The 64,725-nt window shown below is 38.5% G+C and overlaps 4 protein-coding genes across 11 annotated transcripts; 2 read left to right on the top strand and 2 right to left on the bottom strand.

Annotated features, from left to right (window-relative positions):
* Positions 1-7,128: 7,128 nt before the first annotated feature.
* On the top strand, positions 7,129-35,531 carry raf1b (Raf-1 proto-oncogene, serine/threonine kinase b). Of its 5 annotated transcripts, XM_015348237.2 has the most exons (19): positions 7,131-7,434; positions 7,609-7,762; positions 21,668-21,897; positions 22,352-22,464; positions 22,616-22,718; positions 23,173-23,330; positions 24,460-24,552; positions 25,361-25,514; positions 26,179-26,238; positions 27,144-27,168; positions 27,275-27,381; positions 27,686-27,803; positions 28,223-28,307; positions 28,819-28,995; positions 29,641-29,687; positions 30,459-30,577; positions 32,449-32,580; positions 33,922-34,056; positions 34,476-35,531. In XM_015348237.2, exons 3-19 carry the CDS (start codon positions 21,694-21,696, stop codon positions 34,614-34,616), a joined length of 1,971 nt encoding a protein of 656 aa, XP_015203723.1. In that variant the 5' UTR covers positions 7,131-7,434; positions 7,609-7,762; positions 21,668-21,693; the 3' UTR covers positions 34,617-35,531. The 5 variants fall into 5 exon arrangements, with proteins under 5 accessions (XP_015203725.1, XP_015203723.1, XP_015203722.1 ...); XM_015348239.2 differs by having other exon boundaries at positions 7,129-7,762; positions 22,619-22,718; XM_015348236.2 differs by having other exon boundaries at positions 7,131-7,762.
* A 1,841-nt stretch (positions 35,532-37,372) lies between these two features.
* On the bottom strand, positions 37,373-49,979 carry mkrn2 (makorin, ring finger protein, 2). Of its 2 annotated transcripts, XM_015348242.2 has the most exons (9): positions 49,895-49,979; positions 49,444-49,576; positions 48,167-48,295; positions 46,342-46,496; positions 44,868-45,187; positions 43,364-43,578; positions 41,776-41,886; positions 38,921-39,065; positions 37,373-38,010 (listed from the first exon to the last, which is right to left on the bottom strand). In XM_015348242.2, exons 2-9 carry the CDS (start codon positions 49,467-49,469, stop codon positions 37,858-37,860), a joined length of 1,254 nt encoding a protein of 417 aa, XP_015203728.2. In that variant the 5' UTR covers positions 49,470-49,576; positions 49,895-49,979; the 3' UTR covers positions 37,373-37,857. The 2 variants fall into 2 exon arrangements, with proteins under 2 accessions (XP_015203728.2, XP_006631172.2); XM_006631109.3 differs by lacking the exon at positions 49,895-49,979 and having other exon boundaries at positions 49,444-49,799.
* Positions 49,980-50,056: 77 nt separating this feature from the next.
* LOC102690471 (MKRN2 opposite strand protein) lies at positions 50,057-55,087 on the top strand. Its single transcript, XM_006631108.3, has 4 exons — positions 50,057-50,259; positions 51,154-51,203; positions 51,933-52,095; positions 52,537-55,087. Exons 1-4 carry the CDS (start codon positions 50,057-50,059, stop codon positions 52,766-52,768), a joined length of 648 nt encoding a protein of 215 aa, XP_006631171.2. The 3' UTR covers positions 52,769-55,087.
* A 282-nt stretch (positions 55,088-55,369) lies between these two features.
* On the bottom strand, positions 55,370-64,192 carry tsen2 (TSEN2 tRNA splicing endonuclease subunit). 3 transcript variants are annotated; one of them, XM_015348035.2, is made up of 13 exons: positions 64,006-64,192; positions 63,502-63,568; positions 61,591-61,825; positions 61,445-61,511; positions 61,054-61,093; positions 59,553-60,111; positions 59,129-59,206; positions 58,712-58,762; positions 58,228-58,366; positions 57,309-57,345; positions 56,885-56,996; positions 56,089-56,178; positions 55,370-55,869 (listed from the first exon to the last, which is right to left on the bottom strand). In XM_015348035.2, the coding sequence occupies exons 3-13, from the start codon at positions 61,777-61,779 to the stop codon at positions 55,810-55,812; spliced, it is 1,422 nt and encodes a 473-aa protein (XP_015203521.2). In that variant the 5' UTR covers positions 61,780-61,825; positions 63,502-63,568; positions 64,006-64,192; the 3' UTR covers positions 55,370-55,809. The 3 variants fall into 3 exon arrangements, with proteins under 3 accessions (XP_015203521.2, XP_015203520.2, XP_006631170.2); XM_015348034.2 differs by lacking the exons at positions 63,502-63,568; positions 64,006-64,192 and adding an exon at positions 62,385-62,468; XM_006631107.3 differs by lacking the exons at positions 63,502-63,568; positions 64,006-64,192 and adding an exon at positions 62,329-62,439.
* Between the last annotated feature and the right edge of the window lie 533 nt (positions 64,193-64,725).

Raw genomic sequence — 64,725 nt, 5'->3', positions numbered from 1 at the left:
AGACCCGTCTGTCAGCAGCTGCTTCTCTGAGCTCTTGCAAATTCATATTCATTACTTCAGTAATACTATCTATCCATCTTAACTTCTGCCACCCCCTTCTTATTATCCCTTCAATCTTTCCCAACATCAGAGTCTTCTCCAGTGAATCCTGTCTTCGCATTATATGGCCAAAGTATTTGAGTAGTATGTAGTATCATTTAAAACAACAATAAGTACACATTTGTGAGTGAAAAACACAGGGTTTATATAAAGTTATTAATAATGTCCAAAGTAAGAAACACAAACATTGTTTTTCAGATCTGGGAAAATGGTTCATATACAGTAATACCTATTGTATGAAGCAGAGGTTCATTTCAAATGTAGGACTAAAGTATATGCAGGACTCTGTCTTGAACACTTGTAGCTTGTTAGTTTCCAGGTTTATGAGGAATAAAAAGATACTCAGAAGTTACTTCAGTTTTCACGAACATAGTCACCGAAAGAGGAAACCCAAAGGATGTCAATACCTTTACATATTTACACTAAAGACATTCAAATACAGCTTGTTGGAGTACTTCTGGAGCTTGTTTTATTGAGTGAGCTCAGAATTATTTTTAACAAATGTTTAAACAAACATGTTAACTGTCTCTTGATCTGGTAACACAGAAATTGTTTGTGGTTGAATTTAACTGAGTCACCTCTTCCTTAGGAAGCTAAAATGAATCTGATGTTTATATGGACGGGTTATCGGCCATGCAAGAGTTAACGGTCTCAGAGCCAGGCTGTGCCTCTTGAGAGCTCTGTTAGCGAGGATGCCTTGTTTATGTATGAGTCATTGCACTTACAGTGCTTCAGTCGCCCCCCGCCCCCCACCACAGCCCTTTCTGCATTCAAGCTTACCTTCCTAAGTGTCTGCTTTGAGACCAGATCAATATGTTTGAAACATGCAACTGTTCGTAGTTATTAAGGTGGTTTGCATTCTCATATGAAATGAAACTCAACATTCAAGCCCGGAGGAAAATCTTCCAAGCAACCTGAAAAAAAACACACAAAACTATAGGGAAATGAGATGTATTTTCAGATGGCAGGAGAAGCAATAAACAATTTATTTTTCTTGCCATTACGCACCACAGTGTGCCCCCGGATTTTCCTGTTTAGCTTTGTTTTGTTTTAGGAGGCTTATTCACTTTTATGTTGGATTATGCTTAATTCTTCTATTCATTGATAATACATTTCATAATTAACATCAAGTGTGAGTACCGGGAGCAATCGTGCACCCACTAAAGGTGATAACAAATTAAATTGACAGAGATGGCAATGTGGCTGGAACAGCACACACTGTAAGACTAATAAAAGATTCTGCATTGTAAACTCAACTGTTTTTTATGGATCACAAACAATAAGACCAAGGGCTCTTTCATCTCTTTATAATTGAACAATTACGTCCTAATCATGAATTTCTCATTCTCATTCCTCATGAACAATTCAATCAGTTTATAAATCAATTATTAGATTAGGTGATGATACACTGTTGAATTAGACATCATGTTTTTAATCCATTTTCTGAGGGTGAGAGAATTGCTACTACTTCCTTAAGCAGTTGTGGTTATAAAATGATGCAAGCTTAGGGGAATACCTTAAATATGATCTCCTAGGCTCTTTAACAGACATCCTCTCCTCATCTTCCAGCGAGGACCATGTGAGCTGTTCTCATTGTTTGCCTCCTAAGAATTCAGAGGATGACGTGCAATTTGCTGCCCTTCCTAAAGCCTATGTTTGGTTTAAAAACATCATTCTAAAAATCCAAAAAAGACGACAACAGAACGAAACTGAGCAGTAGGAATCTCACACCTTCATGCCCCTGCGCAGTCTTGAGCAAGGTAACCTTTTGAGAAGCGGGCTGCTTGCCCCTCAGACTCTGCTTTGTAATGGAAGCAGTGCAAGTAGTTTGGGGGTGGGAATCAGTGCACCTTCCGCAGGTTAACAATGTTAGGTTCTCCTGCACTCGGTAGCCTGCGATGGGAAAAGCTCTTGTTCAACAATGACACCTGTCCCAGCAACTCCAGGTGAGTTCTTCCTCCAGTCCTGGAGCGGCTTTAGTTATTAAGATGCATGCTTTAACATCAGAGGATTTTAATAGTGGTGTACAAACAGACCACAATTATGAAATTAAGATGACGATTTATTACCTTAGAATGAAACTGCAATGAAGTTGCATGTCTCTGCAGAAGATACTTTTATGTTGTACTTCTGCAAGGTTTTTGATGACATGCATTTCCAATTCATTTTGTCTCTTTTCTAAAAATAGCTAGTTTTGTTAAAGTCAAGAAAAAGCTTTAATGGTAGTCTCAATGTCCAGAAAACAGCACCTGTGTCAACTGAATTATTACCATATGTACACTGATTTGAAAACAAACCCAAAAAAAATAGCAAAAGATGGTATATTGATTATATTTAGAAAGGAATGTTGCTGTATGATTATATAACAAGATCACACTAACTTCTTAAGAAAAAGAACACTTTGTGCAACAATAATTATTTTGTTTTAATTTTGACCATTTTTCCAGGAATGTGTAATTTGATAATAAATATGAATATATAGAAATTGTGTTTTGGGTAAAATAGAAAGGTCACTTCTGTTTTTAATGATAAAATACTGTATTTCACAATGGATATACTGTTTTAATATACTGCACAACAAATGACTACAAAACCATTTGGAGACTAAGAATAATTAGATTAAGAGAGAGAAAGAGTGGGCACTCTTTTATATATGAATTATCATTCAAAATATAGACCTGCAGTACATCCCATGTGGAGTCAGAGATACAGTATGAAAGTGTAGAATTTGAATCTAATATCATGATATATTAATTAGATTAGATTATGCTATTTAGTCTGCTTAAAAATAGTCTTTTCCAAACTCCCTAATAACATTTAACTATGATGCTAAATCATAGCTCGTGTTGGCAAAATTCTACCTTTGATTAAATTGTTAAGAATATTAAGAATAAAGACCGAAGACTGAAGAATAATATAATAAATGTTAACTTATATTCTATATTCATATTCCTCTGGATATAATCTCCAGTGAAATAACAGAGAGTTTGGAAAGGAATAAAGTAAGTGACACATTTTTTAGCTTTAATTTAAAACCTTTTGTTACGTGTAATCTTAATTTGTTTTACTGCACATACCTTAATGAGTCAACTAATCAACAATATCTTATGTACTAAGTACAGGTAAGATTACACACCAGAGAAAAAAGGCAAGATGTGTAAATACAAGAATTAAAAAATTTAACACTTGTACAATAGTCTTTTTCACAGCTCACATTTGTAACTTGGACAATATTTATAGTTTGCCTTTTTACTCATAATTCTTACAATATTGCTTTACCTTAACATATTTCATATACATTTTTGTTCATTTAAAGGTAATTTTTAAACCACAAACAGTGATGTAAGGAACATACTGTAGGTCACCATATTCAAAACACTTACCCAACCCCCATAGCTTTATAAACCCTTAAGTGTCCTTTAGTTCTTAGTTATATAAGGCATGAAATGTCTTGGTGTACAGGTGAGATGAACCTAGAATGCATTTCTAGGCCTATCAGCAGGCATCAGCACTAAATGTAGTTACCATCTGCAGGGAAGTCTTTTTAGATTTTGAACTTGCACTTTATTATTTCAGCCAGAGAGTGGCACTCTTTACTTTCTATGGGTTTATTCCTCTACTCTTTTAAAATATTGAGTTTTCAATACAGCTATTCTGGTCTTGTTTTATTTCCTCATATTAGACCAAAGGCAAATGTTAGATTCTTTACTCCATTGATCAATAGCTGACAGGTCACACAAAACTGATGGGAGCAGGGCTGAGTTAATTCGTTTTACTAAAAACCCTCCATAATGTATTGCTTTTTACAAAAAAAGAAGGTTTGTTTCATGTAATTGCACTACATGCCTTAAAAATAGACGACATTTACAAAGCACGTAAATTCAAAATGTATGACCTCCATTCAAAATCGATGCCATGCAATTGCTTTCTATTCATCTCATTGTGGTGCTTAGAGCTGTGTCATTTAATAAATGACCAAGAAATAATCCATTCACATTGTACAAGTTCACAGAGAATCATATGTGCTAGACAGTTCTGAAATAAGTTACAGCCTACTTGGATTACCTGGATCAAAATGGCTTAATGTTGCTTTTGATGGGTGCTTTTGGTTCAGATCAGAAAAATCTGAAATGTAGTGAAACTTGCAAAGCTTTGCAATGGCTAAAAAACACGAGAAGGAAATTCAGAGGGTTAGCCTAAGGTGCGGTTCATAGCTCTGAAATAAGAGAGGAAACAGCCTCCTAACGTCTGCACGTGCCCTCGTCAGCAGAAACTAAATATAGATGATTAGAGGGAACACAGAATTTTTAATATACATTTGTTAAGGGTTTGGTCAGTGAATTTAAACATAAAGGTTAACCAAAGCAAACCTTTTCTGTCAGCAAACATCCTTGAAACCTCTAAGGCATGCGTCGCACATACAGTAACAGCCTATTGCATATCTGATAACGTGCTACTGCATTTTACCCTTTAACGAATGGGAAGGCAGCCATGGGGAGATTAAGTCTGAAATTCTCTCATGAATTTTCCCAACTGCAAAAAATGATTTCTATCAAACCCATTAAAGTCAGAAGTAACGTGAAAACAAAGCCGGAGAAACTTACTGATTTTCTTTTGATGAAAAATAAATACAGCTCAGTGTCCCCACAAACTACAAAGCAGAGGAATACTTTTTATCCCACTTTTGAGTCCAGTTTTGCTATTGGAGTACTGGAGAATGAATTGTGACGCAAAGGCATTTAGGCTTCAAGTTGTGAGGTTTCTTCTATTCACTTTACTGTGTTGTGGTTGCAGGCCTGTTTGTAGCAGAAACTTCAGTTTTCATCTCTTTAGCTTTATTGTGGTTTGCTGATGACATTATATGACCCAGTTTCTGTCTTCTAGCAAAGCAAGACGGGGTAGGGTTAATCCCCCTTTCATAAAGCATGTCAGGAAATATGATTGGCAATTACCGTCTGTAAGAGAAAGGGTTTGCTTGTAGCCTTTTTAATTAGACGGAATGTAAAAATATTGAAAATAGCCTTAGAAATGGATCAGAGTTGAGTTGTAAGGAAATTATTTGTGTGCTGTGCCGAGGTTGATCTTTTTAAGCATTTACAGATTTGGGGATTTGTACGAAAGTAGCTCAACTGTTAGTTGTAAAGACATAACATATGAGCAGCATGCCAGCATTAACATTTAGGTCAAATTTCAGTGATTTTTCAGTGATTCGCTCTGGACAATGTACAGTTCATACAGCACTTCGGGGAAGATTCAGTTATGATTACTCAATCTTACACACCTTATAAAGAGGTATAGAATTTTGAAGATGAAGTTTTTGTGCAGTTAACCAGTTCCACTTAGTTCATACACAAGCTAAGATAACCTGTGCATCTTACGTTAATAAGATTACTGGATTTTACCTAGCTGCATTCTTTTATTTTTAAGATCAGTTATTACCACATATCAGAATCTGTACTGGGCAAAGCTGAAATGTGCACTTTGTTACGTAGGCTGAGATTACCAAGAGAATAATTGTTTGGCCAAGACAGAAAGCTGACAAGAACTTTTCCAATTAAAAATTTCCAGTATATGCTATTTGTCCAGCATATCACATCAGAATTACAGACGGACTTTTACAGAGACACTTTTGGTTGAATTTTAGTTCTCTGGAATGACAAAGAAGCTAAGATGACATGCCCATATCATGTAAATAAGTGCTGGGTAAAAGCAGGTAAACTACACAAGTGTTGTTTTCCAAACCTCTGTTTGATCTCCACCTTGTCAAGAGTGAGTCTCGTATCAAACATACAGTATCTGCAGTCAACAGGAACTGGAATGGTTGGCCTTTCAGAATTTCATGAGATTTTATTTTTTCCAAAACATTCTCTCACAAATGCTCTTGGAGGTACAAATGTATCTCCACTCTTTATTCAATATTTCCTAGTGAATCCGCTCACATACAGCAGTAACATTAGCTAGTTGAAAAATATCCCAAAACCTCATTGTTAATAATGTCACTGGCGCTGTTGGGAAAATGAATACTTGAAAAATGCCATTTCAAAATTCTGTTTTCATTGTTCAAACATCCGTGGATTGACAGTTGCTTTAAAAACAAAGCTGTAATTATATCACCTCATCACAGAGTTTCACTGAATGTAAAGCCAAGAAGCTAGTAGAAAAAAGACAACCATTGTTTATTTCTGGGCAAATCAATGATAAATGTTCACGTGATGTGAGCTGGTAAGAAAGAAAACCTGAAATAAAAAACAAAGTTTTGTTTGGATACTTTTCCTATCTCTTTTGATTTAATGAGCAACTTCAACAGAGGAAATTTACAGCATAGGGGAGGTGCCCAAAACTTCGAGCCTGCTGTAGCTTAGTGTTTCATCGATTTGTACATGAAAACTTTTAACTGTGATTTCATGGCAGTTAACAGAAAAATGTAAACCTGCTTTTTAGTTTTAATAGAGTAAGTGCCATACCAAATCAAAATATTTTCCATTCTACTTATATAATCATACTGCTTGCAAAAAATCCCATAATAACTGGTTTTATGGAAGAGATGATAGTTTCATGCACAACAGACAGTACTGAAAGAAGTGAAGACTGATGGCATACACAAAAATTCGTTTTCTTGCTTTCATTGCAAATAAAAAATAGCAACAATAACTCATTAAGAATTGTAGAAGAATACTTGTGCAGGTATTTGAATTTGAAATTTTGAATACTTTTGGAAAGAACTTTCTAAAAAAAACCCAGGGTACTCTGATGTATGATCAGCACATCAGAATCCATAATTAGACATGAAAATGAAGTCAAATAATATACCCGGCGATGTTTTTGCTTCTTCAAACAAAAGGTTAGCAGTGAGAGAACTCCCTCAATGTGTAACTGTAGTTATTCTGGGGAATGTGCTGCAGCTCTGTGTGAGTATTTTCAGTACTGCAAAACCTTTTCAGCTAGCTGTATTTTACCCCAGCGGTTAGTACCGCAAACTGAGCTCTAATGTAAGATTAATAGGACGCTCAAAGCGTACAGTGCCAAACCTTGTAACGTGAGGTACATGGCTGTAATTCTTGCTAGTCAAGACCCAGGGATCCAATTTCAGTTACTGGCGTCAAGCAGGCGCACTGGACTAACACAAAAACCTTAACCTTCTCAAAAGCGTCACGGAATGTGCAAATAGCGGCGTCTCTACTCAAAAATACAGATCGATGCACACAGCCTCCTGAAATGTATCTGGGAAAGGCACTTGGGCAGTGCCCATTGTGATTATCTGGTGATCAGAAAGTCCCATAGCAGTTAAATTGTTTTGGCTTTTTTTAGCTCACGTTCCCATGTGACACCCAGAAGGTGTGTATGTGGTTGCATTTATTTAAATCTATAAAGAAAGCAGTGTAATGGATCAAAGGCGAGGCTACGAAGAAAACCGAGCGAAACGCATTATAATCGTAAAATTCAACTAAAAGACGAAGAAAAAAAAAGGGGGGAAAAAAAAACACCGTGGCACTTTTTTTTTTCTTCCAGTGACCTCCCACACGATCAGTTTAATCTGGAGGACTGATCAAAACAGTTGGCTACACTAGCTCTTTTCTGCTGTGAATGTGCAGCTATGATGATGATGTCACCGAGTCTCCACTTTTTCTTCTAGTTATGGCGGAGCCGAAGTTTTCAAACTTGGGTAAGTTTTACCAGTGGCTGCATTACAACGTCTTGTTTCGTTTGACTTGGTGCTTTGCCTTTGTGAAAGCTGCGATCTAAACAGTTCGCCCTGTTAGCCTGCGAAATGTTAGCCGAATAGGTTTCAGTATTAATGCAAAACGTCGGTGTTTTGTTACGCGCTGCGAGTTTGGATCGGTCAGAGATGGGCCGTTGGTTCGGTGGGGGGGTAACGAAATTAGTTACGTTGTTTCGTTTTCATCTTTATAATACCCTACGGCAGAACAAAGCCCACAAAAGCTGAGGCGTCGTGAAACACTGGCGGAGACATTGTATTCCAGAATCTTAATGTGTTCAATAGAATGAAAAAAAAATCTTCAGTTCCCAATTTAATGAAGGGAGTTCTGAAAGAAACGCTTGTTTTTATCCCATTGTTGTGTTAAAGTATTTTACTTTTGTGTTGCCTGGTAGTTCGGAAAATGAATTATCGAAGCCCTGAACGTGACCGTCAGGCTTGTAATGTGCTATCAGTGGGAAACTGAAAAATTCACATTGCTTTGCAATTGGAGAGTTTGTGGAAAAACGTTTTAATCAGGTTATTCTCGTTGTTGTGCATTATATAGGCTAACATATTTTAAGAAACATCATTATGTGCAACGCCAACAGCAATCACTTCAAGAAATTCAAATGAAAGTTATACCGTGTTTACTATTTGTCTCACTTCAAATGTAACTTTAATGAAGTTTACGGAAAACACAAACTAGAATAAATTCCCTTTTTCGAAATGTGCTTTTTTATTAACTTCTTGTTTTAAGAACAAATCGTATTTCTACATTAGAGTGCCACACACGATCTTTATATTTTTTTTCTGTTAAAGTAGAGTGCAAATGAATATTATATTTGTGCTTGGATTCACAGTCATGATGCTGTTAACCTTGTGAAGTTGAAGATACAGTGAAATCTAGTAATTAGTGGAGAATTTAAAGAGACAGTGTCGCTTGATTCATGCGAGAGATTCATAAACACATCATTTACGATTATGTTTAATAATAAGGTGATGTCTGGGTAACTGACCACTTCAAAGAATAAGTATGTTGTTTTGAGTTTTTAGGCAAGTACAAAACGTTGATGATACATTTGGTATTTAATCGGAGAACATCAGTGATTTAGGAGGTTGTTCACAGTAAACGTTGATCGCAATGTGTAAAAACAAAATAAAAATAGAATAATACAATTTTGAAATGTAATTTCCCTGCTTTTCCAGACGTTCTTAGCAGAGTGCAAGAGAAGATAATATTATTTTCATACTTTATCTGGAATAGTTGTCTCTGTAATTTTAGACTACAATACCACAGAAAATTGAATTTGTCTGAAGTGGCTTATTGCTGTTCAGAAACTATTTGGTCACATTGTGGGTTTTGTGCTGGCTGGTGATTTGATCTGGTTTCTCAAACGTAGGGGGTTGTTATAAATGTATTGAGGTTTTATCTTCGATGTTATGATCGTTTGAAATGCTTTTTTAGGTTTGGTCTGTTGTGTATTGTTGTACAGATATTGTTGTATTGACTTGTTTCAAGTGGAATGTAAAAGTGCAAATAGCTTTGCCTTCCCTTTGCAAAATACTCTGCTACTGCAACAAATCGTGCCGTGTGAACTCTATTTCAGTGGCTGGATGCCTCCGTTCTTTAGCTTCAAGTTCATGGCTGGGCTTTGTCTTCTTTAGTTGTGAAAGGCTGTGCAGTGTTATCAACACTACCCATAACTACAGATGCACAGGTGGCTCCATGCTTTGTCTCTTTCTGTGCTACTCATCTCAATATTGTTAGCCTCAGTGGACAATTTCGCCAATAAGTTGTACTCTTGTGTGTGTCTGTTCTGCCTCAGAGGTCAGGTGTAGGTGAAAAGAAACCACAGTCAATCCATATAAGATGATCGTGATCTGAAGGGGTGTTATATAGCCCAAATGTGAGTACTGTGTTTGAATTCTCAGAGTATGTTAATCTCACCTAAGAATATGTAAATGTTACATATGTTGTCAAAAAGTTGTGGCCTACTGTTTGGTGGTTTTAAATGTTTTATGGCCTGTAAAAGCTCTTCAAAAGCTATCAGTTAATAAAAGGTGCTTGCAATTGGCAATTTGTTTGTTATCATTGAAAATGCACCAGCCTCAGAGAGTTTAAATGCTTGGTTTTAAGACATTCGCACACAGCTGAATTTGTGTGAGCCCATGTTTTAGTATCTGGAGGTGATGGAGAGTTAATGCATTTTCTCTAATGATTTTATTTGAAAAGGTGTGTAAAAATTCAACTGTGAAATGCTGAGCAGTAGGCCTAATAATCTCTTTGTTATTTTAGGTTCTCTCTTACTTTCACTGGCTTCATTTTTTCTTTGGTTCAAGTCGTGGAAACAGTGGACAACAGTCAGGAAACAAATTTCAGAAGCATAGCATGACACAAGGATAAAATGAGCTCCTATTCAGACACATGTAGCTAAATATTTTCTTAGATGTTTCTGTTGTAAAGCGCATAGGAACATAAATGTGATTATCGTTACCTATACTGAATTTCGTTTTAGGAAATGCAATCCTTTTAGAATTAATTGCTCTGCAGCTGCAGCGCAAGGTGTTGAGGACAAGTCCATGCATGTCATGCATGTGTGGTAAAATGTGGCGTTAAAATGGCTCTATTGATAAGGAAGGCTCTAGATAACCTAATTGTTTCATAGCCTAGTAAGTTTCAGAAACATCAATGTATATACTTGAGGTACTGAGCAAACTTACCAACCCTTCCCTACTCCCAAACCCAGCCCTGAAATGATTAAGGCTAGTTGCATTGAGCACCTTAAGTTAAATGCTTGCTTAACTTTCTCCTCAAGTGCTCTGTGAATTTAGAGGTGTTGTACAAAGCAGCTGAACACACTGATGTTACTTCCCTAGTTAACAAGAAACAATCCATGTTTAAGACTTAAGATGTATGTTTTTTTATTGTGTTTTATACAACCTGGTTCTGGTTCTGTTATGGTACCTTGTATCTGCTTTTGAATTAGCTTTTTTAAATGTTGAATAATTGATGATATCTTCTACAGAAGTGAAATTTAATCCTAAAATAACTTCCCTCTTCTTGAAATTAGCTGTTTAACTCTGGAGTTATGTCTTAACTGTTTGGTAATAAGTAGGTGTCTCATTCCAAGGTTCTCTGGGGCTGGTCTCCGTTTTCCCATTTGTATCTACTGTACATATGTGTAGTGCGTGGTCAGGGAGGTTTATTAAATAGTTGCATCTAATATCTTTCTGGATCTCATCAAAAGCCGGATTCTGATGATGCAGAATTTGTAATTTAGTATAAGAGCTGATCTGAATGAAAGACAGTGCTGCTCAAGGTGTCACTGATGTTAAGTATTGTACGTATGTACTGTACCTACTTCCCCATGTCTTGAAGGATATAAGTAGTTCCAATTAGGCTGAAAATGTTGTGATTTTGCCCTCAGATCTGTGAACACTGGCTTGATCACAGCAGGTTCCATTAATTCCTTTCTTGAAAAAATCACTGCCATGCTTTAGGATGTTTATACACAGCCCGCTTAATCACAACACAAAAGCATGAATTAGATACATGTGAACAGTAGGCTGTCAGTTACTTTGAGACACTTCTATTTTTTTTGTTTGGTTGGTGTTGTCAATAATATACCAACTGTTTACTTCCAGAATTATAAAATGTATCCCTAATAGCTTGGTTTACTATATGCTAATAGTTTTAGATCTACAATCTTACATCATGTCCACACAGGAGACAGTTAGATTTAAAATGCATATGCATACCGTTTGTGCCTTGCTGATAAGGCTCGACACGAGCCAGTGTGCTTGAGAGTTTTGTCTGCCTGTCTGGCTATGGGGTTTGGCACATACTGTACTGTTAAAGGACATGTTTGTGTGTGTGGTTTATGCTTTCAGACTGTTCGTGCTGTCTTTCTATTTGAAAATAAAGACATAGAGGTCGTGCATGATTTTTATTCTACACGGCGCATGAATACTGAAAAGTCACTTTTTTTTGTGTATTGCCTTGCTGTTAGAGTGTATAAGCATACACTGTGCATATGATATTTGCTGTACATTGCTTGATTCTTCTTGCATACAGTTGGGATGGTTTTATTTCTGCAGCAAGTTCTTCTTTTCACTTCTTCTTTGAAATAAACATTTGAGTCTGTTAAAAATGTCAATTGTTCAAAAGACAAAGTGCTTTGGGGGTTTCCATTACACCTACAGACTGTGTGAAAGAAACGTTCCAGCTGAGCCTTAGAACCTAAGCAAATGCCAACTGGGTTCACATTTGTCCTACTTTTCATAGACAATGAAAGCTAAGATTCATAAACGGTGTCCTACCATGAATTGTGTGATGTGTGACACCACTTTGCATTCTCTAAGAGAAGCTGTATTGGAAGCTGAAAATGTGTGAAGTTTTTGGGCAATGTGTACCAGAAACCTGTCAAAGCCACCATTAGATACTGTAAGTTGTGAAATTTCTTCAGGACTTCTGCTACTCTCTACTTTTCCTGTTTGTTCAAGCAGACCATTAGGGTACCTTTTTTGAAAAGAGGGACCATTTTGCCCATGCATGCTCGAACAAGGGAGGCCTTCACTTCCAAAGGGGGGGAGATTTGCTGTCTGGGGAACAAAAAACTCTTCAGTAAGTTTGCCTTCACTTGGCGTTTTCTAGCTGAAGTTATAACTGTTACCAGATGTTTTGCCGATTCACAGCTAACACAAAAATAACAAATTTTTAACATTTTTCATAGCTAGAAATGTATTTTTAATGGACTTCACCCTGATTAAAAAAAGTGAGGACATATCCTGCTTAATACTTTCATTAAAGTGTTTAATGATCAAAGTTTTCATGCATTTGGGTACCTTGTGTTTCTAATTCTAGTATGATTAATGTGTGACAGATAGTTACAGGACTTGATTCCTCCCCTGATAGAAATATACATGAGGGGCTTTGTGTTACTTAACGGATAGGAAATTATTCATGTACAGCAATGAAATGTGACAAAAAGGAGTTGGCATATAAACAAATAGGTAATATTGCAGAGGGATTTTAAACCTGCCAAAATGAGCACTGGCGGAGTGAAGTCGTCTTGTTTTCCTTTGGTAATCCAAACCTTCGAAGATTCACATTAATGGTCATAGATTAGGAAATGGCGGTTATGTTAACATTGCATATATACACAGAGTGCAATATTTAGAGAGCTACACAACACTCTAGGACAACGGGAGGGATTTTTTCCCTTGCAAATGAAACTAACCGTACATAAAAGTTTTATGACATCAAGGTCCACATTGCTTGTAATTCAAAAGATGCCTCATTTTAGTTGACCAAAGCCAGTGCTGTAAACAGCAGGGTTTTTAGCTGCCATTTTAGCCAGCAGTTCTCATAAATATTTACTTTGCAAGTTAAACGGAGAAGAAAAAAAAAGAACACTGCGATGTCTGTTTAGACTGCTGGAGCCGTTAACCAAGTACATGATGAATGTCTTTCACCCTGTCCTCAAGTTGTGCTCATGGCTCTTTTTCATTTTGTACCCAAGTAGCTGCCATGACAGCTGGATGATTTAGTCTGTTTTAAAGACTAGTGTGTAATGATTTTGTTTCCTGCAGTGTTTCAGTCTATTTTATGTCCAGGTGGTATTTGCAGTGTGCAGTAAATATTAGATCTGAATATTGTGTTTCAAGTCCTCCAGCTGGGTTCAGATCCCTTTGAAAGAATCAGGACGTGCACAAACTCAGTTTCGTGCTTATTGAGGGAAGAAATATGGATGTCAGGATTCCAACCGGCTCTTGAGGAAATAGCTCAGCACTCATTTAAACTAAGGTCAAAAATGAAAATTAAAGTTCATATCCAGAAAAGTGAAGTCAATTTTAATTCTCACATATGCTGCCAGTGTAGCCAATAAAATGAGTAATTATGCAGGATTTGTATGAAGACGATAAGGCCCAAAGAAACTTAAACTGAAGTGTCATCGTGACGGTTATTCCTGTGCATAAACATTGTCGCAGGACTCAAAAATAAACGGCTGAGCATCTTTAAAGGTACGGCCAGATGACTTCGTGTTGTGTAAGATTAACAGGTAATGTTCTATTTTTAGGAGAAAAAGGCATTTGACCCTTTTAGAGGTCAAGCACAGTGTGAATTTAATACCCGATTTGCCTAAAGTGACCCCTCGGAGAACATTCCTCATTTATGTGTTGTGAATTGCAGTCACAATCCTAAGGAATGTTGTGGCGGTTAGCTTGGACTCATTTAGCCCTGTGTGCTGTGAGTTTGATCTCTGCCCACAGCTGACCCAGTCTTGAGGCAAGTCTGAAAGTCTAAAATGAGCTCTGTGCATTGGCTTGAGGTCATTGTCTGAGAAGTGAGCACATCTCCTGTGGTTTCAGAAATGACTGTGTGACACCCTCCCCCCGGAGTGGTAGCTAGGCTCAGCTTTTGATGACAGTGCAGTACTGGTCTACCCACTAATCTCATCGTGTGACTGGCTGTGCTTTTTGATATTTAATATAATGGAAAAGCACAGTTCTACAGCATCACCGTGCCAGGAGGCTGCAGCCAGCGGCCGAGATGAAACACTTTTTGCAGAGACGAGAAAACTGCTCAAGTAAAGCTTTCGTTTGATTCTCCCCACTGCTACAAATAAAGAAAGTTACACTAGTGGAGTTGAAACCTTCTGAGTTCAGGAAAAAGCAGAGTGTGAATGAATCCCTGGGCCTGAAGAAGAGTCTGAATAAACGTGAGTGTTTAAATGTGAACTGAATGGTTCAGGGAAGACATTTACACAGACTGAGTTCTAGGTATTGCTAACTCAAGCCTGGGCCACGTCACTGAATGACTGTACCCAGGCAGTGGCTTCTGACTTCCTCAGCCTGTCCTGAAGTAGGGGCTGGGATTAATCAGCAACGGTTGTCTTGGCCCCTGGTAAAAGTTATCCCCCCCAGTAATGTCCTGTGCACCTGCAGAATTGCCGCAGTGTCTGGGGCTGTGGAGCTTGACATACAGGTGGGTCTGCTCCTTTGTATTCTGCCCATCTGGGTCCAGGTGTCATTGGTGGGGGTCAAAATCTTAACACATTACTGGGATTCCAAATCGGGTGTGCATATAATAATAATAATAATAATAATAATAATAATAGTGATTCGATAAAACAAATCTGGAAATGTGTCGGATGCATTTCCGGTCTTGGGTACTCGGAAGGTTGACAGTTGCACAGAGGGTGACAAATTTTGATCTCCGTAAAAGTAGTGTGCTTCAGAATCATCATTCACCTAATTGAACTGATTTAACACTCGTCACGGATGTAAAACAGATAATGATTTAAACAGATCTATAAACCGTGCTGGAATATGGCCCACGAGGACTCAATATCTGAAGAACATTGATTGAAATTCCAGAATTTTTTTAAGTCAGGTCTGTGGTTTATGAGAGATTACCATGTTAGCCATTAACATGGGTTTTGGATTTGTGTCACTTGCATTTGACACACTGACAGGCTACAGTACCTACTGTAGGTTCAATTCAACAGAAGCTTTTGTTACTTCATATATACCATGTATTTACACTATAGCCTCTCGCTTAATTCATCAGTCCTATGCACTACATGCATTTTGGGGTGATACTTCATTATAGCTTCTAAAATATTTAGTACTTTGTAATCTCAGTGTTTTTATGTGGTTGGTAAACTTGACTGCCAAGGTGAAATCCATTTCATAAGCACACAGACCAGCTGCGCTGGTTCTTTCCCATTATACAAAGTAGGGAATTTCTCATACCCTCTAGTGCTCTGCAGTGTTTAATGTGGGCTGGCAGGGAAATCAAATCATTTATAAGAAAAAAAGTATATGTATGTATACTGAGCGTGCAAAAAGAAGCTTATTACTTATAAATATAACAAATTTACAAAGCTATCCTTGAGTAAATTCCAATGTTTTTGACTATTTTATTGAACAGATGCCATACAGTGAAAATTTATCATTAACAGCTTTCGTTAATGTGGGTATACTGTGAGACTTGCAGGCCAGGTGTTTTTGATGCCAGTGTGGGAAGCAGCAGAAGCTGTGCCTCTGTGATGCATGCTTTGGAACGGGTGGGAAATGCTGGCCTTTAGGATTCTAATCCATTCCCGTCTTGGAAGTGAATTGTCTCGTTGTAATATTGGCATGCCAGGATGGTTTTGCAGGAAGGACAGCAAGTGAGGTCCCAAAACTTGATCCATGAAGCAGTACGAAGTCAGGCTGTCATCGGTTACCACAAGCGTTCGGGGGAGAATAGACACTGCTGTCCAGACCTTCACACTTGGATCTTCCCATTGATCAGTCTGTTGCACACAACAGTTAGCATGACATTCTGGTCACCTGCATCAAGCTGGTGTGCACAAGACTTTGTTTCATTACAAAAGAGACCTTGGCGATGTTCTCTTCTTAAGCAGGGTGTATCGTGAAACCTTTCTATATTTTTATTTCCTGACTTTCATCCACTTTGACATTTAAAAGACTAAACTATCTCATGCTGTTTGATTTAACGCTTATCTAACATAGTAAATCGAGTGTATCACAGTCACTGAATTATCAATGGCAAAAAATTGTGATCATGCCAAAAGCATGTATTTAATTTTTTGCATCCATATAAGCTCATATAATTTTTCTGGAAACATCCATAAAGTGGTTTCTTTTTATACTTATTTAATATTTTTTTCAGTTGTTAAATCTCCACAACATTTGTTTTTGTCAAGGACCATTTAATTTTATGATTCTACTTCTACTAAATGTGATTTTGCTTTGTCAGATCTTTAGCCAGCAACAAAAAAGTTTCATATACTGTAGCTAACATTGCCTAATCTATAGCACTAAAAGACACTAATCAAAAGCTTATACTTATTCTTTAAGATGCATAGTGACATTCTGTTTCTTCATACTTTTCATCATCTTATGTAAATAAAATATAGATTCAAAACACTCACTGTAGTGGGTTTTTTGGGAACACAATCTAATGTTTATGGCATATTTCTCTCATATTTGTCTCTTTTTGAAAATTAGGAGACAGTTTTATTTAAAAATGGCCTTATCACAGCATGCAAATAGCAGTTATACATTCTGGCAACTACAATTATGATTTTTATACCAATGTCATACTGCTGTGGTTGGTATGAAGCTCAAGATATGATGAATCAGATATTATCTGCAGCCTCAAAGTCATATTGTGGAGACGGAAGGAAAACCAGTTTTAGAAGAATATGAATCAGTCAAGTAAACAAAATAAAATTCTTGTAAAGATGAGAATTTAAGTCCTGTCATGCACTTTCAAGGCAGTGAATATCATTTAGAATTGCAAGGCCAGGGTGGCAGAGCCCTTATTCTTTTGGTTATATCTGTTAGTGTTAAAAACAGTTTAATTCAAGATTTTAATTTGAATGCGCTTTCTCAAAATGAAATTGTCCAGAGATTTATGAGTTCGTGTTCACGACAAATTAAGAAAATCCGCTACCAGGAGCCATCTGGTTGGTGAAATATGCTCCTTGGCATTATCCTGAAACTTGGCCTGTTTCAGGGCATGTTTAAAACCTGCTTCAGACTTGCATGTCACAGGTTGCAGTGATACTTTTTACGTGTACCTCAGCTCACCAACTCTGCTTGGCATAATGCATCCTATAGCTCTAACTGCTCTTCAGACATCGCTTGGCCAGTTAACTCCAAAGTGGGTACATACCATTCTAGTGACGGTGCCGTTGCCAGACAGTGAAACAGGGTTCCTGCATAAAGCAGAAGGGCTATCTTATTTTTTTGTTGATACACATCCTGTGCCACAAACTGCTCCTGAGGAAAATCTACATGGCCAGTGGATTCCAGACTTGGTAGGAGTTATTTAAGGCACAAAACGATTAACATAAAATAATAATAATAAACTTTATTTTATATAGCGCCTTTAAAGGTGGCTTCTCAAAGCGCTTTACAGGATGACAATAACAATAAATAAGAAGACTACAACAATAAATAAGAAGATTTCACAAGATAGGACACAATTATAATTACAACAATAACAATAGAGGAGACCGTGGAAGGTGGTATTAAGAAGAGCAGAGGGGTGAAGAAAGGAACCAGTTAAGTAAAGGCTTTTCTGAAGAAGAAGGTTTTGTCAAAATGTCAAAATGGGGCTCCTTCTTTGAGCACAAGGACTGCCTGACAGCCGTTGTGTGCGCAAAAGTCCAATTACTGCTGTCTTAGGAGCCACTGCACTGATTTAATTGAACTTGTAGGTGCATCACATAACAGAACCTCCTCCGGTCTTTCACCTCACGTGTGGATCTGACACCTTTTACAACCACATTAGGTCATCACTCGCTATGTGAAACACGACCCATACCACAGACTGCTCCTCTTCAATATCTGTTGCTGCCACTAAATGCGAAACCATGCAACTTACAAAATGCTTGTAGGTAGCATTTTTATAACACAATTGAAAAATGGCAATATATGGGTTCCTGCATGACCCAAAATTGCTACTTGACCCCTGTTTTTTTTAATTCACACTGCCTCAGTCTTGGGGAAAAAGCAGTTGCTGCGATGTCATTATGGAACTTAGAAGACTTAGACTTGGAAGCTTTCAAAACCACTTGTAGTTTACTAGTTAAACATGAGTAGTTCAGTACCTAATAAAGTCACTAATAAAGGCTGTTGTTTGTATACTAGTATGCAGTGTCTCCTGACTGTTAGACATTTTTGTGGCATTCCAATCGTCCACACATTGACAAAGTAGTTGCTGATTCATAAAGGAAACGACTCTTTCATGCTTGGCGTAAGGAGAGCCTATCAGTTAGACCCTGACTGATCGTTTTAAAGAATTTTGGTTTTTATTACAGGGAATTTGGCAATGATGCTGTATTGGCATTTAATGTTAGCACAGAAATTTGAAGTATGCAAAGGTTAATAACAGGCGATGTGTTTTTTTGCTTTCTTCCCAGAACCAACTATTATGATTCATTTCAAGTAATACTCATAGGAGCATCTATATTTAATGTTGCTGAGTGCTTTCTTCTTTGTGAATATTTAAACTGGTATAATAACCTTCCAAGTATGCTGAGGACATTTTCATTGAGAGATAACTGTGCAGACCTTTTTCAGCCCTTAACTCTTTAAATCTTTGAGTATTGTTTTTATTTCAGTCTTTTATCTCCCAGCTTCCACAGACCTGCTGTCAGTCACAGCTCTGTTAATGCTGAAAGTGACTGCTTTCATGGCATAAATATTCTTCAGGACTTCCCTGATGGTCTTATTTTGCCTGATCTGTTTTAGGATTCTCCCAAAGCAAATGATAGTTGTGAAAGGAAGGCAGCAAATGTCCCATGTTTGTGTTTGCCGGAAGGGTTTGTCTGTATCCTCATGAAACCAGTGGCAGGCAGTTAATGGGGGTCTCTAGCCAGCAGTTAGTAGATATATGTGTCTTGGAGAAGAGTTGCCTTACCTTGGGGTTCACAGAAGGTTCAACTCCCAGTTAATAAACCACAGGATTTTTCAAGGAGGGGCCGGGGATCCTGGCTTCTTGCCAGAGACCACACTCCATGGTGCTGGGCTCTACATACAAAGCATCAACTGTTGTATTCTCCACTCCGCCAGTCTGGGTCACTGAAAATAGGGGTTTCTACAGGCTATAACATTAGGCAGAAAACATTTCTGGCTGTTGGGAGATGAAGATGTCCTTTATGTGATGTTTTTTTTTCTTTGCCTGTGCTGGGAAAGAATTTCCCGAAATTGAAATGTTGGAGAAACGAAGACTTAACATAGCAGGACTCCCCCGTCGACCTACTACTGGGGTCCAGTGTCATTGGCTATAGCAGGTTTGGACACCTTGAAACGTCTTCTTTTTTCATTCTCATATCACTAAGAACCAAAGAAAGTGATCTGCCCTTGGAACAGAAAATGGGGAGAAAGCCTGCAACTTTGAAGTGTGTGAGATGACCAAATCAAGTATTGTTACAGTGTCGTGAGATGTTGTCCTTTGTTCCATTGTGAAGCCCAGCTCTAATGGACCTTTGTGAAACCATCGTCCTGGATGTGTTGGAGCCGATATGATGTTCTTCTTGTTGCTGGCCTGGTGACACTGGTCATCCCTAAAGATGTAGCAGTGCATGTTTTTTTAATTGATCAATGCTTGAGGATAGTGCTTCTTCATAAAATAGAGAACTGGCAGCCTTCATATTTACTGAATGGTAGGACTATGGCTACCAACCAGAGCAAGATTAAAACCATGAACCACTGTGTGCACTACAGGTCACCCCTGGTGTGTTTTTAAGCTTATACATTCAGAAGATCATGTCAAAAAAGTATTTTCAATACACAAGACGGCATACATGATGCTCTCCTCATGTGGCCCTTAGCTGGCTTGGTGCCAGTTGTGATGTTACGCTAAAATGAAGAACTAATGCGAATGTTTGCCTGACATTTGCTGAAGCTGCTCATGAGTGCATCAGGATTCAGGCTTTACTTCAGTTTCACTGCTGTAGTTTAATTGGCTCAGAATGCTTCTGTGCTCATCTACTTGCACTAAGTATGTTACAAGGCAGAAAAAGAAACTGCCCAGATATGTATACAGCATTTGAAATGTATTTTTAGAAAACAGTCTGGGACCTAATCCTAAAAGACATGATTCTGTTGGAATAACATGATGAATGTTATTTTAAGTCTGCTCTTCTGCCAAGAAGAGGTACGTCTGGCACCATGGAAGATTATGAAGTAGTTTAATGTCCCAACAACTAACTTGAATGGTATGATCAGTGGCTGAGACGTCTCTTTGGTGCTTTTTCAGTATTGGTTCTGCTGAGTAAGCAGCCTTCCTGCTAAGTCTTCTCTCATACTGAAAGTGCGTCATTAAGAGGTTTAAGTCTGGTCACATGCTGTTATGTTTTGAGCAATATCAGCTCATAAAGAAAATACTACTGTGATAGTTTCTTTTTAAATTAGCTGGTTTCCTTTTCCTTTCTTTCCAAAATAAAGCCTCCCTAAAAACACATGACCTTAATGCTGACAATTCAAATTCCCCTACAGTTCATTTTCAAAAGGAAGAAACTGTTTCAAAGGTTAAAAAGATATCCAAAATTCTGTTTCTTGAAGCTAACATGGTTATGCTTGTGCAAGAGTAAATGGATTAGTTTCTAAAATTAGCTTTTGTACATAAGCACTGATGTAGTGATGATATAGTGCAATATTGAGCAATCATACAGCACACTTCAAAGAGAAAATATGCACCAATCCTTCTGTTCAAGTGATATGCAAACACTACTGTATTTGTATGTTCTTGCATTTTGTTATAGCTCTAAATTTTAAAGTAGTCTTTATTTTTTAAGTTATTTTAGATTATTCATACTAAGTGGAAACCTATTGATTTTCCAACAAAATCTAATCTCTTAGTATACCATGAAAAAGTAAAGTATTAAAGATATTAGGATTTGACGGCTGACCAATGAATTAAACAAGAACTCTTGTGGTTGTGATTAGTTTACTCTGCCTTGCAATCGCAATAAAGTCCTTAAAGTCAACATGCAAAAGCTCTTCAGAGCTGTTGAGAAAGTGCTTATTTTTAAAAAAAACTTTGTACGATATTTATAAATAACTTATAGTGAATAGTTAGATTCTATGGAAACAGCAACACAAAAATGGTGACATACATTCAGAGTGTCAAACATTTCTAGAGTACTTACTGTAAAAATACAATATGTATATAATCCTTCTGTTAATTATGTGGTGTGTCATTGCTTACATTCTGATCTGAGCTCATACAGCATGTGGCAGCTGTGAAGTTCAAATGTAGTTCAGCCGACTGAGCATTCATTTCTCCTGCTAGAACCTTCTCGACCAGTAAGCCTTGTCCCTCCCTCCCTTTTGTCAATTTAGATTTTTAAAGGTAGCGTCTTTTGCCAATGGAGCACATTCAAGGAGCCTGGAAGACCATTAGCAATGGGTTTGGCCTGAAGGAGTCGGTGTTCGACGGTCAGTGCATGTCGCCCACCATTGTCCAGGGCTTCCCTTACCAGCGGCGCTCTTCGGATGATGGCAAAATCCCCGACCCCAGCAAGGCCAGCAGCACCATCCGGGTCTACCTGCCCAACAAACAGCGCACTGTGGTGGGTATGGGGTTGGGGATCCTCAGGGTCTTTGCCTTGCAAGGTGACCTGCTGCCAATTCAGCCAAAAGGAACGGAAATAGAATAGTTTTACAAAAAAGTTCTGTTTTTTCGAGATGCAACTTCCCCTTATAATTTCTTTTTAATATTTGGATTGTTTTGCCCTGTGTGGGTATGATTTGTGAGGTATGGCAGGTCCGTGCGAATGTGTATGGCATCATAAATATTTAAGTCAAATTAAATGATCAACCCACATGGCCATTCTTGTATCCAAAGACTCTTACTCCATTTACAGAGCACTGATACAAGGATGATTTCATCCCAAACACGTGGGAGTGGCGTGTCCTTACAATTGCAGAAAGAAAAGGTTTGAGCTTTCGGTGAAACCAAACAGTAAGGCACACCTAAGGGTTTCACTTTTTCTGCACAGCTTCATGTAGATTGTTCTCCTCTAGGTGAATGTGCGTCCTGGAGTGACCCTACACAACTGCCTCATTAAGGCCCTGAAAGTTAGGGGTCTCCAGCCGGAATGTTGTGCTGTCTTCAGGCTGCACCCAGGACAGAGAAGGTAATCATGAAGTGAGCGTACATTAGGCACGGATTTGTTTTCAAGCTGCCGGGTTGCTTTGACTGGGCAGTTCCGTGACCCTTTCAGACCTGGAAAGAGCTTCCCATTGGATCTGTGTTTACTGTGTGGCTTGCTTGCTCTCTCGATACAGCAGAAAATCCCGCATGGATTGGAATACGGATTCTACCTCATTGATTGGGGAGGAATTGCTAGTGGAGGTTTTAGACCACGTACCCTTAACAACGCACAATTTTGTGAGTATCTTCAATCTGTAACTGGAAACCGTGAATTTGGTGTTTCTTTACATGTGGCTTAGTGGGCATACTAAAATGATGAGCAGTTCTACCATTCATAAGATGGTGAGCAGAGCTGTTATTTTTCTCTGAATGCAAAAACTGTTTTTGGCACCAAAGTATTTTTATTTTGGAGTGATTTGAGTTTTTGAAAACATTTTTTATGAGAAAAATTGCATTTGAATGTTCTGATGATTTAAGCATGCATTTTACCTGGTGTTAGACCAGCACAGCGGGGGACATAGAGTAAAACAGTTTAAACAAACAAGACATTATCTGTTGATCTCTGATAGGGAGAAGGATGTGGATGTACAGACTTGTTCTCTTATCATTTGCCTAAGTAGAAGTCTCTTTTTCAAGTGGTTGGTTTTAACCTTCTTATGTGTAAAAACAAATTTGTTTCTATTCTCTGCAGGTCCGGAAAACGTTTTTGAAGCTGGCTTTTTGTGACATATGTCAGAAGTTTCTTTTAAACGGTTTTCGTTGCCAGACTTGTGGCTATAAATTCCATGAGCACTGCAGCACCAAGGTCCCTACCATGTGTGTGGACTGGAGCAACATCAGACAGCTTCTGTAAGTATCGCCTTATAATTAACATGGAAAACTAGCAAAACGTTAGAGGAACTGTTGCAAATTTTGTGGTTGTTGTAAACCCTTTTCCTTCTTCTGGTTTCCCTTTTAGCTTATTATAATGTTATATATGTGACTATTCAAAGAAAGCAGACTTCAGATATGAATGGTGAAGTTAAAGATATATTTTTACTAGTCTTGTAGTGCTATAGGCATCTTTTGGGTGTCAAGAGGGTGATTGTCATTAAAAACGTCATAGGCTATATTACTCTTGGCTTTAGTTACACCACAGTTATTCTGCAGTATTCATCAGTGGCTGTTTGCTGCATAGTTACAGGAAACTGAGGAGGAAAACACAAAATATGCTGCATGTTTTTTTTTCTTAAAAACATGTTGACTAAAGCCAAGATTAAATCATAACTTCAAACCAGCAGCCAATAACAAATTGCAGACCTATGTGTGATGGTAGGTTTCCATTACGTTGGAGTACGAAGGCGAGTTTAAAAAAAAAAAGTGCTATCTGGCACTAGGCTTTTGAATTGCGATACCAGAGATGTTTAGCTTCAAATTTTGGTTTCATCCTAGCCAGATTTTAAAAAAAAATGTTTTCTCTTCCCACAGTCCCACTAATAGAGGCAATATATCTTGCTTCTGAGTTGTGTGCATGCCAGTGTTGTATTGTAAATCAAAATGGATTTTGCATTGTTTATCTCTATAAACATCTATTTTTAGTTCACTGTGCTTTATAGATTGATATCAATGTAAATGAAGAGGCTTTAGCATAAAGGTAATTCTCTGTGGGTGCTTTATTTATAAACAGTGCATCTTTGTATAATAGGGGGAAGTCAGCAAAGTGTGATTTCCTTCAAATGTTAACATTATTGTTTTGGGCTTGTCTTTATGCAGGGCAGGCTTGCTATTTGTCTAAAGGTATTTTTGCTATAATAGACATAGAGTAGACGAATGAATGCAGATGGTAGATTTTGCTTCACTTGCAGGCTAGCGTTAAGGTTAGAGGCTGATGTTGGAATACATTAATAAATAAGAGTGCAGTGTTTCTCTGTGGAGAATTTCATACAGAGTGGGATTCTCTTTAGATTTTCTTTCACTGAACTGACATGCTCTGTCTCAGATTGTTTCCAACTCCAGGAGAGAGTGGGGCCCCCTCTCTGCCTCCTTTAACTTCACGACGAATGCGGGACTCCCTCTCACGATTCCCCCCCAGGTAAGCAGTGTTTTTTGTGATTTCAACTTTTGCCATAGAAGCAGTGTGGAAGAGCAGGGTCCGAGCTTTGCAGTGTCAGGCTTAAGAAACTGATTTGCGGGGAATAATCTACGTCTTTTGACAAAACAAAAGATCACGTACTTCACAATGGCGTGGAGAGTGCCTGGAAGCCGTGTCCAGAACGTAATAATTTCCACAGTGTAATTCTAGAATACTCAGCACTTCCTCCTTTTTTTATTTACTCTAATGAAAGCGGGCCAGCAGACGCAGATTGTGCCCTGTCATCGCTGCAGTGTGTTCCGTTGCTGCTTCCACGGTGATAAAACACAAAGCGCTTGCTAGTCAAGGGTGTGTCCAGCTAGCACAGCAGAAAAAGACAGCTCTGAAATTGTAGAGGGTTTGGTTTTTGTCCCGAGAGGTCCTGGTCAGAGCTTCTGTAAAATACACTTGTCTTAGCAAAGGCTCTATTAAAGACAGCAGTTTTGATTTCCTTTTCTGTGCTAGTTGCAAATGCAAGATGTTTCTCTGCCCTTGCCCATACTGCCCATTTAGGTGACCTAATCTAATTTATATTTGAAGATAGACAGCTTTTTTAAGGAGCACAATGAACTGGTTGACATGGTTTCTATTGCTCTTGTTTACCACTAAAATTATAAACTAAGATCCTTTAGAATCTCAGGAAAGAAAAGGTGCAATTGTTTTCTAAGCCTTTTCTGACTCTAACAAATGTGATGACTGGTAGGAGGGCTGTAGAGGAAAAAACCTACTAGTTTGAATTCTGAACATCCTTTCTCTGTTTTTCTTACAGCTCCCAGCACAGACATTCTACACCCCATGCCTTTAATTACATAACACCCTACCCACCCACAGGGGGAGCTCTTTCTCAGAGACAGAGGTCTACGTCCACCCCTAATGTCCACATGGTCAGCACTACCATGCCAGTTGACAGTAGCATCATAGAGGTAAACGACCAGATGAGAGATGATTTACTTGGTTTCGCTCGTGGTAGGTTTTTGGAACATTAATAAGGACTCATAAAATAATCAATATAACCGTAACAAGACACCAAGATGACTATTTTAAAAGTGATGGAATCTTAAGGACTTATGTAGCCCTGTATAAAAATTCCATGTAATTCAGAGCATGATGTTGGCCCTGAAGTATTTGTGCAAAGCATCCATGCACAAAATGACCAAGACGTTTTTAAAAATGTACCAAGGGAATAGTAGCTTCACTTCACAGTGACAGGAGCAGGAATGTGTTGAGAAGTAAATGATATGTATTTCAGTGGATCTACTATTTCATGGCCATGGCTTTTGATTTGTTTTGGTTTATTTTTAAGTAAGTTATCTCCCCCCCCGTTCTGAAACACATTTCGCTTTTGCACTTCTCCTGCCTCTTTCTTTCCCGCCTGTTTTAGATGGTTTAGTGCTGGAGAGGGTTGGAATGCCTGCTGGGTGCCCTGTTTTCCACAAAAAGAAGAAACGAAAGGCAAGGCTTCGAGACAGGGCCCCACAGGTGCCACCCTGTTCAGCAGTCCTTTTCCTTCTTTTTATCGCTTTCGTTTTCTTTCATTCTCTCCTCTGTTCTTCGCTCTCCTTCCCCTTGTGCCATGGCGTGGAGTAGCTAGATTGCCTGAATGCTTCACCTAGTTCCTGGTGTCGGCGATTTTGCCTGAGAGGAAGAGTAGGTATTATTTGCTTCTCCACTGCTTTTGCTGCAGCTACCCGAAAAATAAGGGCAGTAAAGATTACAAATGAGCACTCTTTGCTCCCAGGCCGCAGTTATGAGACAGAGACATGGTTCAGTCTTTCAGCATTTCCACACAGGGAAGCTGTCCATAATGTGGAAACATTTTCAGTACTCATAATTAACAGCTAATTAGAGTTAAGGAGTGTTCTTCTATGTAGTGTTTTAGCCTCCAAGGCATCGCTTTAGAAACTGAAGGGGAACTCTAAATTTAGCAAGGGTGTGCCACTTGAGAACATTAAGTTCATTTTATTTTAAATATTTAGGTTATACAGTATTTCTTTAAAAAGAGCTTTCAGAGAAACACAGAATGGTAAAAGCTTCTGATATTGAATAGATGTGGTTAATGTGTAAGTGAACCCTTTACTTTTTCTTCACTTTGGAGGTAGATTGCAGCTGAATATTCCACGTCGCAAACAGGAACCCCTTTGTCTTGTTACTGTTATTTGTCTATCTTGAACAGTTACATCTCAGTGTTCTTGTTAAAAAGGCCAGTGTTTTGGAGTGTCTCCAGTAAGTCTTAGGTGTGGCCCCCACAATGTTCTGCACATTTCGGAATGAGGAAGCTTTTAGCACCACATTAGTTATTTCACTGCCTGAGCAGAATATTGCCCACATATCTCAATCAACTTGTACAAAATGTTCCCTGAAGATAAAACGCAGCTGAAGGTGATGCCCTGATTGGTGTTTTAACTGAGGTGCGTCTCAGTGCAACAGATTGTATTTGAGCTTTCATTTAAATCTAAAAGAAATGTCATCGTCCACTTAATTACATTTTAAAAATCACTGGATTTTATGGGAATGCTTTTTGTTTTCTGATCTTTTTTCTCCTCTTTTTCTAGGATGCAATCAGAAGTCACGAATCAGGTAATAGTTTAACAGTTCATATTTTTCTGGTTATCTGATTTGCCCATTTGCTTCTACTTTAATACCAGGATGCGTTTCTCCTAGTCACATTGCACATCTCTTACAGGGAGCCCCACCAGTCAGAGTCCGACTGGCTGGTCTCAGTCCAAAACCCCTGTGCCTGCTCACAGAGAGAGAGCCCCTGCTTCCAACACGCAAGAAAAAAACAAAATTGTAGGTCCTGTTGAAATTTGCATGATTCAGCTTGGTAGAAACAGACCATCTATCTATAATTTCTTCTTTTAATCTGATACTTTACTTGATATTATGAATGTGTGTCATTTACAAGATGTTCTTTAGAGGTTAAACTTGTAGATCCCTGTTTGCATGTGTACAGCATTTGACCCTAAAGTGGGGCATAACATTGTCCTAAAAAGCTTCATTACACTTAAATATTGTTGGATTTTGCCATCACTGCTTGAAAGTGTGGTGAAGCAAATTTGGAGAATAGTAGCTAATTCTGTTTGCCCTCTTTCAGCGACCAAGGGACAAAAGAGATTCCAGCTACTACTGGGAAATTGAAGCCAATGAGGTCATGCTGCTATCTAGGATAGGCTCTGGCTCCTTTGGGACAGTGTACAAGGGGAAATGGCATGGTAAATGTTTTCCATAAAAATGAAAACCATGTTGCATTGCATGCCCTGCCACTGTGCAGTGCCATTGTTCAGAATGAGCTTCACTACGACAGCAGATCATCTAAATATGGATTATTGTTTAAACAGAACACCCAAGCAGTTCTGGTAACAGAAAATGTGATTATAGTAAACCTATTTAGGAGGGCAGACGTCAAATCCTGTGGAAATAAGCTATACCATTACTATATCAGTATCATTTGGAGGAATTAGAAATGAGACTTTTACAGATCCTACAGCTGTCATATTTAGGAAGAATGTTTTGTTATATTCAGTTCAAAAACCTATAGAATAATCTTAAATTTTGTTCTTGATGGGGGCGAGACACAGCATTTCTCTGTGGTGTGTGAAACTCTAGTAAACAGAGGAACTTTTTCGCGTAGGTGATGTCGCTGTGAAAATTCTCAAGGTCACTGATCCAACGCCAGAACAGTTTCAGGCCTTCAGAAATGAAGTGGCAGTCCTGAGGTAAGAAATGAGGGGAACAGACCTAATATTATCCTAGGGCATTTAAAATCGTACAGGAGTTAGTTCTGGAATGAAGAGCTGTTTCATACATCTTTGTTTAAAAGGTGACAAAGGAGGCATTTTTAGAACAGAATCAAGGAGTGAAGGATTTTTGTGGGAAGAACTGTGTGGCTGTTGGCACCAGTTATCGAGGACCTAAGAATGGGATCCCATCTTACTTTAAAGAAATGCCTGTATTTCCCTAATATTTGTCATCTTTAAAGGAAAGTGCATTGAGCCAAATGATGAGTAAGGTCAGGTAAATCCCCACCTCAAGGGAACAATAAACTAAACTGTGCTAAAGAGAGTGATTGAAACTTCTGTATACCATATAAACAATAGACAAATGAGGCAAAGAGATTTTACATCTTTATCTTACCACGATAAGAAGGAAGGTCTTTAGCGGTAATAAAGGAGGAATTTTTTCATCTGTCATCCGTCGATAACAGTCCCTTTCACTTTTTCCATACAGAAAAACAAGACATGTCAACATTTTATTGTTTATGGGCTACATGACGAAGGACAACTTGGCCATCGTGACACAGTGGTGTGAGGGCAGTAGTCTTTACAAACACCTGCATGTCCAGGAAACAAATTTCCAGATGTTCCGGCTCATAGACATCGCCAGGCAGACTGCGCAGGGCATGGAGTAAGTGCAGCCAATGTTAAAAGGTGTTTAGCAAATATGCCTTCCACACACACAGTTTGTAGTGGATTGACCAGGGTCGATCTCTTTAAGCTCTCATTAGATTTTACAGTTGAATTTGTTTATGGTCTGTTTCTGAGACCTCTCACACAAAGCCACACTCAGATACACTGTTTAAAAAACAAATGCAATTTTATGATGCTATTATTAGATCCTTCGTACTGATGAGAATCGGCTTGTTTTTTACAGCTTTTTTTTGGGGTTAATACATCACCCTTGCTGTGCCAACCGGTTTGTGGTTCAGAGTGTTCTCTCTGTGTGGCACACAGCTCTTCCTGTTGTGGTTTATCAACATCCCTGTAGAACAACACGATAGTGGTGGTTTTTTTTTTCATTTTTTTCTTCTAACCCAAACAAATTTCCCATCAGTGATTGCAGACCACATATAAGCAAAGAGAAGCAACTTTAAGTCTGCTTCTTTAATAATTTTTCTGTGCTGTTATGTAGTAAAATGTGTGCGTATAAAATGAAGAGATCACAAGTGAATGAAAGAAAATTGCGTTAAGTAGATTCCTCTACTGTGGTTTTTGTACAAAACATTTTGCGATACTTTGTGTTTTTATTTTAACAGTTTTTTCCCCCCTCTAGCTATTTGCACGCTAAGCATATTATCCATCGGGACATGAAATCAAACAGTATCCTTTTCTTGATCATTGCTTGACACTGTCATGTCTTGACAGATGTTATGAGAATCCTGAATGGTTTTCTGGAGGGAGGAGATGGTTAGGAGGAGTGGACTACTAGTCATAAATGTGAAAACTGCTACACCCTCATAACTGCTTAGGTGCAGAAAAGCACGTATCTTCACTAAAAACTGACACAATTGACATGTTTCTGGGCTAGTCAGATGCTGCTGTCATTATTAACCTTGTCTTACGCCAAACTTGTATCATAAAGCCTTTACATTGGCAAGCAAAAGGGAGCTGATCTTCATTTTTTAGTTATCGTGTCAGATTGATAATCATCTTCGGTTTGGGGTCTAATGAGGATCGCGAGTAAGGTTTTGATGCATTCAAAGTTCAATCCAGGAGCTGGAGTCGCTCCTCAAAATGCAGCGTGTCAAGTTAGAGCACACAATCCCAGAACTGGGAGGCCAAAAGGAATCCTTGAGCCCTGGAGCTCAGAAGCAACAGCAGTACCTGTCATTAAAAGTTAAGATTTGCAGATCCTCCTAGGAATTGTACTTCTATACAGAACACAGAAGAGAATTTCTGACAGAACCCATCCTTATTCTGTTCTAGGAAACCATACAAAATGCCCAAATGCCGTGACATTTGAAAACTCAAACATAAAGTATGGATTTGTAATTGAATGATGCATAATGATCTTGGTTCCCTCAGTCAGGAAAGGCTGTGATTATTGCAAACCATTAGGTGTACAGTATATTGTCCTGAGCATGTGTGAAGATATCTTCCTGCATGAAGGGTTGACAGTGAAGATTGGGGACTTTGGACTAGCAACAGTAAAAGCGAGGTGGAGTGGTTCTCATCAAGTTGAACAGCCTTCAGGGTCTATACTGTGGATGGTGAGTAAGTGAGCACGCTTGAAGTGTGTTACGTCTTTACTGAATCTACACACTGTATATTTAAGTACACAGGCATAAACCTTCAAAAATGTCATCTAACGGGGTTATTAGTTTTGAAAGCTAAGTTTAAAACAGCACATCTCTGAAATGACCATAAATCAAAGTTTTTTTTTTCCTAAGAATCTGATCTCTTCTGAATTTCTTTAGTTTGGTCCATCAGTTTGGAGATAGTGTTTTAGTTTGTGTTCAGCTGTGATGTTAGAAACAAGTGGAAGGTAAACAAGATGGTTCTCAGTTTGAAATTTATAGATTAAGAAGAAGGTTAAGGAAGAACTTAAAAGATATTGACATGCAAATACAGCCACAGAAGCACAACAATTCCACGTGTATAAGCACCAAAATGATACAAATGATGAATTAAATAGAAAAAGAAATCTAATTTGGACTTTCTCAGTAAACAATTCTGGTTAAGGATTATGTCATTTCTGAATTGTCCTAACAAGTAATATAAATGTAGAATAGGTTTAAAGCTAATAACACTAGTTTGTGTGGATTTGGCAGAGGAAGAGTCATAAACTAGATGATATCCTTTGCATTATCACCACTATAATATTAGCAGTACATAAGAAATACTGCATTGTATTTTTCCATTTGTAGTACCAACCATTTAAAAGGACAACTTTAGCTACAAAGAGAGGGGGTTATATAAATGAACCCTGTGTTACGTTTGTTCACATTCCAGCTCTTTATTTTCCATGTAATTTTCTAAAATAAACATGACAGAAAAGTGGCTTTTATTTTGGAAAAGACGTAGCAGGAAAGAGATGTTGTGATCTTATCGTTTATAGGTTTCTCAAGCCATGCAGAAAAGGGAAGAATGAGTTCAGCAGCACTTCAAATCAGATTTGCTCCATTCCTTAGCAGTTATTTTAAACAACAGAGGTGAAACCCCCACAGAAAACATTTGTACTGTATGGGAGTTTTTCCCCATACAGTATTTTATTTTTTCTCACCTTTTTATTTTATAATTCCATTCTCTAGTATGAGATTGAAACATACTGGCTGATATCAGTTGAGATTTCATAGAAGGCAGGTTTTTGTACTTCATCACAACCAATGTCAACTAAGCCTCCTAGAGAAAGACTTAATGGCTAAAGAACTGCATTCTGAGGAAGATAACAAAGATGGTTACCTGATGTGCAGATAAAGGGGGCTAAGTTTTTTTTGTACCAAAAATAATGGTATGAAACACCTCCATCTTAGAAAAATCTGAGAAAAAAATCTTTGTTCTTACTAACGTGTTTTCTCAGCTCACCTAGTCAACACTAGTGTCTTATATTTGTTGCAGTCTCTTGATTCAGTTTTTCAAATTGAGTGAGAGAGCCCTATTCAAAAATGTTTGAAATTATTTGATCATAAAAGCTTAATAGCTCCCCAAATAAAGGCTAATTTAACCTTTAACCTTTAACCTCCCCAAATAAAGGTAGATTTAAATAGTGATTTAGTATAGGTATCGTTCACAAGGCTAAGTGGATTTCAGTGACATAATAGCAAAAGCATTATTTTTCCATCCTTAAAATATCTTACCCCATATTTAAAAACATAGAGAAATGATAAAAAATAATCTTTTCTGAGAACAGACTATATACAAATCTAAAAATGGAATACCAGTTTAACCATACCTTAATCTCAGATGAGTAAAAGATTTCTTAATATAATTAAATGTTTTAAACTTAAATTAAATAGGAGTGTCAAATGAACAACCAGTGTTAGCTTTTCTGTATGCTACAGCTGTTTTGTACAACAGCTCATTGCCCTACAAACTGTGGTTTATGCTTTCTTAAGCATTCTGTTTGCCTTTTTATTACCAGGCTCCTGAAGTCATTCGGATGCAGGACAACAACCCTTACAGTTTCCAATCTGATGTGTACTCCTATGGGATTGTTCTCTTCGAGTTAATGACAGGAGAACTGCCTTACTCGCATATAGCCAGTCGAGATCAGGTAAATCATCTACTGAGAAATGTAAAACAAGTTGCTAATGGGTTGCATCCAAGGTTTTGTTTGTAACGTTTAACAAGGGCACTTTTAATCTTGCTGGGGTAATGTCTTGTTTACAGCTTTTTATGGAAATGCCATCCTTAGGAAATACGAAGGGATTTGCATTCAAATTCAAATATTAAGCCTTCTCAGTAGACCTGAAGGTGAAACTGCTGCAAGGCTGCGGAGCTACAAAAGGAGTGTGAGGACAGAAGAATCTCCTAGATTAACTGATGGATACATTTTAAGGGCTAAATTTGTAATGTTTCCATGAACCAGGACAGCGAACGTGAACAGGTGGATTAGTCTGTGTGTGCCCCTGAACACACCATATAGTTCACCAGCATGAATGTAACTCTCACACGCCAAAGCCTTGTGGAATGTAACGCCTATCTGTGTTCGCACTGGGACATTTTGGTACGTTTTCTCTTTCAAGCTCGAGGTTACTTAAGCTGTAAAGCAAATATCACAAGTCTGAAAAACTTAAGCATCACAGCCTTTTTAATTAAAACAAATACTTCTCAGTTGTTCTTAGTTTCTTTTAAACTAAGAACAGCAGCATCTTCGGTTATTAAGATTTAAACCAATGGCATGTTACACGTAAAAACAGTTTTGGTCCTGAAGAGTAAAAGAGAAATGTATGAAATTATCCGGACACGCTCCTCATACTGGGGGACACATTTTTGGCTCCTTGCCGAGTAACCTGCTTGGCTTCCAGAAAGAACCAGGCTTTTTTTTAATGTCAAATATTTTTTGAAGAGATAGATTGCAAAATTTTTAGGTTGCCTTGTCGTTTGACGCGTATGAACACCCACAATCATCAAAGTGCAGCTGTCGGATTGTCTGCAACATTGTTTACAAGAGCATCTCCAGTAAGAAGAAGAATCCTCTCGCTGGCTGTTGGCCCACAACATGACTAAAGTGGTCACCCTGGAGCCACAGAACTAAATTTAGGCTAGGGAAATAAAAACACTGTCTCTTGTGACCACAGGATGAAGCTCATTGGGGCCTCAATCTTTTGTTTGTTGTGCTGGCATTCCTATGGTCTCTTTACACATTATTTTTATAAATATCTGGCTCAAGGCCCATTCCTTTCTGCTGTCGTCATCTCGAATGATGGAATGGTGCCAGGGCATTGCTGTCTTCAAATTCAGGTTCATGTTTCTTCTGATCTCAAGAGGTCTTTTTTTTTCCTAAAAAGGCTACTGCCATATATTTACTTTATTGACACGTACACAGTAAGCCAAGTAGACTTTTTCTACTTGCTTTTCAAAACTCTTGACTCTTGACTTTGTTTGCTCCTAGATCATTTACATGGTTGGGAGAGGGTATTTATCTCCAGATCTCAGCAAGCTGTACAAAAGCTGTCCTAAAGCCATGAAGAGGCTTGTAGCAGACTGCATCAAAAAGTCAAAAGATGAAAGGCCTCTCTTCCCTCAGGTAGGGTGATTTAATGGGGGAGACAAAAAAAACCTACCGTCAGTGCAGGATTGTAGTTTAAAACATTATCGAGAAATATCACTTGCTAAAGTTCCGTTAGTAATTTTAACATAGCAGAGCAACATTTTGTACAGCTGTACTTCATTTTAAACAAATATTACATAATGTCTTTAACAGGCAATGGATCCAATATAGTTCTTTAAGCAAAAATTCTAAATGTTTAGCATTTACCTGCTGTTCAAGCTAGTATGTGGACATAACATTTGTGACATATAAAATCTGTTACTATCTAGCCCAATGAACTTTTTTTAATTTGAGATTTTTTAGTATTGAGGAAGGTGCTGACCTTATTCGCTATGATCCCATGTCGACTGAAACCAAGAGACCTAAGACAGGGCATCCTGTGTTCTGTATTTCAGATTTTGTCATCTATAGAGCTGCTGCAGCACTCGCTCCCCAAAATCAACCGCAGTGCCTCCGAACCGTCCCTTCATCGAGCTTCGCACACAGAGGACATTAACTCATGCACTTTGACCTCCATGAAGCTGCCGGTTTTCTAGCACAACCTTCTTCTCCAGCCCAAGCCAAATACATTAAGCTGAAAAAAAAAACCCAGTGCAATGCATAGTGTGTGTTTACAAACACATACGTATATATTCATCGTACCCATGGACAGCAATCCAGAGCCAATGTTGAGAACTGTAGGAAAGAAGGGGCTGTGGATTACTATGAAGAAAATACAGCTTTTTGTTCTCCCAAGTTTACATCACTTACATATGGATAGCCAGACTACAAGGTGAAGACGGCTAGTGAAGAGTTTCAAGCAGTGGAAAGAAGAAAAACTAAAACTCTTAAGTCTGTTTCATAATTGTGCTGAAGGATTTAAATTGACCCCCCCACCCCCTTCAGTTGGATTTTAATAAGCTTTTTTGTTGACATAGATGTTCCAGGGATCATTAACTTATTTTAGTGCTTTTTCCCACTTGAATTAGATTGTGCATAGACTTGATGAAACAGTACATAAAATCCCTTCAGTGGACGAGTTGTATTTTTAGCACTCTCTTATATGAGAACTAGCATAACATGCTGCATTTCCCAATTTACTAAAATACTTTCGGACCTGTTTTATGGTATGATCTTTACTACATAGGTAAAATTAGGGAAACGGTTACTGTATTTTCCTGGCCCCTCGTTATAAACAAAATGAATATTTTATGGCGTTGGCTCAAAATTGTATTTGTAATGATTTTGCTTCTAGAGCTGTTTAAAGTCATACTCAGTGCTGTCTGTCTAGGGGTACACTGTCATGGGAAAACTGTGAGAGGATATGATATGACTGTTTTTAGTGTCTTCAAATGATTTGGGATTTTAATTTGTTTTCGGTCTTCTGTTGCTTCTTAAAGAGGATAAACTTTTTATTGTAAACAAGAATATTGTTTATCCAGTGTATTTTAATAAAATTAAGTTAAATAGTTTTTGTGTGTGTTACTGTGATGACAAAATGTCTTATACCTCAACCAGTATACAGTAGGTGTTCACCTAAGAGCAAGTTGAGTTCAATAATTCCAGGTTCGTGTTGGGATGACGTCACTAGCCAACTGTGAGTGGGACTGTGAAACCTTAAGGTGTCCAGCCAAGGGTAGTGGGCGATTAATCAGCCAGAGCTCGGTCTCTGTGCTCACAGCTGGAGTCTTCTGAACACACAGCTCTCCCCTAATTCTACAAAAATGACATCTTTTCATAGGTGGTTACTCATACCTTCTTTACCTATCCCTTGCACTCAAGACATCATTGTCATGTATAAAACTGAGGTGACCAATAAGGCAATTATGGGGTCTTCAATTTCAATAAAGTTGAACATTTGCCTGGGAGGACAATGGGTCTCGTAGTGCCTAATCTTTTAATGGTGAGCCATCTTCATCGCCCCTTTCTGCTTCATTGTTTTAACACTTCATGGTGGAAAAGGGGCAGACTCCTTTCCAGATGTTCTTCTTTCATCTGGTTGGGGGAAAAAGCCGTAATTCATAATTTGCTGAGATCATAGTTGTATTTCTTCATCTTTTACCGTGGCTTTGAAATGCTTCTTTTGGTAGCTGAGAAGAGGTAATTGTCTTTGAGAGCCAGGAAGCTGACACCAGGATGAAATGTATAACCTGATGAAACTGATTATAGCTTCTATGCCCATGCTCATCAGGAATCTGAATCGATGGCATGGATTTTTAGCTTGCTGTTGGAGAATTTTGTTATCCTCAATATTAAAGCCAAGTACCATTTGCTGAGATACCTCATTAAATCTGTTCATTCTCTTTCCATTTTCTGTCAAGGCACCTACTGCAGCTTCAATGCACATTATTCCGTGATTGGAGTCAGGATGGTTTTTATTTAGGAATATTGAATATCCAATTGTTAGCAGTGGATTCAGTATTGAACAGATCTTGAAAAAGCCCCTTCCAATCAAGCTGAGAGCCTCCTTTTCCTTGATCAGACTTTCCTTTTCCTTATGTTTCTAGTGACCAGTCCCAGGGTACTTAAGCCAAGAAATATTTCTGCAAGATATTAAATTCCCCACCGCCTTTTGTAATGTCACTAGTTCTCCTTTGAACCTCCCTCTTGTTAGTTGGTGGGCCAGCATCTTATGCTTGGAGGTTGGGTTGTTCTGCTGGGGGTGAAAGATGACTGTGCAACTTCTTTGATAATGCAGAAACCATTTCACACAAGCTATAACCTACATCCTGAAATAACGAGACCCTGCTCCAATGACAGACTGGAATTTTCATTCTGCTGAGATATTCCAGGTGGTATTCATCTGTTCTGCGATTGAGGACATGGTTTCCAGACTGCAGGCCCAGGAGCATGCAGGAATCCTAATAACTAAAACAGATCCAGGATTGAAGGTGTGTTTCAGTACTTCTTCACCCTGTCAAGCTGACCCTACCTTATTTAATAATTGCCTGTGTTTGGTGGTGAAGTCAAATGAGTAAACTTTGCAACACTGGCATTTCTATAGTAGGCTCTAAACAAACTTTAAAAGCCAAATGATAGTATGCCTAACATACAAATTCACATACTATATTTGCTCTAAGCAAAGAGAGACTCATGTTGCTATAAAAAATTTTGTTCCCCTGTGCTTATATAACAATCTAGAGTGATTCTTACTCCTACAGGACTGTTTCTACATTAAAGACAATTCTTACCTGTTTTATAATGAACTCAGTCAATTTACAGTTCACATGGAGGACAATCTGGAAGCAGTAATCAACCCTTAATTATTGTGATCAATGCATTCAAGTTGGCCGCCACTTAAAAAAAAAAGTGATTTCTGTGCAGTAAATTTTATTTCTACAAGCCACCCATTTACATTTTTAAATTGCTACTGTACATACGAAATTACCCCATTGTGCTGCTTCCACTGCTCCAACACAGAACACAGAGGACCTGGTAGGTTCGTTATAAATTATTTAAATCTGGCAAATAGTATTAAGCATCTCAAGAAAATATAGCAGATTTTTACTTGCAAAGTTTCTGAAAATGTTACCGGTTTCCTTTCACCATGAAGCACCAGACTTAAAAAAATACCGTACACGATAACTCCCAGCCACCTGCTGGCTCCCAGGAGAATACATTTTATTGCCCCCAAGTTGAGGCCGAATTTTGATATGTTGTTGTGGCCTGAAGTAAACCACCACTGCGGGGGGGGGGGGAAACACGAAGACGGGTCTGACAGCTGTTAGCCAGGGAGCTCCCTCCTCCAGTCCACTGAGCAGAGCGCCGGGGCTGTTGGGAGTGGAGCCGGGCCGGCCCTCACTGCGAGGCGGGGGCGCCGCCCTCCCCGTCGGCCCCAGACAGCTGGAGGAAGAGCTCCCCCAGCTCCGCCACCGCCTCGTCGTCGGGCTGCCTCGCCCCCCGCTGCTCCCGCTCCTCGATGAAATCCCACAGCCGCACGGCGTTGAGAAACTGCGGGGCAGCAGAGGAGAAGGGGGTCTGACACAGCCGGACGCGCACGGGTCTTGAGCATTTCGGAAAGACGGTGAAACTGAAATGAGTGCACGCACCCGCCCTAACAAAACTGCTTTCGAGCTAACTTCACATGCCCAGATGTGACCTACACGGTGGCATCCTTCTATCCATATTAAAGGATCCATTAGCTAATATGAAAGTATAACGAATTGCTTTTGGATTCTGTGTTTGTGTTGGAGATGGAAGTGAGACCTTAGTTATCCCTAATTTTGCAAATTAACTTCAGATAAAAAAAACATAGGATCACCTATATGTAAATCATACGCTTGAAAAAATAGCCAGCATGGATTTAGATAAGGTAGGTCTTGACTAACCAACTTGTTAAGAGTGCTTTGAAGAAGCAACATTAAATGGATACACACAGACAATATGATACAGTGTACTTCGATTTTGGTGATGTTCCTTATACAGGCAGTAAGCATTCGAAGGTGTTTGGATAAGGGGGGAATTCTCAACCTGGGGCGGTGTAATTAGTGGAGTACCACAAGGGTCTGTACTAGGACCAGTGCTTCTCTTAGAACAGTTACTTATGGAAAAAGACTTGGGAGTTTATGCTGACATGAAGTACACCTTCTAGATAATGTAGGGAATCAATTAAAATATAGAATTAAAATCAATGTTAAAATTGCATAACGCAATAGTAAGGCCTATTTTAGAATACTGTATACAATTTTGGTCATCTCATTATAGAAAAGATATCGCTGCTCTCGAGCCTTCTCTGGTTTCTGAGACAAGCACTCCAGGGTTTAAGGGAATGTCCTACCGCACATCGACAAGCTCAAGAAACTGATCCGCGAAACGAGGAACATGGTGCGTACAGAAGTGGGGGAGGCGAGGGCGATCTTACCCGAACGTTGCCCTCGGAGCTCAGCTGCTTGCGGGGCTTGTCAGGCTCAGCACGTGTGCCATCCGGGTATGCGTGCATGTAAAGGCACTTCCCACCAAATGGACAAGTCCCTCTTCCCTGCTCAAAGTATTTACAAGGCTTTTTGCTGAAAGAGATGGAGGGCAAAGTGATGTTAAAATGGAAGACATTGGTGACGACGCATTGCCTGCTAACCGATAGGGCTTCCAACTTTCGGCAGCACGGCTGGTTTCCGTCTGCATCCAACACAAGTTCGAGGTGATGTCTGGAAAGGCTCATGCCTTCATTTCACTCATTTCCAAGAGTAAAACAAGAAGTGCATTAGCAAACAAAGGAAGCTGAGATGCAGGGCCTCATATACAACATTGTACACGTTTTACATCTGATGAAACATTTTCAGAATCAAGGAGTTAGTATCACTAAAATAAAAAATGACTAATCTTTCTCGTCGAGTGTTCGGTTTTATTCCTTTCCCAAAACTATACATTCAGTTCTGGCTTCCATTAGATTGACGTGATTGAGGAACTAAAGTCAGTAATACGCAGACAAATGTTTAAGCTAAACAGCTTTAATACACCACAAATTGAACATGACATGCAATGACTCATTTTTGCAATTCTTTACTACTTCCTTAGACATTTCGATTTCCAACACAATTCACACTAATTCTCGAGTTAGGCAAGATAGAAGTCTCCAAAAATAAACAAACAGGCCTTTAACACACTCATTGGAAGCTTCTAAACCCGTTTTGAAAATTATTTGATGCTGCAATTAATACTACTCCTGTTTGACCCAGCACAATACCTTTGTTTTCTCAGACAAAAATCCTGATATGCAGGAGTGCACAATGAAAATAAAAAAAAAAACTTTGGCTATGAAACAAAAACAAATGAGGTCAGTGTGACAGATGAAGGAGACAGCGCTGCAGGGTTTAACAAGCTGAAAAGTTTTGTTGCAAACAATTCATCTTAACCCTTACAATTAGCTCACAGGCTTGTAGAACTGTCATACCATTCCTGTAAAATAACTTTTCAAATTATAATTAACGTAACAAAGCACACATTCTTACAAAATTTGGCTACATTACAATGACTGTAGATTTGTCAAATCACAAGCTTCCCTTTGTGAATCAGCTGTACTTAAACTGAAACAAAGTTACGTTTGATCAACTTTTCTCAGCCAGAATCATTCATATGGAAATATTTTTAACCCGTCCAAGCTCTCAAAGATTTAGCTTTTAGAAATGAACAAACTGAATTAATGCATTTGTTAAATCTATTCTACAGCAGAACTTCCATTTTGAATTTCAAATGTTTCTTTAGTAACGGTAAATTCAGGGATGTTATGGACAGTCAGATTACTGAATACAATATGAACAAATCAAAGAGTCATATTGTCTACATTCAAATCTGTTTTAGCAGGTATATTGAGAAGATGTTAAATGCTGACTACAGCTTATAATACTGCTAGGTTTTCAAGAGCACCTTGACTACATGCAGTACAGATCTGACTGTGAATGGTTATAACTCTAGAAATAAAATTGGCTTCACTTCATCTTTGATACAAGCCATAAACTAGATTTGCTTCAGCCCTATAAATAGAACTTGCTTGCTATTTAAAACTCATCTGTTTTTCATATAATACCAGCAGGATACTTATGTCATTAAACAAAAAGCTTTACGTGTATGTGACGGACAAAACAAGGTATTTCCAGTTAAACACAAGCTTTTAGCAACAACTTTTACGAAAGGTTTGCTCCCTTGCTAAACCTCACACAGCTGAAAACACACATCAGACAGAATGGAAAACAAACAACCATGGAAATCTATTCTTATATCACACTCTGGCACATGCAAAAATTCATTCCATAGGTGCAAATTTCTTTCAGATGTCATTCCTTGTACTAAGGAAACAATCTTAAATATCAAAACATTTTTGTAGTGTACAGCTCAGATCGAGCCGGCGCGCTTCATTTTAAGATGAAAAGGGATTTTCCCCTCTGTGTCAACAAAACCAAGTATCTTCCAAGCAGGAGCTACAAAAAAAAAAAAAGTGTGGCTGACATCTAAACTGGAGAAGCGCTGCCAAGATCTCCACACTGACCTTTGTATTTCTATTTCTGTTTAGGCAAGGTTAATGGAAACGTTAACCTTCAGCACACCTTAGAATACCGCGCAATATTTCCATGACCAATACATGCCTTTAAACACGCCATCATCAAATCCTGAATTTCCACGTTTTTTCACAGATTATAATAATGGAGGAGAATCACACATTGCACACAGAAAAAAAAAAGAGTGCTGAAACAACAAATAACTCTCCTTCCAAACACAATTTTCCAATACACAGAAGTTATTTGTTCTTAATTGACCGACATCTAAAACTTTCTTTGCAGTCACGGCTTTTGAAACTAACTAAACCATCTGGTGAAGAGCACGCATGCTGAATGTTACACTATTATCTGCAAGAGAGATCAAAAATGTTTAAATTGTTTGAAATCCAAAACTTTGTAAGTAGGTCAGTGCCGATGTGGCAATTCTCCCACTAGATGGTGCTCTTTTCTTTAGCCAGCACCTTGCTGAAAATTCAAGTGGCACCTGTGATGGATTATGGAGTGCTCAAAACAAAAGCATATAATGGGATAGTGGAAGGCTAAAATCAATTATAACTGCAACAGATCTGTTTGCAAAGGCCACACGGTGCTCACTGGACACTACAGAAAGAATAAAAATGACTTCGACGCACAGGACAGTCAAATGTTTCATAATGCAACACGATGAAGTTATGTAACCAAATTGAAATTTTGTCTTTCAAGTAATGCAAGATACTTCTCTGACCTCACTCCAGCTTTGAACTCTTCAATAAGCCTGTTCTTCTCATCCTGGTCTTCCACCCAGTACGAGCTAGGAATAACAAACTCCGACACCACACGGCATTCTGGGCATGACCTGCCACAAAACCAGGAAGAAAAATGCCTTTCAGTGAACAGTACAGAACAAGAAAAGAAACTGTATCCTTCAGAGTCAAATCCACTGTTCTTGACAGAACCGGTTCCATGAGATATGAATTGATGAAGGCTCACAAAACTAAATCATAGCTCTCGGAGTCTCTCTGTTCTAGTTGCATTTCCCAACTATTATATAATCTTTTCTTCTCTTTTCAGCATGAATTAAGCCCTTACTTGTTCTATGGCAGCCTACGCATGCTGACGCAGCTACCTACTTGAACTACTTCATTATATATACACTGAATATATATAATTTCCTTCTCCATCTTATGATCTTACGGGAAATCTCTGTCCTCTTTAATTGTATTTTCAGGGTTAATTCAAAATGGCAAGGGGGTGCATGAATTGCAAGGGGGAAGCAATGTCTGTTTCACAAAACCTGTGATGCGACATCCGCTTTTTAATCATTTCTGAGACGGATGTAAAACTGACGTATATCACTTTGTTTGAGCAATCCTGTGTACACCAAAAAGGTTTTCTACCTATCATGTTGTTGTATCAGTTGTGAACATTTCTGAACAAAACTATATAGCAAAAATGCAAAATACCATTTGTACTATGCTTTTTTTGTTATCTATGTTTAAAACTGCGGTGGCACAGTGGTGTTAGGGGGCTGGGTACAATTTCGGACCTGGGATGCCATCTGAGTGGTGTTTGTACGTACTGCACCTTCTCGTGTAATAATAATAATAATAATAATAATAATAATAATAATAATAATAATAATAATAATAATAATAATAATAATAATTGCTTATACTTATATAGCGCTTTTTCTGGACACTCCACTCAAAGCGCTTTACAGGTAATGGGGACTCCCCTCCACCACCACAAATGTGCAGCATCCACCTGGATGATGCGACGGCAGCCATATTGCGCCAGAACGCTCACCACACATCAGCGATCAGTGGGGAGGAGAGCAGAGTAATGAAGCCAATTAATAGAGGGGGATTGTTAGGAGGCCATGATTGATAAAGGCCGGTGGGAAATTTGGCCATCTCCTCTGTGTCCTCCGGTTTCCTCCCACACTCCAAAGATAACTAAAAGATAAAGTTAACTAGCTTCTGGAAAAACTGGCCCTGGTGTGTGTCTGTTTGTGCCCCGTGATGGACTGGCATCCCACCCAGGATGTACCCTGCCTTGCACCTGTTATTTGCTACCCTGTATTGGGAATTAGAAAATGGAGAAATGGCTGGATGTTTAATTCGGAGTCTACAATTCAATTTTTAGAGTTTGTCTTACAGGGAGAGACTATCGAGCAATGTTATTTAACTCGACTAACTAATCCACCCCCCAGCTTCTATCCATCTGTGCTCACATTGAAGAGGAGCTCTACATGCAGGGGCCTCGAACGCCACTGCAGAGCGCAGGATTCTCCGGCCTGACCCGCGTTACACGATAGGTTGCTCTGCACTCACTTGATGATCTTGTTCTCGAACTGCTTGGCACAGCGCCACTGCCTGATGCAGCTCAGACAGTAGGTGTGATTGCAACTGGAAAGGATCCCGAAGCGTTTCTCCGAGGGCACCGCCTTCTCGTACACCACCTCCATACAGATACTGCACACCTTGTCCTGGCTGAACTGAGCCGCAAAAGCCCGCTCCATATCCACCTCAAACGCCATCATGCACAGCTGGGGGGAAAAAAACAAAAGTGAAAAACATACTCTATACGTAGGCGTAGTTACCTAGTGTGCTTTTTTTCAAGTCATAGCAAGAAGCAGGCCTTTTTTAAGTCCCGATTAGGTCCAACGTGCACTTTGTCTAGGCCCTAATCATGTGCATCTGCACATCGCTCTCCTTCAGGTTTCTCTCCCATTGCTCTGGAACAGCAGCAGGCAAACTGGACACAGAGAAGTTCAAGAAGGTACTACGCTGCAAAGGAACAGGTAAAGGTTTATTCCAGGTTAATTAATATATGACCTAATTATACCAATAACAAGAAGAATCCGTATTTAACTTTGAAGTAATTTTTAATTTGTTTTCAGTAGAGTTCAATAGTTTTAATTACTTGCGTTTTAATTCGAAACATTGTGCCTCTTTCTTCAGCATGGAATAAACCTTTACAAACTGTACATATATACACAGCCCTCAGAGACACAAACAGCAGCCCGAGGGGCCACTAACACAACCTGCTTATTTTTGCCAATGTTAGGGAGAGGTTTTAACAACAGACAATCGATAAATGTTATTCATTTGAATAGCAGCTATTATGGTTTTGCAATTTTCTGTTTAAATTCTATTTCCGGGGGCTTCTGCTGGGTTCCTTTCGTTTCTTGATTGGCCACAAACATGGTACTTCCACAGCTTGTGGAGAGAGAACACACATTTCGAGGAGCAGAGACTAGTGCCTTTTTATGCTCCAGGCTTTTAGTAAAGCAAATTCACCCTCAGGAAGAACTGACCAAGAAACCAAAGTAAATTAATTTGCAACACTGCTCAGATATGAATAAAAAATGTAGCAAAACTAAATAAATTGTTTTGAATTGCATTTGACAGTTATTTCCTTTAGAACTGTCAGCAACAACCGCAACATTATACAGAGGGTATATATATATGGGAAAGAATATATTGTATAATTAAATGGGGCATCAATTATTAATACATGTAAATATTAATCTAAAATTACTTTACAAAAAGGGGTGGTTTTCAGATTAATAACCATTTTCTTTTTTGTTACAATGGAATCAAAATATTTATGAAATGATCACATCCATTTAACAGACAGACCCTAGGCAGCATTAGAGTAAAGCTATTCACAAACTGCAAGATTTAATCTGTGATTGTGCATTTGGAAATGGCAAACCTAAACAATACCGAATTAAGACAATCACTGAAGGCTGGCTGTTTTAATACTGGATGAAAACTACAAAAGTGGAGCCATCTGAGATTGCCAGGGGCTCTCTTGGTTGTGCATCCTTACCTTCTCATGTGCTTTCCTCTGTTCAGAGTCCATGGGATGCAGCACCTGAAGCCCACATATGTCACAAACATCACCATGGAGATACGTGCAACTGTTGCCATAGTGACACTGACCAGCAGCTGCATAAGGGCACAGCTGTTGTGAATCAGTAACCGAGCTCCCAGATGCTGAACTCTCCAGCCCACTTTGGATAGCCTCTAGATATGAATGAGGTTTGGGGTTGACGGCCTCATCGCTGTGACCCCAGCAGTCCAACTTGGAGCTGTCTGAGGCGTCAGATCTGTGCTGTGGCATCCTTACCTCTGAAGTGCTGCAAAGAGCTGAAGGAAACGCACACTTTCAGATTAACAAGACCTCATAAAAACCCATTATTTGGGTGTGTGAGTGAACATAGACTGGGATAAACTTGAGTGTCAAGTAATATCAAAGCTTACACAAAATTCCATATACTCATAGGTCATTTAGTTTACCTTGACATTTACACACATGTGACATAAATATCACTGCTAAACACCTAACAATGAGAAAAACACTAACATAAGAAATGAATTTAAGAAATACATTCTTTTAATGAAATCCGAGGTCATAAAATGACGTGAGGACCATCGCACATGTTGTATATCAACCATCCATATTGTAGCAATAAAAGAAAACCTAAAAATATTTTTTAATTCATACAGGAACCCTTATCTTCAAACAGACCACTTTAAAAATAGCTGAAAACTACAGTATGTCTCAGGCACAGTGCTTCAGATTCAAATGACGTTATGATGCCTAGTGTCAGATATTAAACCATTAAAGGAATTAGAAACAAACTCATTTTTACAACTGATAAAACTACAGATTTCAACAAATGCAGAAAATGCCTTAAACTTGATATACATTTACCATATATAAGACAGGGTAGCTTATGCTCCTAAGAGTACAAAAAATGGTATCGAGTAGTAATAATAATTCAGTCTTGGTCAGGGGTGAACCAGGATTTTTTTATTTTTTTGATTCGTCAGTTTGCAGTGCATAACCACTGCTTACCAGAAAAGGGTCAATTACAACAAACTGCTGAGGAGGTTAAGGGACCAAAAAAGCTTAACGATTTTTTCTCCTTTATAGCCACCGTAAATTCCAGAGTGAAACCACTTTGAGACTGTCTAAACAGCCACCAAATAGAAACATAAACACACCAGCTGCAATATGTTACTCACATATACCAAAACCAGAACAATTCGTTAAAACTAGCTGGCGGGCTCACCCTTTAGGGAAGAAGTGTGACACTAGACTTGTGTGATAAAATTGCTGGCCCTCTGTTTCTTTAACACCTCTCCCAAAATTCAAAGATTACTCTGCAAGACAAGAGGGGCTGGCTGGCCGTCGGATGACGAAACAAAAGTACAACTTTAAACAAATGTGCGTGCACGCACACTCGTATCAGTCCAGGCTGCTCTGAAGCCAAAAGCTCCTGCAAGAGATGTGTTACCTCTGTCTCTCAAGACTAAGGATCTTTTCCCACGTCTCCCAGAGCCTGCTGGGGGGATGGCTCCTGCAACTGCAGCCAGACCACTGCAGCTCTTCTCGGTGAGATCTCCGGGGGCACCTGCCCCCCTTCCAGCAGCTGTCTTAATATGATCATACCTACAAAACACACAACATGCAATAAGAAGAATGTGTTGCTTTGGAAAGGTTTTAAAAGCACTGTTAAACAATCTTAGGGAGCGTTCGAGATGAACATCAGGAGTCATCCTGACACAGAATACTGCAATAACTTGGAACCAGATCCTTGGCCACATCACTGTATTAAGGTAGACACCACAGGGTCATTAAAGAGATGGATCGATCAAATTCTCAATTACTAGCAACCAAGCGAACAGGGTGAGTTAAAGCCAGCCTATTCTATTTCTTTGTTCATATTTTCTTGGACTGTGTGACAATACACTGAACGCTAAACGATAATAAAACGAAGATCGTCACGATTTCTTTTCTGTTTGTCAGACGATTTTCTAAAACATACATAAATTTAGGATGGAATGAGTGTTCAAAACGGAAAATGTGAATAATATCACATCGGTGTAAGCTAGCATTACAGGAAAGCCACACACTATTGATCTTATACTGATGGTTGGTAGTAGCAGTATCACTGCCTTTTAAAGATTCTTAACCTATATATTTTAGTCGTGGGGCTAAAAACAACTCATCTTCTAATTTTATGGCATATAATATGAGAAGGGATCATTTGAAAAATCATACTGGAATTAAATAAACTCTGAAGCCTTGCTTACCAAAATTCTTTATCTATTTTTGGAAATCTATAAAGGGGTCAAGATGATAGGAGGCAAATGTTTATTAAACGGACTTGTCTTCCGAAAGAAATTGATTGGCATCACCATTTAAAACTCTGAAGAAAAAATCAGGATGAACTACCGACAGCTTTTTTTAAGAATTAAAAATCACAGATTAAAAAAACAAACAAATTATCTTTAGAAAGACATTTTAATAGCAAACACAATATTTATCTGCAAACTGCAAATAAAAAAACACATGACTCAAGGTTGTGATAAAAACGCAGAAAAATAATCGTCGTCAACTTAAATCTACATTTACATTAGCGGATGATTAAAAAGTTAATCGATTCAAACAAGCTGAATGCTCTTCTTTTCATTCTATTTTATTGCTCCTTTCTTCCCATGCCTTAGCAAGTCGGAATATACGAACGTCCAGAATGGCACTGAGGGGAAATCTGGTACAGCTATAACCTAGAAAAAAATCATTCAATACATTTTATCGAACGGCAATAAGATCTCAGGTCTATTGGGGGGGTAAAAACATCCAATTGCTAGAGGGTTTCTCCTATGTGCTGCTTACCACTTGCCATAGGAAGCTTTTCTCTCTACAAAAACAAGTGTTCCCCTTGACAAGACAAATATGACATCTTAGAATATTGCACTACATGCACCGCAACGCTAAGACATTTGGCACATGATGGCGGGACCTCACAGAATAGTCCTGTGAGCACCAATAGTAAAACATCACCATTGTCGACCTAAGTGTACGCGATTAATTCATGGCGTGTAACGCATCATTTCAGTGATGCTAGCGCCCTCTGGTGTGAAGAGTCATTTTAGCACACGTTCTCTTTCGTCAGATTTGTCATCTCGCTGAATATTATTGCTCGTATTGGCATAGTTATAATGACAGTTATTCGAAGTCAATGAATTCTGTAGGCCTCTTGTGTTTCAGAATTACTTTAAAGGGATCGAATGATTGTTAAAAAAAAACTGACAGGGTTACTGACAAGAACTTTCTACCTGCAGCGATCTCCGTATGCACACTGCCCTTTTTGGTAAAACTTGCAGATCGTCGAGGGTTTGCTTGTAGTCAAATCGTGCGAAAACATACATCGGGTCCCCTCGCGGCAAACGCCATGCAAGAAATACCTACAACGGAGACAAACAGCAGTCATGATGAGCTGTACGAGGAGCGGAAAGTTAGATTTTTGAACGCTTTAATAAAAGCACATGCATTCCACATAATGCATCCCACATGAACACACATTGCACATTTCTGGGGAACAAATGTCATTTAAAATATCTCCCTCCGCAAGACCATTAATTTTTTACATCCATTTGTTTTTGGAGAAAGCATCGATTTACAGATCACGGGAAGTGTTTTATTCTCAATCAGGATTACTTTCTTAGTGGGGTTATATCCTACTCTAAAATGCACCACCGTTAATGGTGTGATCTCTGATGACCAGGAAGAACCCTTAATGTATTGTTGTCGTTATCGGGTTACTTCTACCGCTATTGTGCACGTCTTGGTAGAGTACTGGAAGAAAAGATCATAAAAAAAAAACATTTTGCCCACAATAAGAAAAACCCACTTTTTACAAAAAACGACCGGTTGATAAAACTGGTCAGAGAAAGTCTGACCTTTGATTTTAATGCTTTACAGAATTAGAACTGATTACCTAGGTTAAACGATTTGAAGAGGTGTATTTCTTTTTCTATTCTTCATTTAACCAGAGAAAACAGCTGAGAATAAATTCTCGTTTGCAAACGACGTCACGGAGAGCACTGACAAACACAGCAGTGTCTGAAAACAATTTCAATGGACCTGTAGTGTACAACAACAGTAGCTCCTCGCTTCTGATCCTCGAGCTTAAAGCTTAAGTATTTCACAGATCTAAAAGCAAATTCTGACATTGTTAAGGTAACAACACTTAACAGGTAATAAAACAGCCCAAAAAGCCACTGTAACTCTTCCATAGTGTCTACTCATTCTACTTGTTTCAGAAGGTCTCCTTACTCATTTTAGATTGCCTGATCAAATTGGATGAAAAAAAAATCATAATGAAGACACTGTCAACCACTATCAACGATAGTGATTTGATTCTCCTTTTCCATTAGAAAACGTATAACGTTACAGTGCTTAAATTATTGATGGTCAAGTAAACGACACGCCATAACGTCACTTTAGAACTCTGCTCTCAAGCATGTCATTTTCAGAATATGAGAGCTAAACTCTTTTTAAATATGGACGTGTAAAATGTATATCTAAAACAAAGAAAAACAGCAATTTTTACCTGCAGGTGACTTGCTTAGTAGTCATGTTCTGTCTTCCATAAGGGTTACAGAATTGTACCTCCTCCAGATACTTTGGGTGCACGCTTCAATTACATCCCCCCGGAACAAGGAACTGCAACCAAGGGTTCCGATCTTAAAAAAACAAACAGCCTGTTTGACTTTTAAGTGGGAAATAATAGTCATGGAAAAATAAATGTGTAATCTACAGCAACTGTCGTTTATGAAAGTGGCCTAACAGTGGAATTATGTACCCGTCACAGGACTTTGCTAACGCGATTTAACGCACACTACAACATTACACTACAGTCACCCCCACCGCACTCGTATCTACAGACGCTTCGTTAGAATAAGCCATAATTAAAACGGTCCGGTAAAACACTGTTTTGTGTCGAACACACTCCATGCAATTTCACCGTCTCTTATAACCACAGAGAGAGAGAAAAAACACACCCGCTATGTAATTAAAGGTTTGCGTGCAGCCAGTCATCGCGTCAATGAAGTGACATCACACAGCCGTAGGAAGGACCTGCTCTCTGATCTCTAAGGTGCGATCTGTTACTTTGTCACTGCCTGACACTCGGTTTTGCCTCAGTGTGTCCGCGGCTGCTCCAAATGGAGAAGGCAGTTATCAAATTCCACCACTGTGACAAGGACATTTACTGTTTTTTCGTCCCAGAGAACTGCCCCGAGTGCGGCGAAAGTCTGAGCTGCCGGCGGTTTGAAGAGGCACCGGTTAGCATCCCTAGTCCCTTCGCGGGCGGACAGAGAGCCAAGTGCTCGTTCCTCGTCAAGCCCACGACAGGGGAATTTCTCAGGTGAGATCGCTTTAGCGGTGCGGCAGATTTTGTTTTGTTTTCTGTCGACCGTGATTCACTCACAGGCGTGTGTCAGGGAAAAGGGAAAATGAGCACAACCTCTATTTCAGGAACTGAATGTTCTGTTCAAAGGCACTGTATGCCGCAATTAACTCCTTAGTAAACAACAACAAAAAAGCAGTTTCTATTAAATGAACAATACTCCGTTAATTGCTTCGTTGAACATCGGCAAGAACAGTCCACGTCCTATCGCCTTCGAGTTGAAGACATCAGTTGTGATTTCTCAGAGAGAGCCAGGACGTTTCAGATTTTTCTGTTCAAGATTTTTTCCCCCAACATTTTGTAGAACCCTGTTCGAAAGTTGTTCTGCAGCAGATTCAGACGTCTACTGTACCGAATGCCAGGGTCACGTCGTTTGAAATTAATCAAAATAACCTGTAGTTTTTGTCAAATGGGACGGTAATGTGTTGTAGAAATAATTTAGTCATTATCAAGTCCACCAGTTGAATTCCAGTACATCTGCATTTTGTATTTACAATAAAATACCCTTCTAAATGGATGAACGTGTAGAGGGAAGAAAAAAAACACTAGTCAAGGGACAATAGAGTAATTTGGATTTGACTGGCAACTTTGACGGATTTGCTATTAGTACTGTAACAGTACATATTGTGGTCACGTAAGGTACACTTTGAGCTGTTCAGATCACGTTTTTGAAGATTCAAATGAAAAAAAAAACAACGTGAAAAAATCAGTTGTTCCTCTCAAATTGAGATGTATGAGGAATGGTGAAAAGTTGTAGCAGAAAGCAACATAGCTGGCTTTGAGTGAGTTGTCAATTTTCACAACGTGTAGTTATTTCTACGATGTTTTGTTCAAAGTTTCTTACTTCCACAGAGAGTATGACGGAAGATCAGATCTTCACGTTGGAATCACCAACACTAAAGGTACTGTACAGTGTATTTTGAATGCACCACAATTATTGAATTTATTCCACAGTGATGGAATATCACAGGAAACAGTTTCAGACTTGCAGAAGTTCAGTGGGTTAGTATGTTCTGTAGTTGACGCAGTAGTGGGAAAGGAGTATGAAATGGGACAACGGCAGTGTGAAAATAATTTACGTGCAGGCAGCAGCAGATAAAAAGATGTGCAAGTGCTTTCGAAAGCGGATGAGGTCACATTTGGTTATGAAATTATTAGGGGGAGTAATCATGCCTACAATAGGTTCCCATTTTTTTATAAAAAATGGAAAACAAAAGGTTACTAGTCAGTTTGTATGACTACCTAAATAACGCTTACATAATCTCACAGAAACCTAACTTTTGATTTGCATTCAAAACAACAGAACCTCTTCATCTATTGTATAATGTGTACAAAAAATGCTAATCATCCATGGGTCATTATATCTTATGGAGTCCTTAACAGTTTGCTAAGTTATGAAAAGTAGATGGTGTCCTTATTATTAGAAATGTTTTAATTCTTACTTTATTTCATGCAATTGGAATACATTTATCAATTTAGAGGGTTTACCTTTTAAAAATCAGTATATTAACATTTTTATATTGATACTTTCAGCCACCTGTACTGTTCTCAGTGTATGAACACGTGTATTACTAACATTTAAAACACTCAACAGCTCGGAGGCTGCATGAAGATCTGTGTGTTCCTTGCAGGTGTAGTTTATAACTACAATGAGACTGGCATCTGTAGAGATGAGCTGGGGTGGGATCAGTCTGTCAGTGTTCCCCTGGTCCAGCCTGACATGTACAGTTTGATAAATCAGTGGGATTGCTACCTGGAGCAGTTCTCTTCCGCAGAGATGTGGCATTCACAAAGGTATTTCTTTCAAAAAAACAGATTTTTAATGAAAAATCCACACTACTTCAAAATACTAAGTGACATGAATAAAGTTGGACTATGGGAGTTTATGCAGAAAGACTGATTCACTGCAGTTTAATTTAGACAAAGAAACATTTAGCACAACACATGGAATATCAGAATGTTTGTCATTTCAACAAAGACTAACTTTTACATGTTTTCATAAGTTTCAATGTTTGTTTTCCTCTTCACTTCTGTTAATGTGTTGTTTGGCAAAATATTGTTTCATAGGGTTTGCAAAATTTAGAAACTGAGATTATAGTGAGGAGTTAAGTTTAAGCTTTACGTTGTGTATGAGACACTTCAAAAATAGTTTTATAGAATGTACATAAAAAGATACAAAATAAAATCAAGTAAGAAGTTTCTTTTACTTTGATAACTTTTCCTTATCATTTACAGATACAATGAAACAGAGCACAACTGCTATACATATGCTCTCACTTTTATCAACTGTGTGCTGGCCACACAGGGAAAGAGCAGCCTGAGCAAGACTGAATTCACAGAAAAGTTTGTTCTTCCAAGAACCAAGAGAGCATCCAGGTACATCACCCTCTACCAGGAAATTTCTGAAAACTATTTTTACATCGTGGATGGTTCTCAGAAAGAAGGAGATGACACCAGCTACGTCTGAACCTGCTTGACTCAGAGTGGTTCACTGAAAACATAAATGGCCTGATTTGAAATACATTTGGCTAATTGAAAGGTGAGGGAAATTTTGTCCTTCAGTTTTGACACCAGGCCACCAGCTGCTCCATCACACGTGCTTTAAATGTTTTTTTTTCCCACATCAGAATTTTATGTTACTGTATTTACGGTTTGTAAAATGGTACATGTATATGGAATTAATTAGTTTTTGATGCCTTTTCTCTCTCTGAAGGCCATTGCAATATTAGGAATTTTACTGTATATAAATTACAGGGCAAGAGGTGTGTGACTTGATTGAGGTTTGAGTGCATGTGATGGAATTTCTTCACAATACTGTAAGAAGTATGCAGAATTCAGTTTATTTTTCAATGGTTCTGTGACACCATTTGATAACTGTGGTTTTCTGCTGAGTTTCAGAAACATGTAGAAGTAAAAGGCTGGATACTGCAGCTTCCATTGTCAAGCAGAAAGAGCAGCTGAAATGAAGACACAATGCAGTTGTGCTAGGATGCACAGAGAGCTCTGAGCCGGGTCACTTTAAAATTTGTCATTCAAAAATGTTCAAACTGTTCAGAATAAAATCATACATGTACCTGGATGGGAGACCTCCTGGGAAGCTAAGGTTGCTGCTGGAAGTGGTGTTAGTGTGGGTCATAAAGCCCCCGGTATAGTGGCGGGGACACTATACTGTAGTGGATGCCGTCTTTCGGATGAGACGTTAAACCGAGGTCCTGACTCTCCGTGGTCCTTAAAGATCCCCAGGCTTTTCAGGATAGTGTAGGGGGTTATCCCGGTGTCCGGGCCAAATTTACCCCCTCTGCCTTTACCGTGGCCTCCAAATTGTCCCCATGTGTGACTGGCTTGCACTGGCCCTGCGATGGACTGGTGTACCCTTGTCTTGTGCTCATTGCTTGCTTGGGTAGGCAAATGACATGACATGGATCTGGAGTTATTTTAGGATTGTTTTTGAAACAGGATGCAATTAATTTTCTGTAGCAATGCCTTTGTCCTGTGCTAGTAAAAAAGGTGGCAAACGTACACAACAAAAGAAAAATACAACCGAGTGTCACCACAACGAAGCGCTGAGCCGCTGAACTGTCATGCATCAAGGAGCGTTGCTGGAAGGAGAGTGAGGTATGGTGAAAGAAGCAATTAGCAATCATACAAACACCACAGTCTGGTCATCTGAGCAAGTTGTTTCATCAAAAAGACAAATAGTTATATCTGCTCACTTTTATAGTATTTTGAGGTGCTCCGTTATATTGAAATAAAATGTAATGTATTCTATTCTAAGCGCAGTGTTCTATCTGGGATAGCTAATTTTCTCTGTACAGCATTCTATCTGCTATGAGCGGGAGGAAAATAGGAAATTTCCACAATTTTATTGATTTGCAAATGGCTAAAAGATCTAATTCTTCTTTTTCCAAAGACCACAGACTGAAGAAGCAGGCTTATTGGAAATAGGCAACTTCCTAGTTAAAAATAACAGTTATATAACATAATAATGTTAATATAATATATAAGTTAAATAATAATGACAATGTTTTGAATTTACCATTTTAAATAAAAGCTGGTCCATTTCTAAAAAAAGCTGCACATGATGGAGATAGTTTTGATTATGATCAGTAATTCACCTCTATCCTTGGATCACTTCACACATGAAGGACACAAAGCTCTAAAATTACAGTAAGGGTTCCTTTGTTGTCTACAATGACACCTGAGTTCTATATACTGGGCATGTGTGTTTTGACAATGAATAACCTTATGGCACAAGCAGCTCTCCTAATCTTCCAACTGCGTATCAGTTTTCACAAGTTTCCGTTGAGTGAGTTCAAACCAATTAAGTTTGATTTCACTCAAATGGTCAATTAGGCTTAACGGATTACTATTAAATATAGATGGAGAGATAAAGTGTCCAGGATATGCTGAAACCGAGATACCTTCCTGGTAGCAGAAGTGTAGGTAAACTATGTTTTGTTCATAACCTTGTTTTGTCTTTTCCTCACAAATGTTCATCTGTTTTACACTGAATTGCACAAAAAAATGCATTTTAATTTAATTGTCAGTTTGATTTTCCAATTGTTTTTTCTATACTTAATGTGTTCAAATGTATAAGAATAAAATTAACAATTTACAAGGAATATCTTTCTTTTTTAAGGGCAAGCAGTTATAATTACTTATGTAAAGCACTATGGAAGAAATTCAATTGTACACTCATTGCATTGATTTCCATTGGTCTTCCCTAAACTGAGCCCTAATAAGGATTACACAGCAGCAAATGGCTGCTACCTTTGATTTTATATATACAAAAGAAGAATTAGACCTCTGTTAGGATGATTCTGCTTTCTGGCATTCTTAATGTTATTTGAATCAATAACATCCACTGAGTTGTTATTGACTGAGTGCACTTCCTCAGTCTAGTTTACCCTTGTTTCCAGGTCTTTACTAATTGGTGATTATAAGTTACTAAGAAAAAGTGAGACTAATACATAGAAAGAAACATTACAAAATGCAACAAATGCTATTGGTTCCAGTATCTGTTGCATTTTTAAGTATTTTTCAAACATTAACACAGGTAACAAGACAGTTTGTTTTACTTTAGTTTACTTCAAGCACAAAAATAATACTGTAGGTTCTCCCAAGATCCCAAATAGTTTTCAAGCTTGAGAATGGAAAACAAACACAGAAATCTCAACTTGACTTTAGATAAAAAGACCATTTTGTCACAAATTTAATGCATTTGGCCTGCACAGAAGTGAAGCAAGTTGACATATAAACAATCCTCATACAATGTCACAATTTTTAACAGACTCAGACTAAGAACCGATCAGCAGGGTTTATGCTGGTAGGGAATCACATTTATTTATGTAGTAGGCGTTCATTGCAGGATTTAGTTTTAAATAAACATTAAGGAATGTGAAAAACGACAGACAAAATATGCTTTTGTGTGTGCTCGCCATCAGGAAAAGTTGCATCTCACATGAGCTTCAGAGTTGACTGAAACGAACCGCAGTTATTGCTTCGGAGCTATATCTCCTCTTGTTCTGTATGGTCTCGAGAAGATATCCACCTGCTCACAATAATCTCCTGAAATATCAAAATACATTAATAAGAAAAAAATCTCTTCATAAGAAACACTGGAAGATTTACACAGAGATATCCTTTTCTCTGTTCTCTGTAACTCTCATTATTCGGTATTTCCTTTAATCAGAGAGATACCCGTCAACCAGTAATTCTGTTTTTAGACTAAAAGGACCTATTTTGATCCTGAAAGGATTATTTAAATTGGAATAGAAATCTTCCCACCTGAACCTTGATCCTTTTCATGCAATCAGGGGTGGACATGTCTTCTTCTGTCATATCCAAAGGCCTGATGACATAGCATAGCAGCAGTTCCTGAGAACAATTGAAGCAAGTTGTATCAGAAAATGCCTTATCGGCTGGCAAGTTTAAATTAATAACAAAACAGCTTTTATCTTTAGGCAATAGCTTAAAGATAACAATATTTTTAAAAAATGTTTTGTAATTTTCCAATATATTTGTAATCTAAATATTGGTGTTTAATTGAGACATGCAAAAATATTTACTTCTTTTGTTTTCCAGCCTTTTGTTTTATTTGTATAGTTTATTATACAGTAGGTAACCTAAGACAACTAATAGATTGCACATCTTTGCTCACTCATTCTATAAAAGTGAAGTTTTCAGACATGACCAGATGGTCTGCAACTTAAGGTACCTTATATCCAAAAGGAAAAAAAGTATATCTTAGGGCAGTCATATTCACTTCTGGTCCAGGAGGCCTGAACCACACATGGTATTACAGACAACTGAAAATCCTCAATGAGTAAAGACCTGGACACTATGGTAATATAGAACATACTTGATTATTCAATAAGTCACCAAGTGTCCAGAGTGGAACCGACACCTGAAGACACAGTAGCCCTCTGGGACTAGGAGCGAATATCTGTGTATCATCTCGGCTAGATACTTCCAGGAACTATCTGGGGATAATGAAGTCTTCACGAAAGCCCCTAAATACATCTTGCAAACTAACTTGCACATTTTATTTCAATGAGCATTTTTGCCACGCTTCCAAAGTCACCTTCGAAACATTGCCTGTGATTCTGTTTAGAGCAGCCAGGGATCGCCAGGTGAAAGGCCGCAGAGCCGACCCTTGAAATGTCTCATCCGCTTTCTCCACAACAACAGAGTAGCTGGAAAGACACACCGCATATTTTGTAAGCACCCTCATTACTGCAATTTGCATTTTGTAAGAACCAGAAAGCATACTGTTCAATTAATTTGCATTTCTTGCAGATTTATAAGAATCTCTGTTTATGAGTATAATACTCTAATACACTGACAGATGTAAAAATATGTTTATTGTTACATTGCTACATATAAAGTTATGATTTACATCCATGCATTTTCCGTTTTCAGTATTCAAGCTGCCTTCTCTGGTGAGGGCTGTGTCATGGACTACATGCACAATCTAAATATACAGAGAATTCTGAAGTGAAACTAACCTTGCATGGTAAAATGGAGGTCCTTTCCGATATAGCACTTTGAAGGAGGAATCAATATGTTCCAGGAAAGAAGAAAAAAAAAGTCCAGAATGAGGTACAGTTATTCTCTCAAAGAACATGGAATGTGAATCTGCTTGAGATTAAATTTATAATTGTCTTAGGTGCACAAAACTAAAATTGCATATGTACACCATGTATATAATATAAGCTTAGCTCATAGGATATTTAATGAGGAAAAAAAAAGCCAGGAAAAACGGAAAAAGAAACCCTTTAGGAGACTGGTCACTATATGATATTGCACTTCTGCAGAGGTGACTACCCTGAGAGCTGCCCTACTTCGCTATACGAGGAAACCAATGACCCTCTTTGTAGGTCAGTGGGAATCAGTTACATTTCCGAAAAGGCAGGAGACAAATGTTAAGGGACAATGAGGAAAGCATTGCTTAGGAGGGATAAATTATTCAACACGCAACTCAAGGTGTTACTTAAGCCTCTTGGAAAATATCTGAGAATGATTAAGCCTAAAATAAAATTCAGTGGGAAGTAATGAAGTACACAAAATGATTCCCTGGACAGCCCGTAATAGAGACTCTCTCTGGAGCTTTACAATATAGAGAACTATCATTACATATTTTCCATATATTTCTAAGTGCTATGGAGAGTTTGTATAGCCACGTAACTGATATGCTGTAAATCTCCTTACACCTGCCCATTGTGAGAATGTCTCACTATTGTGAGAACCCAGCTACTGAGCAGATATGGAGACTGAGTTAGAGAAAAACAATGGGTACTTTGGTCAGTTATTAAAACTGTCAGTACACCCCAAACACAACACTCCTCCAGTTCTATAAAGAATTAAAATTAAAACAAAATTAATGTCTACTGTGAAGGAACATTAGTGAAGGTATAACATACTTACAGAAATCTGTTCCATACTTCATTCCAATCTTTGGCACCCATCCTTTGCTTCTAAAGTAGTGGTAGGCCACATAACTCGTTTGAAAGCTAGGCTGGATTGAACTAAATATTTCCCAGAGATTAAGAATTGTTAAGGGATCCTAAACAAGAAACCAAAGAGCACTAAATGGAAAAAAGTCCTCTCATCAGTTACAAATACATAACTAAAAACATTTGATTCTAATACATTATGAGCACACAATCTCTTTTAAATGTCAATTATTATTATGGTCTTATCTGTTTAATATTTTTATCCAAGGCAATTTACAAACAATGAATGTAAAGTATTAAGTGCAATAGATTCAAAGTTCTATCACACACTTTAATATGATGGCAAAAACAAGAAACAAACAGACTTAAAATACTAGACAAACAAATCTTTCCTTATATAACTTCTCTCACATTATAAGATGCACAGGAAGTAATATTGAATCAGGGCATCTTACCCCATTGTGATAAATGGATAAACACCCCAAAGCATACACCAAGAAGAAGGCCTACACAGAAACAGAAATGTTAAACAGACCCTAGAAATTCCAAGGCTGATAAACTCTAAAAATCCTTAAAGCGGTGTTTCAGGCATCACCAGGATTTGTGTGGAGAGCACAGTTGTGAATAATTGTAGTGACTGTCCCTAGACAAACAATGCTAGAAATATACGCAATTCATTATACTGTATATTACATACTGGGTGTACTATACTGAAAACGGTATTAAAGAAAAAAAGCAATCTGTATACAAGAGGGTTATATGTGTTCTTCTAAACGTTTTCTCCTTCTTAATATTAATGATCCTCCCAGCTATGACAAACAATCTCTTACTTTAAATGAAAGTTTAAAAATAGAAGATAAATTTAAGCTTACCTCTTCTAAACTCAGCTGCAGATACTCAATAATCCTAAAAGGGTTGATTCGCCAAACAAACCGTTCAGTTGTTTGAGACTGTAAAAAGAAAAAATCAGATGAATGCCAGAGTATGACTTAACATTTAGGATTTTAACCACGACCTTCAAGGTTGAAGTCCTGTGCTCCTTTTAAGAAGCCAGATAGCAACACACACTTATTTGTCATGGACATCATATCCTTTTGCTCAGAATGAATTCGAATTAGAGCAACAACCCAAAAAGTGTAAAGAATGTTTTTATAATACTTATATACCCAAATTGATCAACAAGATTTACACAAATGTCTATTTAAACTGTAGGGCTTTCAGCTCAACATCAGACAATTTTACATTTTTCTTTAAGCCCAGAAAAATATCCGAAATAAGTGAAATGTTGATATTTACACTGGAAAGGGAGTTCTCGTTTTCCCCCGCGCACTGAATTTCCTCTTCCTCCTCCTCCCTCACCAGTACATATTCGTACCCAGGGGAGAAGGAGGGGCTACGCGTGTCTGGCCTGGTCTCCATCGCCCTGTCCTTCAGCCTGCACCCACAGTGCACAAGCCAGTCATCGTGCTTATCACATTTCACAAGGCTCAGGTCCTCCCTATCTCCCTCTACAGGCTCATCCGAGTAGCTGTCCGCCAGCGGGTCATAGCAAGGATCCCCTTGTCTCCTGGGTTTCTTTTTCTCCGGACTCCAAGACGCCGCCTCACACTCGGGCCGATCCGGCTGCCTGCTGTCTGAACTGCGACCAGCTGGTGAGGCTGGGGCTCCCAGCGCTCCGTTATTTCCCTGAGAGGTGCTGCCCGTTGTCTGTTCAAGGCCATTCCCCAGCGCAGCCCTGTTAGCCTCAGCCAGGTCCACTGGGTGTGTGTACTTCTCAAGGGCTTGATGAATGGATTCTTCATCCAGGCCCTGCTCTCGCAAAATATCCTGGGCCCAATTTAAATGAAGCTGGTACCTGGAAAAACAATACAAACAGGAAAAAAAAAATATTTCCTCACATTTAAAAGAGCAGTGATACTCCTATACTGTATTTAAATTTCCATATGAATTGCAATAACAATATTAAAACAGAGCAGTTCTGAATAATAATACCCTTTTTTCTTACAAACTCAAAATATACAGAATTAGAATCTTCTCTACCAGGTTACATTTAAGGCATCTAACAGTTTAAACTCCCACTCAAGAGAAAATAGTGCACAGAAAGGCCTTGTGGAAGTCCACCCACTTTCTAACCTCTTCAGGCAATGGGCAGAAGGCAGGGGACACCCTGTAGGGGGCGCCAGTCCATCACGAGGCAGACACAGACATGCACACAGTCATAGCCAGGGCAAATTTCCCAGAATCCAGTATGACTGGTAGGATACCGGAGCACTCAGGGGAACTCTACGCAGATAACACCCCTAGTCAAGAAGCAAACCCAGTACTCCAGCTCTGCGAGACAGCAAAGCTAACTACTGTGCCACCATGCCTCCCCCTTCTGAAAGTCTAAAGTCTAAATTGTGTTTTATCTTTTGTTACTTCACACATACTATATATAATACATATACAGTACTGTATTATATTTTATGTACAGTTTGGACTGTCAACTACAGTCCTTCAGGGCCGGAATTCTATTGGCTATACATTTACATTTCAATTACAGACCAATGTCTACAAAAAAAGAGTATTTGAATCTATATGAAAAAGGTTTAATTAAGATTAGAGGTGAAATTAGAACTATATACTAGATACTCAGGCCCCTGTGCCCAGGACTTGGATACAGGTGGGTGGGATATACTAGAAATGGAGGAAAGGGGGAATTCATCATAATTTTATTATCATCTCTAAACATTTTTAGAATTCTTCTCAGCTTTTCAAGATTGTTGACACAAATGAAAGGAAAGAAATTTAAACTTACTTGGAGGAAGAAATTACAGGTAGACTTCTAGAGCCAAGATCTGTGAAGAACATACAACATAAAACAATTAACAGTAAATTGGATTGCCTTCATTAGTTTAGACTAGGGAAATATCCTGTCAAAGTGCATTTAGGTGCCTGAAGAAGACCAAACATTGCATAAAAAACAATAACCAGATTTAATGCATGGTAAAAAGGTAACAAACTATTTTCAAAAGCACTGGGAACACCTCCAACTGTAGTGATGAGCAATTTTATTTTTCCGCATAGGCATATAAAGGGTTCTACCCTCACTTCATCTTGAGAAAATCTGAATGCCTGTTTGTAACTGAAATCGTTCACTAAAGTCACACAGGAGAGAATCAACCTCCCATCCCCAGAACAAAACTTACTCTGCCACTTGTCTGAAATGTTGTACTCGGGTCTGCTCCTTGATAAGATACCTTTCCCAAAATAACCCTACAAAAACAAGCAGGAAACCATTTTTAGAAACCAATCGGATGAAAAAGTAATCAGAGAATATAAACATCGTACACACCTTTCCATATAAGGCTTGTATATCCTCGGGATCTCTCACAAGGACATGCTGGTTTACAATCTCAGCTCTGTAGATCCTGCATTCCTTATTTTGTCCTTTGTCTGCAGAAACTGTCACAGGGAATGGACCCGCATAGGACTCGTAAACCCTGGCTCGTCGTTTAGGCGCCTGAAAGACGGCTTCTGTCATCTCACAGTGCTTCTTGACTAGAGACCTAGTTCAATTCCCTTGCAGACTGATGTAGGATAACAGGAAATTAAAAAAGCAAACATTAAAGTGTTGCACAGGTTATTATTTACTTGGTGCTTTCATGATATGGAGAGCTCTAGAACACGTTTTCTTACGATACACATCAAAGGTACTTCCTTCTTATTTGAAAATAGTTGTAAGCTACTGTGTATACTGTACCTCACCAGTACGCAAGAATATCATTTATTTATAAACAGTTTTCACCAAGTTGAAATGATCTCATCAGAAGCAAAGCACAGACATTTCAATGGTTTTAAATGCATTTCTGCGAGTATTCTACTTAAAATATTTTTCCATTTTAAATTTACGATCAAGCTGTGTTCCGCTTACAGCCAGTCATTGTATCCTCGTATCAGATGCAATGAATGAAACTGATAGACATCCGTAATAAGCAAAACATAACTGACTTTGTTCCTTGTACTAATACAAAAACACCGAAAACCCAATGCAGCACATTCTTACAGCTTCGTAAAGCTACAGTTCACTTACACGTTTTGTAAGCGGGTCCTCAGAAAAAAATACATACAGTACCAAACGTAACTTACTCTGCTACACACGTGAGAAATATGTGCTACACAACATTGTATCCGATCGGAAACGTGTAGTTCTGTAACTTGGTTCCTTTTTATAAAGCAATTTACTAACAAAAGTTTAAACAAAGGCCAACAATTTTAGCCCTTGGTAAGACAAACAGCAATACATTGGAAATGGGGGCCGTTTTTGGTGATACCTCTAGTCTAGAACACGCATGGTATTCTGATTTCCATTGTTTAAGGGATGCCTAAGTAATTGAAATACGCTACATACGAAGACACTTAAAATGTAGTTGTTAAAATTCACTCAGTATATATAAGCCACATACGTATAAACGAGTAAACTTATTTTATCACAGCTAATGTAAAAAGAAGTTTAAAGCACTTTGATTATTCAACTGAAGATACAGTTGTTACGTGATATATTCCGAAACACTGCGCCGCCTTGTGTTCGAATAAAGATTTATTCTAGAATTGCACAGAAGTATTTTGTAAAATCAGACTGTTTAAAAAAACATCAAATGCGCACGATAAAATAGAGGTTCTGTACAATAATGTACAGCTGTACTATGGTCTGCCTGACGTTTAAAAAAAAGTTTCAAACAAATCGAAAAAACTTCGTTTATATAGATCATATCTTCACATTACATATCTTAAGGAGTCTCATCTCAGTTTACTTAAGACATGGAGACATAAATTAGACTTAAATAATAAAAAAAAACATAATCACTAACACTAGGTTAGGGCACCTTTATAGTTAAATGAAATTATATTTCGAATTTAGCTAATGAGTGACCTGTGTACAGTAGTTTAACTGTTGTTGCAGGCTTTCGTGAGTCACCAAGGTGGGTACTGCAGTAGTTCAGTATGGATGAATTTAAAATACCTTGTGATCATTGGGGAAGAAAACCGCTGTGCAAAATAGGAGGAAATATTTTGTATATGGTTTTACCACTTGAGCGAGGACCATATGGGTAATACACGTTTCCTTTACATGACTTAATTCATAGCGCCTATTGCCTCAGCTTTCAAGAGACCGCCTGTTGATCTTGTGACCTGGGAAGTCGGAAATTGTACCAGACGCTTCGCTGAACGCGTGGTTAACTTTACTGTCGGCAGCCTGTCTCACCTAGCCCTCTGCAGTGAAGTGTTGGCGGTTTGTCAGCAGTGGGCAGATGTGATGGTGACTGGCATCTCTGCTGGTTTGAAAAAATAAAATGCGTTAATGAGCAAGTACAAAGTGTCACTTTCTTTGATAAGTACCGCAAAAGAGAAGGGAAGTTTTGTTTTCCAATAATAGCACCAATGTCTCTCACGTAATAAAAAACCAGACAGTCAAGATGTATATATATTTAAAAGCAAAGGATGTAGATATTCAAATGTAAATGCACTTTAGAAAATCTATTGTTCTTGTTACCTCCCACTATATTATCGACAAGACGCTGTTTTATTTAGTTAGCTGAGGACTCCATTTCCATTTCCATTCTTTTAGAAAGTCCCAATCTTTTTTAAAATGTTTAAAACCTACCTTAAAGTCGACCTCAACCAACTTCAACATTCTTAATTTAAACTCATTGCTAAAACAATCATTTAGGAGGAACAAGGTCTAAACTATTTACGAATGTTCACCCACCGGCTCATTGCGAATGTCTTCGTCTGGTCCTGCCCGCTTGAAACTCCCCGTCGTCCTACTGTAGGTCTGCAGTTCGGATTGATCAATTAACTGTCGATGGATCTCCAATATCAGGCTGCATCAGACCCTGCAGTTTTGCACAGCTGAGCGGTTATACTGTAGCTGCGCTTCAAAAGCAAGGCAAGACTCGGCCAAGCAGCTTAATCGCCTGCCCCGCTCTCGCCTCCCTCTTCGCCTATCCAGGGTCTGCTCTCGGTGTATTTGTCTCACATTTTCCAGCGGTACCATCTATATCTGCTACTGTACATGGTCTCATCTAAAGCACATTTACTATAGACAGGAACTCAATACTGTTTGCTGGAACACAACGTGTAGTCAAACTACGAGGCAGTAATTCACATCGTGTATGTATCATTACATGCTCATCAGGTCCCGCTCGTACCTTTGAGCATGTTCGATGTCAGGTCAATTAACAGAAATGCTAATGTACAAAAAACACATTTATAATTATTTTTTTCAGTACACATTTTTAGGTAGATGTATGCATAGTGTTGTGTATATATCCACAGTTTGTATGTCCTATACCATTTCTTCCTCTTACTTGGGTCATTCTATGTCTGTATGAATATTTTTAAGTGAAAAGACAAGAATTGAAGTGTGCAGTGACCGCAAGTTGTGTTGATCGGTTTGTTTGTCATCACTAAGCCCTGTCTGTGCCCA

This window comes from Lepisosteus oculatus, chromosome 4, assembly GCF_040954835.1.
Source record: "Lepisosteus oculatus isolate fLepOcu1 chromosome 4, fLepOcu1.hap2, whole genome shotgun sequence".
NCBI lineage: Eukaryota > Metazoa > Chordata > Actinopteri > Semionotiformes > Lepisosteidae > Lepisosteus > Lepisosteus oculatus.
Note: the sequence above shows the minus strand (reverse complement) of the source record. Positions and strands in the feature narration are given on the sequence as shown.

What these genes read in the sequence shown, in the direction of transcription:
- raf1b (XM_015348237.2), top strand. Translation starts at nt 21,694, where the DNA reads ATGGAGCACATTCAAGGAGCCTGGAAGACCATTAGCAATGGGTTTGGC. An exon ending in ATATAGCCAGTCGAGATCAG is followed by an intron (nt 32,581 to 33,921) that starts GTAAATCATCTA and finishes GTTTGCTCCTAG; the next exon opens with ATCATTTACATGGTTGGGAG. An exon ending in AAAGGCCTCTCTTCCCTCAG is followed by an intron (nt 34,057 to 34,475) that starts GTAGGGTGATTT and finishes TCTGTATTTCAG; the next exon opens with ATTTTGTCATCTATAGAGCT.
- mkrn2 (XM_015348242.2), bottom strand. Translation starts at nt 49,469, where the DNA reads ATGACTACTAAGCAAGTCACCTGCAG. An exon ending in AGAGGAAAGCACATGAGAAG is followed by an intron (nt 43,579 to 44,867) that starts GTAAGGATGCAC and finishes TTTTCCCCCCAG; the next exon opens with CTGTGCATGATGGCGTTTGA. An exon ending in TTCGAGAACAAGATCATCAA is followed by an intron (nt 41,887 to 43,363) that starts GTGAGTGCAGAG and finishes GTTTTGTGGCAG; the next exon opens with GTCATGCCCAGAATGCCGTG.
- LOC102690471 (XM_006631108.3), top strand. Translation starts at nt 50,057, where the DNA reads ATGGAGAAGGCAGTTATCAAATTCCACCACTGTGACAAGGACATTTAC. An exon ending in ACGACAGGGGAATTTCTCAG is followed by an intron (nt 50,260 to 51,153) that starts GTGAGATCGCTT and finishes TTACTTCCACAG; the next exon opens with AGAGTATGACGGAAGATCAG. An exon ending in GAGATGTGGCATTCACAAAG is followed by an intron (nt 52,096 to 52,536) that starts GTATTTCTTTCA and finishes TATCATTTACAG; the next exon opens with ATACAATGAAACAGAGCACA.
- tsen2 (XM_015348035.2), bottom strand. Translation starts at nt 61,779, where the DNA reads ATGACAGAAGCCGTCTTTCAGGCGCCTAAACGACGAGCCAGGGTTTAC. An exon ending in TACAAGCCTTATATGGAAAG is followed by an intron (nt 61,512 to 61,590) that starts GTGTGTACGATG and finishes TTGTTTTTGTAG; the next exon opens with GGTTATTTTGGGAAAGGTAT. An exon ending in TGAAAAGGATCAAGGTTCAG is followed by an intron (nt 55,870 to 56,088) that starts GTGGGAAGATTT and finishes TTGATATTTCAG; the next exon opens with GAGATTATTGTGAGCAGGTG.